At 61.6% G+C, this 69,490-nt stretch overlaps 1 protein-coding gene across 1 annotated transcript; it reads right to left on the bottom strand.

Annotated features, from left to right (window-relative positions):
* Window positions 1–29,196: 29,196 nt before the first annotated feature.
* LOC124522340 (uncharacterized) lies at window positions 29,197–42,610 on the bottom strand. The gene is made up of 7 exons (XM_047093717.1): window positions 42,489–42,610; window positions 39,194–39,336; window positions 37,533–37,613; window positions 37,089–37,148; window positions 36,150–36,292; window positions 35,621–35,775; window positions 29,197–29,884 (listed from the first exon to the last, which is right to left on the bottom strand). The coding sequence occupies exons 1-7, from the start codon at window positions 42,608–42,610 to the stop codon at window positions 29,197–29,199; spliced, it is 1,392 nt and encodes a 463-aa protein (XP_046949673.1).
* Window positions 42,611–69,490: the final 26,880 nt, after the last annotated feature.

Genomic DNA, 69,490 nt, shown 5'->3' with positions numbered 1-69,490 from the left:
GGACAGGGCATGGGGTGGAGGGGAGCCCTTTGCAGCCTGGGAGGGGCTCTTGTGGGAGGAGGAAGCCTGGTAAGGGGGCCACAGGATGTGACCTCACCTCTCTGGTCACAGGGCCCAATTGAACTCACAACCCGGGTCACCAGGCACCCACGTTCTGGAGACAGTGCCCGACTGGGCTCATTCGTTGGGACACCTTTGCCTGACGAACATGTTCTCCTGTTGTGTGCCCGTGTCCCGCGGCTGCCGGCTCAGGGGAGCCCGCGGCCGTGACGCTTCCCGACCCTGGAGACAGTGGGTCAGGTCGTGCACAGGACGCCTCAGGTCTCTAGCTCGCAGGGAACCAAAGGTAACACAGGGAAACCCAGAGACATCCAGTCAAGCCCGACACCGCTCTGATCTGACTTGTGCGGCCCCATGTCCCCCCCCGTGTGTGTGTGTGTCTGTGTGTGTATGTCTGTGTGGAAGGAGGGGTCGTGTGTGGAGGGCCCACCCGAGCAGGTGCAGGCTCATGAAGGGGTCAGATGCCTGGTGGGCGGGTCAGGCTCACACCCCCGTCAAGGCTGGAGGGCAGGGACAGGGTGTGCTGGGGTGGCCCTCTTGTCCTCAAGGTTCATCCCAAGCCCTGCTGGTGGATGTCACTGTGTCCCAGGGGCAGGTCTGTGCACACTCAGGTCTGTGTCCAATCTGGGAGCCACAGGTGGAGAGGGTGGAAGGACTCTGAGGATGACTGGGCGGGGCTGTGATGTCTCCGGGCCGTCCGCGGGTCACTGTCTTTACAGAAATCAACCGATGAAATCGGGAAACGTCTGGCCGAATCCCGATACACCTGCCCTACAGAGTTGTACGTGTGCCCTGTCGGCCAAGAGGGCCACCCTGGACCGAGGGAAAGAGTGGCTGCAGGGAGGTCTTCGGAAGCAGAGCCTGGAGATGACCTGGGAACGCCTCCTTCACCGCCCCGGCCCCCCCACAGGGTCATGGTTCACGGGTCGTGGGATCAGGACCCGGAGCCCCCGGAGCCAGAGCCCGAGGGTGAGAAGGCTGGGGTGGGAGATGTGTGTTCACGGGGCCCGGGCGGTGCTGGGCCACCCAGGGAGGAGCGCCCGGGGGCTGGTGAGGGGCCAGGAGCAGAGACTGAGAGCCCCGGGCTGCGGCCTGCAAAGGGGCAGAGGTCCTGGTGTGGGTTCCTGGCCGCGGCTTCTCGGGAGGCTCTGGGGTGAGTTGTGTGTCTGCAAAGCCCCTGGAGAGGCCAGCGCTGGGTGGGGGTGGGGGACCTTCCCTCCTCTCACCCTGAGGCCTCGGAGCCGCTGCAACCATCACTCTGTTTCCTTCTCAAGAGTCCGGGGCAGGAGCGGAAGCCGGTGCGGCTCCAGAGCCCGACCCAAGGGCATCGGGGGCCTCGGCGTCTCTGCGGGCAGGGGTGGAGTCTGGGGCGACTCCTGCAGGGGCCGGAGAGCCAGCAGGTGACCTGGGACCTGTGCGGGGACAGCGGGCACCTGAGCAGAGTCAGCTGGGCCCTGCTTCTGCTCCCGACACCGTTCCTGCCACCGCCCTTGTTCCCCTATGGATTCCGGCCACAAATCAAGGGCTCAAAGGCCTTCGAGGGGTGTTTATTGTATTTCTAATTGTTGATCCACTCCCAGTCCCCGGCCCCTCCACCAGAATGACTGTTCCTCTTCTCCCTTTTCCTTTCTCTCCTCTACTTTTTAGCTGGTACATTATTGGTTCATGGTATGTTTAAAATCCACATTAATCTTCAATAAAAATTTATTTATTTTACGTTGTGCAATTCCTGAGCACTGGGTACGCTCACGACGCTGTGAACCAGGCCACAGAATATTGTTGCAGAATATCTCGGTCCCCAAGGGTCACCGTGTACCCGGAGCCCTCACTCCCCGTTCGTGCCCCCGCCAGCCCCTGGGAACCCCCAGTCTGCTTTCTCTCCATGTTCCGTTACCTACTCTGGAGGTTTCCTTCAAGTGGAAAATCTCCAGAGATACCTTTGGGTCCGCACCGACTTTTCAGACGAGACAGATTCATTTTTGTACTTTGTGGTCGTTTGAAATAGACTTTTTCTCCTTTGATATTGAAATCACAATGGATTAAAGATTAGGTGGGAAAAACAGGCCCCTTCAGTGACAATGGTCTCGGGGTGGAGACCCCTGTTTGTGCCGTGACACCACACCCTGACACCAGAGAGGACACAGCTGGTCCTCCCATGGCCCAAACAGAAACCGGGAGATGCAGAAGGCCGGACGGTCACACCACAGTGGGGCGAGCATCCCTCACGACCCAGGGGCAGAACGGTTCACAGGCCTCTGGGCCAAATAATGCTCCAAATCAGTGCGTTCCCCGGGATGGAGGCCAGACCCGTCCCAGTCCAAGGGGAGGAGACCCCCACGGGAGCAGGCGTCAGAGATGTGGGGCGTCCCGGGGAGGGACTCGGGCAAGTGAAACCCAAGGGACGCAGCGCTGGTCACCTTCAGACGGGCAGGTTTCTGGTCTGGGGACCAGCAGCCCAGGTGACAACGTGAGGAAGCAGAGGCCCCAGCCGATCCCCAGCGAGAAGTGTGACGGGCACCCCTCTCTGGGACAACAGAGCCCAGACCCCATCCACGGCCGCAGGCGCACACCCTCCCCCAGCAGGGCTCGTCCCAGGACCAGCGGAGAAACTCTGGTGCAGCGTGTGGGGTGAGGCGGGTGCCGGGTGTGTGCTCTTCCCGAACCAGCTTTCCCCGGGGCTGGGTGCTGGCCACTCAAGTCTCTTCCTCTGCATCCTGTGCCCCCACATCAGAATTTCCAAAGCGCCCAGGCCCTGGAACATGGGCCGCCTCTGAGTTTTCACTCCCAGCTTCCTCAAGGGATCAACCGTGTCCATAAATCTCTCCTTTTTCAGGACACAAGCCATCAAGTGGAGTTTCTGGGTCAAATTTTATATCATTTGTCAGGTACAAGCCTCGGCTTTCAGCCTCCACGGTCTCCTGGTCCACTGAGAGCCTTGCTTGGGAAAACAGGGGTGCAGAGCGCCCGGGACCATGATCTCCAGGAGGGATCGGGCAGGCGAGCTCTGAGTGGAGTGACCAGGGTACCTGGGGTGGCCGGCCCAGCAAGGACCGTCCTGACCCCGGCCCCATACTGCCCCACGACGGTGGCGGTTGACGAGGAAGGAACGGACCCTCGTATGGGTAGTTCCACAGCTGGTGCTGGAGCTGCTCTGGCTCGAACGGGGGCTCTAATCCCGGAACTGGCCCCAGGGCTGAAGCTGGAGCTGGCCCCATCTCTGCAGCTGGGGCAAGAGGCGGTGCTGGACGTGGCTCCAGCTCTAGGGAAGGTGCTAGAGCGGCGGGCACCTCCAGAGAGGACCCAGACCTGCTTCTGCAGCCGGATACAGCTCTGGAGCTGAAGCTAGAGCCTCTGCTGTAGACTGTGGCTCTGGCCCTGGCTCCCGAGTGGGTGCTGAAGCGGCTTCAGCTTTGGCCCTGGAACTGCAGCTGGCCGTGCAGCCAGTGCGAGCGACACAGCTGGTGCCAGAGTCCCGGGGGGTCCAATCCCGGAACCGCTGCGGGAGCTGTCCATGGTGCTGGAGCTGCTGTGGTTCGGAGCTGGCTCTCGTCGCGGCTGCCATGCTGGACCCGGTGCCGGGGGCCCTGCTTGCATCGCCGGTCCTGGATCTGGCCCTCCGGCTGGTGGGGAGACCGGCGGGGGAGCTGGTCGGAGCCCCGGCGTGGGCTCCACCTGCGGAACCGGTGTCCGGGCGGACGCCGACTCCAGAGCCGGCGCTGGAGCGGACACGGGCCGTGATGGAGCCAGTGCCAGAGCAGGGCGTGGCTGGGATGTCGGCGCCGGAGCTGGTTCTTTGTCCGGAGGTGGCGTCGGCTCTGCGTCTACCACTGGTGCCCAAGGCAGCTTTCGCTCTGGAGCTGGCGCAGCAGCTGGTACTTGCGGGGGCTTCTGCTCCAGATCCGGTATGAGAACTGCTGCTGTCGCAGGCTCTGGCCCTGAACTCGACCCTGACTCTAGTTCTGGAGCCGATGCTGGAGCCGATGCTGGAGCTGGCTCTTCCTTGCAACCTGGCACCGGCGCTACATGGGGCTCGAGCAGCTTCTCTCTCTAACGTGGGCACTGGAACGACCACCGGGGCTGACACCGCAGTTGGCGAGAGAGCGGTCGCCGTCTCTGGAGGCAGCGCTACAGCCGGCATCGAGCCAGGGCTGGCTGGTGGGAGAACACCGACCCTGACCTTGGAGCTAAAGCTGGAGCGGCCTCGATCTCGGCAGTTGAATCAGTGCCGGACCTGGAGTTGACTCGAGCTGGCAAGTGGCTTGACCTCGGGCTCTGGAGCCAGTTCTGGCTCTGGTTCTGAGCTGGTGACGGAACCTGCTGTGGCAGTGGCTCAGACGCAGAGGCCGGGGCTCAGACTGACTCTGGGTCTGGAGCTTCGGCGGGAGCTGGCTGGCTCTGCAGGTCTCTCAAGCTCTTGAGCCGGTGCCGGAGCTGACTCTAGGGCGGGGTCTGGCGCTGAGGCCACTTCCGGTGCTGACGCTGGCTCTGGAGACGGTTCCAGCCCTAGAGATGCCCGTAGCTCTAGTCGTGCTGCCGGAAGCGATGAGGACCAGGTCTAGTTCACTCCTGCCTTGTCCGTTGCTCTGGAAAGTACGTCGGTCCGACCCACACTCCAGAGCTGGCTGGTGCCGGACCTGGCAAGTCGGTTGACGACAGAGCTGCCTCTGTCTCTGCAGCCGGTGATACCGCGGGTGCCTGTGCTGGTTCCAGCCCTTCCGCTGGTCCTGGAGCCGGTGCTGGAGCTGGCTGTGGTTCCGGGGCTCTCACGTGAGCTGATGTCAGAACAACACCCCAGGGCGTCTTCCTCACCTGTAGACCGTATGCGTGAGTATCAAATACCTCTCTTTTATTCCCTTCCTTGTCTTCTTATCGTGTAACATAAGATGCATTAATAATGGGTAACTTCACATCATAGGATGTAAGTCACGGGATATCAGAGACAAGCGTGGACGTCCCCTGAGAGCTCAGCATCCTCCTCGGGGAGAGGATTTGTATGGTTTGCGGTGTCCGTGGGACAGCTGTGCTACGTTAGGAGGGAGGATGACTTTCTCACTCTCTTTATTTGGAGCTCAACCTGGAGAACCTCAACTACCACAGCGCTAAACTGCCTTCCCGTTCCCACTTTAAGAGTCTCTGTCACTTGCGGGCCTTAGAGACCGAGCGCCACGTAGCGTGCAAAGTGCGTCCCAGGTCCAGGCCTCGTGCTGCGTACTGGGCTCTGCGGGCACCTCCTGGGAATGCCGAGAAGTGCGAGGCTGATGCTTTCCTGGCTGAGGACACAGGTGACCCCCCAAGCCCTCTTACCTGGAAGAGGCCACATTGTGGGCTCAAGCTGTCGCTCCTGAGACCGGCCAGAAACACACCGTCAGCACGCAGACTCCCGGAAGAGAAAAGCAGGCCTCCCGACGCGAGGCCTCAGAAAACAAGCCAGAAACGGTCTTTTCGGAACGTGGACTTCCACAAAGGAAGTCAGTACAGAAGACGCGGTCTTCCCTCTGACATGCGTCTCGGGTGAGCAGGGGTTTTTGCCTCCTGGTCATTACCCGTTAGGACACATGCTTGACATGCTCTGTTTCCCATTCAATGTCTCCTTTAATGCTAAAAGTTCTCACTCTACAGTCGGGACAGAGAAGAGGAAATCATGGCATACGCATGCGAGAGGCAACCACCACCTGGAAGATTATCATTCCTATTTTGATTTCTAGTTGTCCCTTGTGGGGCGTGTCCTCTGAACGGGCCCAGCCCCAGGCACACAGCGGCCCGAACGAGGCTAAACAGGACCAAAGAGCTCCCATCCGGATCTGATGAGCTTCCAGAGAAGTTCTATGTGTTTGTGTGAGGGAGAAAGACAGAAGAAGAGGGAAAGCGACACGACTTCGTGGTTTTCAAGCTGCTGTAAAATCCGATCGCCACTAAGTACAGAAAACCCTTGACAGAATCCAACACCATTTCGTGATACGAACGCTCAAAGCAGGAACAGAAGGGAACTTCCTGAGCGCTCCTACAGCCACCTGCGAACAAGCCACAGCTCCCGTCACCCGGAAAGGAGGAAAGACTGGAAGCCTTGTCCCTGAGTTCAGGAGCAAGACGGACGAGGCCCAGGCCCCCGGCAGCAGCCCACGCTGTCCTAGAGGTCTCGGCCGAGTCGACGAGGAAACAAGGGGGGATAACAGACATCTAGGTCGGAGGGAATGAAGGAAAGCCATCTCTACTTGCAAACAACATGACTGGGTATACAGGAAATCGTACAGAATACACAGAAAAGCTTCCGGAAGTAATAAAATAGTTCAGCAAGGCTGAAGGATACAAGCACGGTACCAAGAAAGAAATTGTACGAGACAGTAAACTGGTGCAGCCAATGCGGAAAGCAGCATGGAAGCTCCTCAAGACATCGAAAATAGAAACACCATGTAACCCGGCAATTCCACTTTCGGGTATTTATAGGAAGAAAACGAAACACTCACGCCAAAAGATATCTTACCCCCGCCCCCCAGCATTACGTACAGAGTCGAGACGTGGAAGGAACCCAAGCGTCGACGATGGATGGACGGAAAAAGAGGATGTGGGAGTGTGTGCACACAGAAACGTACATATCATAGAATACTAGTCAGTCATAAACAAGGAGGAAACCCATTTGTGACAACACAGACGAGGATATTATGCTAAGTGAAATAAGTCCGACAGAGAAAAACAAATATCATATCTCCTTTGTAAGCGGGATCTTAAAAACAGAGCTCAAAGAACTCACAGATCGAGGGATCACACCGCTGGTTGCCAGAGGCAGGGGCTAAGGGATGAGCGAACCGGGGAAGGTGGTCGAAAGGTACAATCTGCCGGTGATAAAAGAAATAAGTCTAGGGACGTGATGTGCAGCGTGGTCACTATAGTTACTACTACATTGCACGTGTGGAAACTGCAAAGGGGTAAATCTGAAAAGTCTTTGTAACAAGAAAAAATGTGCAACTACGTGTGCAGATGGACGTTGACAGGACCTGCTGTGGGATCACTCGGCCATACACACAGCTACCCAATCATCGAGGTATATACGGAATTGACTGGACGCCACGTGTCAGTTAAACAAAATCAGGGGCGCCCGGGGGCCCAGTCGGTTAAGCGGCCGACTTGAGCTCAGCTCATGATCTCACAGTTCGTGGGTTCAAGCCCCGCATCGGGCTCTGCGCTGATGGCTCAGAGCTGGAGCTGCTTCGGATTCCCTGTCTCCCTCTCTCTCTGCCCCTCCCCCACTTGCACTCCGTCTTTCTCTCTCTCTCTCAAAAAGAAACACTGCAAGTAGGTGAACCGAAAGACAGCATCACGAAGGCTAGAAGGCACCCTACTGAATGGGACAATGAATCGGCTAAGGACATATATCCTAAGAGACTTGCATGTGGAATGCATATTAAATCTTACAACTCAATAGGAAGAAACTGCGCATCCAATTTAAAAATGGGAAATGCAGGGGCGCCTGGGTCGCTCGGTCGGTTGAGCGTCCGAGTTCGGCTCAGGTCATGATCTCACAGCTCGTGAGTTCGAGCCCCGCGTCGGGCTCTGTGCTGACCGCTCGGAGCCTGGAGCCTGCTTCTGCTTCTGTGTCTCCCTCTCTCTCTGCCCCTAACCCACTCACATTCTGTCTCTGTCTCTCTCAATAATAAATAAACATTAAAAAATATTTTAAAAAAACGGGAAATGCAGCTGAGGAGACATTTCTCGACAAACGATAAACAAGTGACCAACAATGTTCCACATCGTTCTTTAGGATGGAAATCCAATCAAAGCCACAATGAGATACAAGTTCACATCCACCAGGACGGCTGTCATTAAAAAGATAGATATTCAGAAGTGTTGGCAAGGATCCGTAGAAGGATCCCCCTCAGAGGCCCCTGCCGCCACCGCCCCTCCCATGGCCCCCACCCAGGACGTCCTCATCTCCAGGGTTGGAGCCTCCTCAGGCTCCCGTGCGAGCTCAGGCTTTGGGTCGGATTGTCTGGGGGGCAAACCCACAATAGGGCCATGTCCCAGCCCTGTGACCCACAAGCTCACGTGGTGGGTGTCAGAGCCTCATTTTCTTCGTTGACAATGGGGTCTGTGACTCCCATCTCAGGAAGGTGAGCAGGAGGCACGGGGGTCACCTGGCTGGGGGAACCCCAACCCAGGACAAGACCTGTGACGGTCAGGGCAGGGCTCCATGTGGGTGAAGACTGAGTCCCTCGTTCCCGTTCACGGCTGGACTTGGTCACTCAGAGCTGAGTGCCCTTGATCCCGGGGCCGCAGTTCATGTATAAGAAGGGGTGAAGTCAGTGAGCACCCCGGGTTGTCCCTAGCAACTCTAACCACCCCCAACACTCAGACATCCCCACGATGTGCCCCCTCCTTCCTGGGCTCCCTCCCACCCCTCTGACCCGGCCAGGGCCGCAGCCAGGGACAGGCTGCCCCTTGTGTCCCGGGTTCTGGCAGGAAGACCGTGGGAGGAGGTGGAGAGAGGAGGGGGAGGGGGAGGGGACAGGCCGATCCTCTCCTTGCCCATACTTGGTGTCCACCGTCTCCTCCAGGCCCCCTGCCCCGGCCGTGCACCCAGCTGGACCCTGGGGGGGAGCATGGGGTCTGTGACAGCTGGGACGGTATAGGTACATTCGGCGACCCTCGTGTACCCGCGTGTCCAACCCACCCGGCCCTCAAGTCTGCAGCCCACTGGCTGGGGTGAGGCTGATCCGAGGGCTCACAGGATTTGGGGTTACAGGGCAGCGGTCTGGAGGCAGGGTGCACACGGAATCAGAGGCACGGAACCCCCCCTGGAGGGCACACAGCCGTGCCAGGCCGAGGACACGAGACCCAGCTGCCCTTTGCTAGGGAGGCCTGTGTGCCTTTCACATCTCCTCTCCATCCACCCAGGAGGAGAGCCTGGGCCCTGTCCACGCTGACGTCACTCCACGCCCAACCTCAGGGCCAGGTGGGAGACTGAGGCCAGGGACCGGCCCAGGATACGTGAGGTGGGCAGAGTCCAAGCAGTGGGGGTCTCCGTCCTAGGCCAAACTCAGTCCCTCCCTGGGGTTCGCCCTGGGAATGAGACCCCTGAGATCCCGTCGGATCCCTATCATCCCCATACGAGGTGGGGCTGTTATATCTGGATGTCCCCAGACCGTACAGGCAAGCAGACGCACACACACACAGACACACACACACACACACACACACACACGAAGACACACACACATACACACATACACACAGACACACACACAGACACACACGCACACTGACCACCCGGCAGCGGCTCAAGGGGAGTCCACCCTGGAGGGGGGAGGTGACACCAGGGCAAGAAGAAGGGGCCTGGAGGCAGCTCTGCCACGGGGCAGGGGCGCCCAATGTGCTGGCAGCATGACCAGGGCTCATACGTGGGGTGGGGAGACGTGCCAGCCTGATGGCCAGCGGGGTCTCCCGGGTACCCAGGGGGCTGCCTGGGCTGGGCACTTTCCCGGGGCACCCGGAGAAGTCGGGGTTTGGGGTCTTGTGTCCGCCACCCTCCTGGAGCTAGAAGGAGACACCCCCCTAGTGGGAGGGGGCTACGGGACAGGCTTCAGCTTACTCCTGTGTAAATTGGGCTGCATAGACGTGGTGTCCCAAGGGTCCCACAGGCTTGTCTGCTGGCCCTGGACCTCCACCCCTGCCCCAAGATGCTCCTAGTCCTGGGAAAATGCTTTCTCCTCCCTCAAGGTCCTTCTGAGCGGAGGGCAGTCTGGGGGATTGGAGGACCGAGGACCTGGGTGGGCAGCACGTGGCCGAGCAGCGGACCCTGGTGTGGGGACCGAGGTCAAGACCCTCCTTGTCGGAGCCCCGGGGCCTCATTAGCAAGGGCTTCCAGAGGTAGTGCCCTGGCTAGGGTGAGGAAGCCTTCGGAATGAACGGGGCACCGGGACGGGAGAGGTGGAACGGGGGACAAGGGAGGCTTCTGAAGTCCTCACACCGCCCCTGGAGCCCGCAGGTCCTGCCCCTGTGCCCCCCTAGGACCAGGGAGGGCTGCTGCCTTGACTACATCCAAACAAAGGTGTGTGTTTTGTTTTCTGGTTTCCCTGCCTGGGGCTGTCATGCCGGTGCTGACCACCAGGGGGCAGGCTGTGTCCACTGTGCTCAGTGAAGCCTCTGGAGCGGGAAGGGACGCTCAGGGGTCAAGCTGGGTGTCCACTGCCCCCAACCCACATGTACCTCTTACTATTAGTCTGCATGTGCACAGCGTGAGCTGCTCAGAGGCAGGTAGGGACTCTGAGATCCTCTCTGAACACATACAGCTCCTGTGCCTCTCACCCTGAGCAGGGCCTGTGTTGGGCCCGGGGGCCAGAGTCAAAGGTCCCGTGAGGTCCCAGCCCTCCAGGAGCTCACAGCCCAGAGGGGGAGGTGGGTCAAGGCACAAGAGCAAATCCGTGTGAAAGGAAAGACCAACACTGTCGGGAAATGAAGCAGGGTGAAGGAGGGCGGCCAGGGGCCCCTGGTTGGGGTCTCACACGCCTCCAGGGTGGCCCTGATGCTGGGACCCAGAAGGACAAGAGGAGCCAGTCCCGCACACGTCTGCAAGCAGTGTGCTGTGTGCTGCGGGGACGAGCAAAGCTGCATAGACTCGGAGGCACAGAGGGTTTGTCTGGAGAGGAGCTGAGAGGAGCCAGTGTGGCCGGAGAGAGCTCGGGAGGGAAGAGGGCGGGCCCGGGCCCCAACCTGGAGGATGGACTGTTGTCTGTGCTGGGGGACACATTCACCTTACTTGGACCACCTCACACTTTCTGTGCCAGTCTCCCGGCTCGGCTCGGCTGGGAGCCTCAGCCCCACGGTCACCCAGGAGGCCAGGGCTGCAGCCTCAGCTGAGGCTCGACTGGGGCAGGGTCCGCCTCCAAGACCGCGACCGGGCACGTGCTCTTGGCAGGATTCGGCTGGCACTGGGGGGGTCTCAGGACTTCTGTGTCTCAGCCCGGAGCCTCTGCAGGTTCTTGGCACTGGGCCTCCTGGGGCAGCTCATGTTATCTGCTCTTGCTTCGTCAGAGAGAGACGCACACACAGACACACACACTGACACAGAGCCAGAGAATGGACCCGGGAGAAAAGGAACCCGGAGACACCACAGGCTTTCATGAACCAGCTTGGAAGCGACACCCATCGTTATATTCTCTCCCTCAGAACCGGTCACACGGGCCTTCCACCGGTTAGGGGAGGGGATGTCACGAGGATACAAGAGGCTGTGTTAGTAAAAGAGGGCACATGTCGGGGATAGAGACCCTTGTGCGTGCTGTGACACCACAGCCTGACGCCAGAGAGGACCCGGCTGGTCCTCCCGTGGCCCAAACAGAAACCGGGAGATGCAGAAGGCCGGACGGTCACACCACACAGGGGAGAGCAACCCTCACGACCCAGGGCCAGAACGGTTCACAGGCCTCTGGGCCAAATTTTACACCAAAGCCAGTTCTTTCCCCGGCATGGAGATCAGACCCGACCCAGTCCAAGGGAGGTGGCCCCCACGGGAGCAGGCGTCAGAGATGCGGGGTGTCCTGGGGAGGGACTCGGGCAAGTGAGACCCGAGGGAGGCAGCGGTGGTCTCTTCAGACAGGCAGGTTTCTGGTCTGGGGACCGGCCGCCCAGGTGACAAGGTGAGGAAGCAGAGGTCCCCAGAGACAGCTGTGACGGGCTCCCGTCTCCGGGAGAGAGTCCTCAGGCAGAGAGGAGGGACCGGGGGCTCCTGGGGGACGCTGCCAGCCTGCTGGGAACCGGCCCCTCCGCTTCAGGTGCACCCAGGTGGCAGAGGGACCTGAACGGGACAGCGGTGCGTGGCCGGCCTCGCTTTCCCCATCCAAGGCCAACGTCCTCTGCAGCCCTTGCCACTGCGCCCCTCGTCTCAAAGCAAAGTGGTCTCTTCACTCAGGTTCCCTGGTGCCCGTTCAGGACAAGGATGCCTCCCGGGAAGAAAGAGGAGAACCGGCGGGACTCACCCAGCCCGGGGGCCCTGGCAGACAAGCCGGCACTCGGCCTGTGGGCCACGGCCCTCTCCTGCCCCCACCGGCACCGTCTGCCCTCTGCCCCCTGACCCCCACCTCCCAGGAGACGAATCCAGCCCGAGGACCGCCTCGGGGCCGGCCTGGGAAGAGCTGGGTGGAAGGACAGGTGAGGGAAGACACAAGGGGTGTTCTCGACTCCCAAATCTGACGACCAAACTCTGGAAGGCGAGAGGAAGATGGGAGGAAATGCAGGGTGTGCATTTGCACGTCTTCCTAAGAGGAGAGGTGGGTGGGTGACCCAGGGACTCGGGCAGAGACCTGACGCCTTCAAGGGAGCCGGGAGAAGGATCTGAGAGAACCAGAGCAAACCCACAAAAGCACAGGGGTGGCGGGAGGAGCCGGAGACATACGTGTGTGGGTCCTCCAGGGCCCCCACCCTTCGCTCTATGTGTCTGTGTGTGTGTGTGTGTGTGTGTGTACGTGAGTGTGTGTGTGCGTGTGTGTGTGTGATGGTTAAAAACCTTGGTGAATATGGCTTACGTGTCTTCTTAGGGTGAGGAGGGCCATGGGGACAGCGCTCCCCCTTGCTGGCTGCGGGTGAGAGGCCGCACCACCTCCTGGGTGGGTCCGGGGCTCGCTTTTGGGATCCGGGTGCGTGCACACAGCGGGGAGCAGACAGGGTGCTGAGGGCAGGCATGGACGCATCCACAAAGGAGCAAGGACAGAAGCGGTTTCTGTCAATGACAGCACCTTACGCATATCAATTCACCTGGGTATTCGAGAGAAGGTGAACGTCCACTACATTGCGGGAAGGTTCTGGGGACTTGGACTTAGAGCAATGAGCCAACCTAGTTCCTGCTCGCATGGAGCTGACTGGAGCAGGGAGGGGTTCACTGAGCAATTCTGGTGACAGCCGTGTGGTCTCGCTGGGATCAGCGGGCTCGTCCAGCAGCTTAGGACCAAGCCAAGTGAGGCCCGCGGTGGAGGGCCTATGCCCCAGCGACCCCGGAGAACCAAGCCTCGGTTCCCTTGGCCTGTCCTTACATTTCCCATCTGTCAAATGGGTGTGTAGGGAAACACGCCCCTCGATTTGTCCGTGAACGTGGTCTCGACAATTCCGGGCAGATGAGGAAGAACTTCCTGGTGGTTGGTCTCCCCGCTGGTAACTCCAGGAGAGGGGTTGACATCACAAAGGGGATGGGGCGGCACCCCCGGGGGAATGGCTAGGGATCCTTTTCTGGTTAGCGGCCAAGCTGGACCGGGAGCCCTGGCCTCCAAACTCCGTCCTCAACCCCCCTACCACCCAGATCCTCCCGCTTGATCCCTTGCTGTGACCTCTGGGCATCTCCAGAAAGGCACGTGCACACACACACAAGCACACACACACACACACACACACACACACACACACATTCTGACTGTCCAACTGGAGATCAGAGGGGAGTCCACACTGGGAGGGGGTGGGTAATACGGGGGCCTGGGTCTGCTCCGGGTCCAGGTACAGCCACCCCTCCTGCCTGGGTCCCAGGCCCGGGGGAAGGTGGAGGTGAACTCGTTCACACCCTGTGCCCTCCGGACATGCACTCCAGGGGCCCCATTACATTTGGGCTCAGGTCCCAGAGCCTGGTCTGGGCTTACGTTGTGGGCGGTCCCCACTGTAGCTCCCAGCCTTCCCGACGGGGACGGGGTGGATAGGGACCCCCGAGCAACTCAGGGGCTCTCATTCCCAGGGGGAACCCCATGGGGGGGTAGAGGCTGGCCTAGGACTGGAGACCAGCCCTGCTCCTTGGACCCTGCACACCTCACTTGTCCTGGGCCAGTCCCTGCCATTCCTCAGGGTCCCTCTGTCCCTGAGGGTCGGACGGGGAAGTGCATCAGTGTGGCCACGGCCCAGGCTCGCCCCCAGGGGTAGGTGGAGGGGAGGTGCCCCAGGTACACAGGCCTCCCTCCACAGGGCCGGATGGGTCGTGCGGAGGCCAGGTGTGGCCAGGGACCCGCACTCAGCACCTGTAGATGATCCAGACGGACCGGTGATGTGCATGAATCCAACCGTTCCCCACCTGGCTGGTCACCCACGTTCCCACCTCCGCCAACTGCTCTGGGAACCAAACCTCTCCTGAGCCTCAGAACCACACCCGCCCCTGCCAGGCAGACCTCAGGGTGCGAGGCCAGGTGGGTTGGACATCTGTGGACACGACGGCCAGTGACTACACCCACCCCACCCAGCTGGCCTGGACCGCAGACTCCACCCCGGGGTCCAAGTGCGTGGACCCTGGGGCATGGCTGGGCCAGGGCTCCTGGAGGCAGCAGTGGAGGCCGACTCAGGGCAGGTAGAAGTCGGTCCTCCCCTTGCCCTTCTCCTTTCCTCCTTCCGCCTTGTCTTCCTGGCAGGTCGTTGGACGCGGGTCCAGCCTGTGCCTGGCTGCAGCCCTGTGAGCAGTCAGAGGGTGGCAAGCTGCCCGGGGAGGCCGGGGGCCACCTCCAGGATGACCAAGTGTCAGGGGGCTACCGAAACTGGGCATCCCCCGGGCACTCAGTGATTTCAGCCCTTTGTATACATGAGCCGTGACCCCGGGACCGGGTATCAACCCATTCCTCACCCCAAGAGGCACGTATCCTCCCCAGCCGAGGCCCCGTCGGTGGCCGGCCCTCCCTCCAGCCCCAACAGGTCCAGCTGCTCCACAGGCTCTACATCTTTCCCGGCTGGAGCCCGAGCAGCCATCACGGGCCTGGATCCGGGCCCTGGAGCCCCTCAGGGAGGGCAGGTGAGACCGGGCAGGAGCCAGGAGAGGGCCGAGTGGAGGCTCCTTGAGGTCATGGCCTCCTGCTCAGCCCAGACCCTGGTGTGTGCTGCCCCCTAGGGCACCTGGACCCTAGCTGCCGGGCGGGCTCGGGGACAGAGACCACAATGTGGCTCCTGGTAGCTCACAGGTGTCCCTGTGTCCTGTAGCTAGACCTGTCCTACCAGCTGGACTCCCTCCTGGTCGGCCAGCAATATCTGTGGCCAAGAGGAACAGGCCACCGTCAAGGTCTGGGAAGAATGAGTGACCAGGCAGAAGGGGAAGGCTCGCCCTCGGCCCGGGCGGTCCCTGCCGGGCTGGCGGGGGCTCCGGAGGTGGTTTTCCAGCTCTCTGCTGACCAGCCCTGTGCCCAGAAACACCTGCCTCCCTTCTCTGGGCCTCACTCTCCTGCTCTGTGAAATGGGTGATGCAGAGCGATCACTCCCACGGCAGGAACAAGGCGGGTACCGGTGATGGATGGAACACCCGTACAGGACCCGGATCGCAGACCGCAGTGCGAACGGGGGGGGGACGCCAGTGAGGCCCCGCCCCAAAACCATCCAGCCTTTCCATGCAGCCACCAGGGCCTGGCATGGCCCCAGGAGCGGTGGCCGACCAGACTCCTGACACAGGTCCCTGTGGCCTCTTTCTCAGCAGTGGGGACCCGGGGGCGGGGACACCCAGGGTGCAGGGGTGCTCGGGGCAGCTCCTCCCTTGGAGGGAAAGAGAACAATGGAGACGTTCTCTGGGGTTCCCCCAGGTCAGGAGAAATGGGAGGAGCGCTCCCCCAGCCCAGAGAGCTCTTCCCCGTGACTATTTCCCTGGCGGGGGTAGGGGGTCAGCGGGTTATATTGGCTGTAGACAGTGACTCTGCACTTGAATGTGTGAGCCCCCAAATTCACCATGTACACTGAAAGGCGGTTTCATTGAAAACTCGGCAGGAACTTGCCTCGGCAGGAACTTGTGAGTCTCAGTTTGGAGCCCAGTCCCTGACAGAGTCCCCAGGGCCCGTGCTGTCCTCCCAGTCTCTCTCAGAGACCCCAGGGCCCGCGCTGTCCTCCCATTCACCCCCAGAGGCCCCAGGGCCCAGGCTGTCTCCGGTCCCCCCCCCCAAGGACCCCAGGGCCTGGACTGTCCTCCCGGTCCCCCCCGGAGACTCCTGGGCCTGGGATGTCCTCCCGGTCCCCCCCAGAGACCCCAGGGCCCGCGCTGTCCTCCCATTCACCCCCAGAGACCCCAGGGCCCAGGCTGTCCTCCCGGTCCCTCCCGGAGACCCCAGGGCCCTGGCTGTCCTCCCGGTCCCTCCCGGAGACCCCAGGGCCCGGGCTGTCCTCCCAGTCCCCCCCGGAGACCCCAGGGCCCGGGCTGTCCTCCCCATACATCCCGGAGACCCCAGGGCCCTGGCTGTCCTCCCGGTCCCTCCCAGAGACCCCAGTGCCCGGGCTGTCCTCCCCGTCCCTCCCGGAGACCCCAGGGCCCGGGCTGTCCTCCCGGTCCCTCCCGGAGACCCCAGGGCCCGGGCTGTCCTCCCCGTCCCTCCCGGAGACCCCAGGGCCCTGGCTGTCCTCCCGGTCCCTCCTGGAGACCCCAGGGCCCGGGCTGTCCTCCCCGTCCCTCCCGGAGACCCCAGGGCCCGGGCTGTCCTCCCGGTCCCTCCCGGAGACCCCAGGGCCCTGGCTGTCCTCCCGGTCCCTCCCGGAGACCCCAGGGCCCTGGCTGTCCTCCTGGTCCCTCCCAGAGACCCCAGGGCCCTGGCTGTCCTCCTGGTCCCTCCCGGAGGCCCCAGGGCATGGGCTCTCCTCCTGGTCCTTCCCAGAGACGTCAGGCGTCAGCTCAGCCTCAGCCTCCACACGCCCCGGGGCAGCCTTGGGCGCTCACGAGCTCTGTGTCTCAGGGTCCGCAGGCACAGCTCCTCACTGCCCCTGTCCCCCCAGCCGGCGGGCGACACCGCATCACCGGTGCCGGCCTGGACGTGAGGATCAGCAGCTTGGACGAGAACATCCGCCGAGCTGGCAGGGGGCACGTCCCTTGGTCCCCTCTCCGAGACCCCTCCGGGTACAGAACTCACTTGAACAACTCCTCTGACAGGAGACCATCTCTGGACGTGCCGGGGAATCCAGCCCCGGGAGGAGGCGACAACCTGCTCTGCTCTACAGAGGAGGAGACTGAGGCAACATCATCCTCCCAGGCCAGTGCCTGGGAATCCATGCTTGCCTGGGGGCAAATACCAAGCCCGCGAGCTCCCTCCACATCTAGGATGCCGTGGCTCTGACGACACTGCCTGGTCATGTCCCCTGCGCCTGGCAAGCTGCGGTGACCCCCGACTCCTTACCTGACGTCCGAGCCCCGTGTGAACTGGGCCAGATGCCCTCCCCAGGGTGTTCCCCTCCCCCCTCCCTAGTGTTTTCCTCCCCCAGGGAGCCCACCATCCCTGCCCCTCGAGCCCCCTGCTACCACCGCCCCGCTCCATGGCTCCCATCCAGAACACCCTCATCTCTAAGGCTGGCTTCGGAGGTCACCTCCTCGGGGTCCTGCCAAAGCCCAGGCTTCGGGTCAGAGCGACCCGGGCTCACACTCACAGCGGGGCCACGTCAGAGTCCTGTGACACGCAAGCTCTATGCCAGCTTCTGGGACCTCGGTGCTCTTTTTGAAGATGGGGTCGGTGGCTCCGACCTCCGGTGGGTGTGTGGGGGATGAAAGCAGGGAGGTGAAGGTGTCCGAAGTGGGGAGCTTGTGGGGGGAGGGGCTCTCGGGAAGGCACGGGGAGGGGATGGGGAGGAGGGAAAGGCGGCCTGACCTCTCCCTGCCCAGACTGGTGTCCACCTCCCCCTCCCCCTGCTCAGCCAGGCGCCCGGATGAACAGTGGAGTGGAGTGTGGGGGCCAGGTCAGCAGGGTGGGGGTCTGTCTCGTTTCCCTCTTGCCCCCGTGTCTCCATACCCGCTGCGTCCAGCCGCTCTGCCTGGGTGGAGTGGCCGCGGCCCCAGGCCTAAGAGGATATGAGGGTCACTGAGCGGGCGGTGGAGATGGGAGACGTGCGACCCCAGGTGTCGTGGGCTCCTGCCGCGAGGTGGTCCCGTGAGCGCAGTGCCATGGTCCCGGCGCACCTGCGCAGGCTCCACCTGCCTCGACCTTTGGTGGGAGCACCTCCCCGCCCCCAAGGCTCCCCCGCCACATCCTGCCCGAAGGTGGGAGCCAGGGGCCACTCTAGCCGGACTGGCGAAGCTCCTCCTCCAAGCGCTCATGGAACAGTCGGGAAACTGAGGCCAGGAGAGGCAGGGACTGGCCGGGGACCCACCGGGTGAGCAGAGCCTAGAGGGGCTGGGGGAGGTTTCGGGCTCCTAGGCCAGGGCTTCACTTTCCCAGGGGGTTTTCGAGGGAATGAGAGCCTCTAAGATCCTGGAGGACCACTGAACCCATCCCGTGTGGGGTCCTTTCCTCTGGGCATCCCCGAGTGGGCACAGGTCCACGCAATTGCATGGAAACACAGTCTCCCGCCCCCCAGTAACTAACCACCCGCGTGGGTGTCAAAGGATGAGTGGACCCTGGAGGTGACAGGCGTTGGGGGAGAGACGAGGTGTGGGGCGGGGACATTGTCTCCAGGGAACATGCCCAGGAGGGGAGCCATGCCAGGACGATGGCCAGGGGATCCCCAAGATGCCCTCGTGTGTATCACAGTAACCCCCATTCTAGAGAAGCACCCCACTCAGCTCCCGTGGTTGGAGACCTTCGAATGCGCAACGTGTTCTCATGCTGTGTCCTGATATCTCGAGGCCGTGGTCTCAGGAAAGCCCACAGGGAGGGCCTTTTCCCACGTGCAGACGGTGGGTCCGGTCTCACCCCCGAAGCCTCTGGTCACGTGCCCGGAGGGACGCAAAGGTGACACCGGGAGGCCCAGGCCTGGCCGGTCTAGCCTGACACGGCCCTGATCCGACTGGTGAGTCGCACGAGCCTCCCTGTGTCTGTGAGTGTGTGTGAGGCTGTGTGTGTGTGTAAGGATGGGACGTGGGGGGGGAAGCCACCCAGAGCAGGAGCAGGCTGATGGGAGGGTCACGTCCACACCCCAGGTCAAGGGTGACTGGGAGGGACAGGGTGAGTTGTGTAGAGCTACAGGACACAGGGACACATTCTGGTGTCCGTCCCCGAGCCCGGCCGGCAGCTGGGGTCCAGGTGCCCTAGGGGTCGGCACACACCAGGGTCTGGGCTGAGCAGGAGGCCATGACTTCAAGGAGACTCCACTCTGCCCTCTCCTGTGTTCCGTGCCAGGCCCACCCCTTCCTCATCCTCCACGGCCACGTGTGCGCACGAGCCTCATGGGATAGCAGGCACGGGACGTGTCTACAGGTGGCTCCCTGATGGCGCCCCTACCAGTAGATGCCACAAGGACCCCAATGTGCAGACGGGGAGACCGGGGGGCCCCGGAGGCACGGGATCTGTGAGGGGTCCCAGCACTGGTCAGGAGGAAAACCCAGGTCTGAACCCAGCTCTGTGGCCCCAAAGCCGTGGCACCAGGCCTCGCGGGGACGTGTCTGGGCTGTGTTGGTGTCACTGTAGGGTCAGGGCATGGGGTGGAGGGGAGCCCTTTGCAGCCTGGGAGGGGCTCTTGTAGGAGCAGGAAGCCGGGTGAGGGGACCCCAGGAAGTGACCTCACCTCCCTGGTCACAGAGCCCAACAGAACTCGGAACCCGGGTCACCAGGCACCCACGTTCTGGAGACAGCGCCCGACTAGGCTCATTCGTTGGGACACCTTTGCCTGACAAACATGTTCTCCTGTTGTGTGCCCCTGTCCCGCGGCTGCCGGCTCAGGGGAGCCCGTGGCCGCGAACCTTCCCGACCCTGGAGACAGTGGGTCAGGTGGTGCACAGGACGCCTCAGGTCTCTAGCTCGGACGGACCCAAAGGTAACACAGGAGACCCAGAGACAGCCAGTCCAGTCCGACACCGCTCTGATCTGACCTGTGTGGCCCCAGGCCCCCGTGTGTGTGTGTGTGTGTGTGTGTGTGTGTGTGTGTGTGGAAGGAGGGGTCGTGTGTGGAGGGCACACCTGAGCAGGTGCAGGCGGATGAAGGGGTCAGATGCCTGGTGGGTGGGTCATGCTCACACCCCAGGTCAAGGCTGGCTAGGAGGGACAGGGTGTGCCGGGGGGGCCCTCTTGTCCCCAACGTTCATCCCGAGCCCTGTAGGTGGATGTCACTGTGCTCCGGGTGCAGGTCTGTGCACACTCAGGTCTGTGTCCGATCTGAGAGCTGCAGGGGGAGAGTGCGGAAGGACACTGAGGTGGCCGGGCGGGGCTGTGATGTCTCCGGGCCGTCCGCGGGTCACTGTCTTTACAGAAATCAACCGATGAAATCGGGAAACGATTGGCGGAATCCGGATTCACCCGCGCTACAGAGTTGTGCCTGTGCCCCGTCGCCCAGGAGGGCCACCCTGGACCCGTGGAGAGAGTGGCTGCACACAGGTCTCCGGAAGCAGGGCCTGGAGTTGGCCTGGGAAGGCCTCCTCCAGCGCCCCGGCCCCGCCGTAAGGTCTTCGTTCACCGGTCCTGGGACCAGTACTTGGAGTCCCCGGAGTCAGAGCCCGAGGGTGAGAAGGCTGGGGGAGGGTGATGGGGGTGCACGGGGCCCGGGTGGTGCTGGGCCACCCTGGGAGGAGCCCCCGCGGGCTGGTGTGGGGCCAGGAGCGGACTGAGAGCCCCGGGCTGCGGACTGCAGGGTGCAGAGGTCCTCGTGTGGGTTCCTGGCCGCGGCTTCTCAGGGAGGCTCCGGGGTGAGTTGTGTCTCTGCCAAGGCCCCTGGAGAGGCCGGCGCTGGGTGGGGTGGGGGACCTTCCCTCCTCTCACCCTGAGGCCTTGGAGCCGCTGCAACCATCACTCTGTTTTCTTCTCAAGAGTCCGGGGCAGGAGCAAAAGCCGGGTCGGCCCCAGAGCCCGGCCCAAAGGCATCAGGGGCCTCGGCGTATCTGCAGGCAGGCGAGGTATCTGGAGCGACCCCTGCAGGGGCCCGGGAGCCAGCAGGGGACCTGGGACCTGTGCGGGGACAGCGGGCACCTGAGCAGAGTCAGCTGGGTCCTGTTTCTGCTGGTTCCACTGTTCCCGCTTTTGCTCCCAACACTGCTCCTGCCATCGCCCTTCTCCCCGCCCCTGCCACTGTCCTTGATCCCGCATGGATGTCGGCCAAAAACCAAGGGGTTGAAGACCTATACAGGGTGCTTTTTTTATCTTATTTTATTTTTTGTTTATTATATTTTATTTCAAATTCATTCTCCAATCCCTGACCCCGACCCCCACCAAAATGTCTCTTCCTCTTCTCCCTTATCCTTTTTCTCTTCTATTTTTTAGCTGTTATGTTAGTTGTTCATTAGTTATAATCTATATTAATCTTCAATAAAATGTTTTATTTATTTTACGCTGCGCAATTCCTGAGCACTGGGTACGCTCACAACGCTGTGAACCGCGCCACAGAATTTTGCTGCAGAATATCTCGATCCCCAAGGGTCACCGTGTACCCAGAGCCCTCACTCCCCTTTCGTGCCCCCTCCAGCCCCTGGGAACCCCCAGTCTGCTTTCTCTCCGTGTTCCGTTACCTAGTCTGGAGGTTTCCTTCAAGTGGAATGTCGCCAGAGATACCTTTGGGTCCGCACCGACTTTTCAGATGGGACACATTCATTTTTGTACTTTGTGGTCGTTTGAAGGAGACTTTTTCTCCTTTGATATTGAAATCACAATGGATTAAAGATTAGGGGGGGAAAAGGAGGCCCCTTCGGTGACAATGGTCTCGGGGTGGAGACCCCTGTTTGTGCCGTGACTCCATAGCCTGACGCCAGAGAGGACACTGCTGGTCCTCCCGTGGCCCAAATAGAAACCGGGAGATGCAGAAGGCTGGACGGTCACACCACACAGGGGAGAGCATCCCTCACGACCCAGGGCCAGAAGGTTCACATGCCTCTGGGCCAAATAATGCGCCAAAGCCAGTGCGTTCCCCAGGACGGAGGCCAGACCCGTCCCAGTCCAAGGGGAGGCGACCCCCACGGGAGCAGGCGTCAGAGATGCGGGGGGTCCCGGGGAGGGACTCGGGCAAGTGACACCCAAGGGAGGCAGCGGTGGTCACCTTCAGACGGGCAGGTTTCTGGTCTAGGGACCGGCAGCCCAGGTGACAATGTGAGGAAGCAGAGGCCCCAGCCGCTCCCCAGCGAGAAGTCCGCGTCCTGCAGGGGACCGGCTGGCCCAGTACTGGGAGAGCCCCCAGAACCCCAGTCGGCCCTTCCCCAGACCCATGCCCGGCCCCAGGCAGGTTGGTCAGCTCTGCTCCCCTGAGTTCAGTGGGTGGGGGGGCCCTCGGCCGTTGGTGGGATCCCCCAGGAGGAGGGACTCGAGCCCCAGGACGCCAAGATTCACGCCTGCTGGTAGGACAATCCAAAGTCAGGGAGATAGGCTTCCTGACCCAGCTCGTCTTACTAGTGACTCAGGCTGTGCTATTAGCCTCGGTGCCCCCATCTGTGACATGGGGACGTAACGGGCCTTCTAGATGGGTTGGCGCATTCCCTGAGACATGAGGTGGAATCATGGCCTGGTGCCTGCAGGACATAAAGGGCCACCTGGAAGGCTGTCCCAGAGTCCCCCAGGGCACAGGATTCCGGAAGCCCCTCCTTGGCCCCTGCCTGCTGTCCCCCTTCTGGGAACACTCAGCGTTGTTTGCGGAGGAGGTGAAGATGATCCAGGAGGTCAGCAGGTCCCACGTGGAGGAAGGGTAGCGCTGGAGGGACAGAAGGACGTGTCCCGTGCCCCCTTCCAGGGCCCGAGCTGTGACGCCCTCTGACCTGACCTGGTGTGGACCCCGCTTCTGTGGTTTCACTCCCTCCCTCCATCTCTCCCTCCTTCCCTCCCTCCTTCCGTAATTCAGCCGGGGATCTCAGGTGCCTGCTGTGTGCCGACCACCGTGACCTCATCGGTTTGCACAACCCAACGGGGTCCCCCACGTGGCATCTTCCTTGGCACGGTCTCAATGTTCCTGGCCGTGTTCCCTCTGGCGAGTCTGGGAGGGAAGCCTCTGCCCATGTTCCCGGCAAGGAAACACGAGTCCAGAAGGTCCAGACGACCTGCCCCAAGTGCCAGCGTGTGGAGCCTGGACAGAGGGTGGTCCCTGAGCAGAGGAGGACTTGGGCCCACGCAGCCCGGAGGAGGAGGGGGAGCACCGTGGCGGCCTGGAGCTCAGGGCTTCTGGGAGACGGTGTCCTAACCAGACTGGCTCTGTCCCCAGCGCCGTCGGGGTACCCGCGCTCCCTGGGGCACGTGGCCCTGGCTGGCAGGAGAGGAGGTGCCTCTGGGGCAGGACAGAGCCCTCAGGCAGAGCGGAGGGTCGCAAGTGCTCCCAAGGGGCAGGTGGACTCGGGCGCCCTGAGGTGGCATCACCGGGACAGCGGTGCCTGCGGCTGGGGTCCCATACCTGTCCCCTCCTCGGGCCCAGCAAAGGCCCGTCTGCGTGGCATTTACCCCCAAACACAAAGTCTGGGCCGGGAACCACCCTCTTCAAGGCCTTGCCCCCATTCTCTCTGCCCACCTCAAGTTACAAAAATGGACAATAGTTCAGGTGGTGGTGGATGCCCAGAGATGTTTGTGTTTTCTGACCCACGTTGTGACGTCGCTGTGTCCGGCCGGCCGTGGAGTCGCGGAGAAGCAGGTGGAACATCTGGCAGCCACCGGGACCCGGCCCTGCAGGGGCGGGGCTTGGCTCCAGTCGAAGGTTGGCGACCCGCCCACCGTTCAGTTCTGCAGCCCCCGCTCCCCGAGCCTCATCATTGCTGCTCCGTGAAGCTGCTACTGTTTGCTTTTCGGGGCCGTGACTTGTCTGAACCGCGTGAGGTCTGTTTCCTTTGTTGTGTGTGGCCCTTGGAGTCTCTGTGCGGCCAACTCAGGGGTCACTCAGCGGCCGGGCAGAGAGGTCACCCGCGTCTCTAAGTTATAGAGAGGAGGTTCCCACAACCTTGCCCTCGGGTTCGAATAATGTTGGAGCGGCTCAGAGAACTCAGACAAGCCTGTCACCTCCTAGATCGCCCGTTTGTCACACGGGACAGCACTCGGGACCAGCCGGGCGGAAGGGATGGGGAGCACAGGGCAAGGTGGAGCGGAGGCTCGGAGCCCCCCTGCTCTCTGCCCATCATCTGTGCTTCCTGACCGATCGGGTCCTTCCTCCCAGCTCATCTCGTAACGCCAGCCAAAGACCCTGAGGGCAGCCAAACTAACCCTCAAGCAACAGGGACGGACGTCCCTGACGTCAGCAAGACCCCGCGGGTTTGACCCCAAGACAGCGATCGGCCCGACCTTCACTGTCCACCTCAAGTACCCACTGACCGTTGTCCTAGATTGTCCTCATGTAAAATCCCAGGAAACAAATAAAACTTCACAAGGGGGGGGCACCTGTCATGATCTCGCAGCTTGTGAGTTCGAGCCCCGCATCAGGCTCTGTACTAACAGCTCCGAGCCTGGATCCTGCTTCCGATTCTGTGTCTCCCTCTCTCTCTGCCCCTCCCCTGCTCGTACTCTGTCTCTCCTGTCTCAAAAATAAATAAACATTAAAAATTTTTTAAAAATTAAAAAAAGAAAGAAAAAGAGAGAGAGAGAACCACCACCAGGACTGTCTGCAGCACCTTGAGATGTCAGCCCCCCGTCTTCCCAGCGCCGGCCTCACCGAAATGGATCCTTTCTTGAGTCACCACCCTTTCCTGTGTCTCTCTGCCCTTGGCTTTTGTCAGCGGTGAGTGGCCGAACCTGGTCTGTTGGGACCCGCGAAGCCAGTGCCCAGCACACTCGGGCCCCGTGACAGTAACCGAGCATGTCACACTCTCTGCTATCTCCACGTGTTCACCAGTCGGATGGGCGTTCGTGGAGGCTTCATTACACGGGCACGATTGATTGGATCACTGGTCACTGGGGACCGAACGCCGTCTCCGGACCCTCTCCCTCCCCGGAGGTGGGGGGAGGGGATGGAAAGTTCCAGCCATCTAATCACAGGGTTGGCTCCCCCAGCAGCCAGCCTCCCCCCTCAGGTAGAGTCCAAAAGCCACCCATGAACACAGCGAAGTCAGTGTCACGGTTTACATCACTCAGGAAATTGGGGAAATCTGTGCCAGAAACAGGGGCGAAGACCAAATATATATTTACCGTGAAGCACAGTATCACGGTGCGTATTCAGTGGTGCACAACCGATGCCCGGATCTTTTGCATCTTGCAGAACTGGAACTCTATACCCGGTGGACAACAACTCCCGGTCTCCCTCTCCTGCCCAGCTTCCCAAAACCACCCTGCTCCTTCTGCTTCTGTGAGGCCGACCACCCTACATGCCTCATCTCATAGAAGTGGAACTATGCAACGTTTGTGTTTTCGTGACTTGCTTAGTTCACTTAGCATCCTGTCCTCAAGGTTCACCCACATGGCACGTGTCAGCAATTCCTTCCCGCTGAAGGCTGGGTGATGTACCAATGCACGTTCCTACCACATTTTGTTCATCCATCACCCACTGGTGGAGGTGGACACTGGCGGGTGCTCCTGCCTCTTGGCTGCTGGGAATTGTGCTGCTGCAAACTTGGGTGTGCAAATAACTCTTCACAATCCTGCTTTCAATTCTTTGAATGTGTATCCCGAAGTGGAATGGCTGCATCCTATGGCGGTTCCATTTTTAATGCTTGAGGAAACACCACACTGCTTTCCAGAGCGGTGGCAGATTTTACCTTCCCACCAACAGGGCACGAGGGTTCTGATTTCTCCACATCCTCACCAATACTGGTTATTTTCTGGTTTTTCTCTTTGCTGTTTATAATAGTAGCCCCATCCTAGCCTGATCGGGGCTGGGGGGGAAGTAGAGTCAAATTGTTAAAATCAGGAATGAACATGGAGACATCACTACCAACCTTACAGAAATAAAGAGGATTATAAGACGATACCACAAAGAGTTTTCCACCAGCACATCAGACAGCCTAGATAAAACGGGTAAATTTCTGGGAGCCTGGGTGGCTCATTCATTAAGACTGACTTCGGCTGAGGTCATGATCTCACAATTTGTGTGTTCAAGTCCCACATCAGGTGAGCTCGAGCCCCACTTCAGGTAAAACACAAGTTCCAGTGAGCCCCACTTCTCCATCTCTCTCTCTCTCTCTCTCTCTCAAAAAAAAAAAAAAAACAACAACAGGGGCGCCTGGGTGGCGCAGTCGGTTTAGCGTCCGACTTCTGCTCAGGTCACGATCTCGCGGTCCGTGGGTTCGAGCCCCGTGTCGGGCTCTGGGCTGATGGCTCAGAGCCTGGAGCCTGCTTCCGATTCTGTGTCTCCCTCTCTCTCTGCCCCTCCCCCGTTCATGCTCTGTCTCTCTCTGTCCCAAAAATAAATAAACGTTGAAAAAAAAAAAAACAACAACAACGATAAATTCCTAGAACTAAAAACACTACCAAAAGCAACTCAAGAATAAATAATAAATCTGAATAGACCTCTAGTAAGAGATTGAATCAGGAATCAAAACCCTCCCAACAAAGAAAATCTCAGTGACAGGATTCACTGCTGGTTAATTCTACCAACCATCTGACAAAGAATTAACACGACTTGTCCCCAAATTCCTCAAAAAGAGAGGAGGGGACACTTCCTAATGCATTCACCATTGTTATCTTCTCCCTGGGGGATATTGTTCTCATGGTTTCCTTTAGGTATTTGTGCATATTTGAAATAGTTGGTTTTAAGTAAGTCTAGAGAGTCTAATGCATGAGCTTCCTCAGGAACGGTTTCTGTCAATTGCTTTGTTTTCAACAGTCTACAGGGTCCATGTTCCTGTTTCTTTGCACACCTCAAAAGTGTTTTTTAGTTGGGGTGCCCGGGTGGCTCAGTTGGTTAAGCATCCGACTTCAGCTCAGGTCACGATCTCATGATTTGTGAGTTTTGGCCCCGCATCAGGCTCTCTGCCGTCAGCACAGAGCCCACGTAGGATCCTCTGTCCCCCTCTCTCTCTGCCCCCCATTCATTCTTTCTCTCTCTCAAAATAAATAAACCTTTTGTAAAAAGTGTTTTGGGGGAGGCACCTGGGTGGCTCAGTCGGTTAAGCGTCTGACTTCAGCTCAGGTCATGATCTCATGGTTTGTGGCTTCGGGCCCCACGTCGGGCTCTGTGCTGACAGCTGGAGCCTGGAGACTGCTTTGGATTCTGTGTCTCCCTCTCTCTCTGCCCCTCCCTACTTGCGCTCTGTCTCTGTCTCTGTCTCTCTGTCTCTCAAATAAACATTAAAAATTTTTAAATGTTTTTGTTGAAAATTGACATTTTGAATAGTATAATGTACAACTCAAATATCAGTCTTCCCCTCCAGGGTTTACTGGCACAGCTCGCAGTAGTTGCTACTGTAGTGACTTTTCTGAACTAATTGTGTAAAATCTGTATGCCTTGTCGTGTGTGGTCACCGAAGTGTCTGTTCTGTGAATGTAGTGCTCATTGGGCAGACATTTCCTTAAATACGCGGAACCACCGCCCTCCCCCCAAAGAAGAAAACAACCTCCAGTCTTTACAGATGGGGAGGAGATGGTCTGCAAAGATCAGGATACACCTTCCACACCACCCAGGCTGTTTACAACTCTGCCTTGACCTTTACTTCCTAATTGCAGAGTCTGACAGTCACCAGAGGGGAGAGCCGGGGCCCTTCTCAGGTCTTTCCTGAACATGCACCCAGCCCATGCACGCAAGCGTCCTAGAGGCTCAGGAATAATGGGCCAGAGGTTCTAGGTCCTTATTCCCTAAAGCTCCTCACCACTCGGCCTTTCTTCCAGTCGTTCTGCTCGGTTCAGCCATTGCCTTAGGCAGCCGAGACTAACATATGCCTTGAAATGTCTTGAACATTTAGTGCCCTCCGGTAGCCACCTCACCACTGGGAGAGTTGGTGGCCAGCAAGAAGTCACAGATGACACCAAGGGTCTGGACCTGGTGTCTCTCTCCTGACATGGGGACACCTGCGGGAGGAGCAGATACCTGACACGGACGGGTGGGCAGGGGAGGCCCGAGGCCCCCAGGGGTGTGTGTCTGGCATCTGGACTGAACAGTTCGGTTCGGATGGGGTGGGATCGGTGAGGCCCAAGGGACGGGGCCCCGGGGTCCTTCAGGCTGAGGAGGAAGATGAGGGGAGCACAGGGGAGTGAGGAGGCTCAGGTTAGACAAGACAGAGCTGAGCAACTCCTCTGGGGGAAAAGTGGGTCAGGTCCAGGCTCACGGGGACAGACCTTGAGGCCACTGTGCTACGGGAAATAAGCCAGTCCCTAAAGGACCGATATTGGAGGACCCCGCTCATGACGGACCGAGAACAGTCAGATTCAGAGGGGTGGGAGGAGCAGTGGGTGCCGGGCCTGGGGAGGGGGATGGGTGTGGGAGGGTTAGGGTCTAGTGGGCAGACACAGAGTTTGGGGTGACGAGAAAGTCGTGAAGATGGACGGAGGGGACAGTTGCAGAACAGTGAATGTACCTATTGCCACTGAATTGGACACCTGAACATGGTTAACATTATCAAGGTTTAGGGGCGCCTGGGGGGCTCAGTCGGTTGAGCGTCCAACTTCGGCCCACGGTTCGTGGGTTCGAGCCCCGCGTCGGGCTCTGTGCTGACGGCTCGGAGCCTGGAGCCTGCTTCGGATGCTGTGTCTCCCTCTGTCTCTGCCCCTCCCCGCTAGCTCATGGTCTCTCTCTCTCTCAAAAATAAATAAACCTTAAAAAAAATAAAAAAATAAAAATAAAAAGCATCCGACATAAAATTGGAGCCGTTTACGGCGGCAAGTGACCCAGAAATTGTAACAGTTGGCCAACGTCACGGAGAAATAGCAGTGGCAACGCGGACCGCCCTGTCCTTGATGTGAGAAGGGAGACGCGAGGCGGAGAGACTGCAGCACTCAGGCCTGGCCGGGGCCTCGAGGAAGCGCACAAGGCAGGTTTCCGGGACAACCCGCAATTCCCGTCATCCGCCAGAAACATTTTAGTGGCAGTGACAGGGCAAGCGTGACACCCACAACACCGCAGTGACTGAGGGAGGCCAGGGGGTGGGGGGGCTGTCCTGCCCCAGCGGGCGGCGGGCTGTGCCCCAGGCTGCCGGGAAGCCAGGCGCCAGCCAAGGGGGTCCTGATCCGGCCTCACCTTCACGTCCTGCCCGCGGCTGCAAGCGACCTTTCAACTCTGACCAGGAACCCGAAGAGCAAGGGGTCTTGCCGGAGCCGTGCCCCCCGGCAGGCCCCCGGTCAAGCCTAACTGTGCCCGTGCCCGATGCGGGCGGCGCCGGGCCTCGGCGATGTCCCACGACCGGACAGAGAAAGGGAGCGGCGACAGGCCATCCGCTCTGACGGCTGGGGTCAGGGTGGCACCCCTGACGGACACTAGGCCAGCCCGTCATCAGTCCCGGATGCCCCGGTGACTCTTGGGCACGGTCACATACCTCAGCTTCTTCACGACGGCGGGCCAGCCCAGCAGTTGTTCGTCCCACAGGTACTCGGGGGACAGCACCTTGGTGGGCTTGTGGTCCAGCAGGTACCTGTTCAGGTGGCTCTCGTCGTGCCACACGGCCTCGATGCCGTGGGCCCGGTCGACCACCGTGGCCTGGTGACAGGCCGACGTGAGCCTCAGAACCTCGGCCACCGACCCCCCGAAAAAGCCTCCCGCGTAGTAAAAGTCGCCCTCGTCCCTGGGGACGTGCGCCTGGGACTGCGGCCAGCGCTCGTAGGTGAAGGCCTCGCGGGCCACCCCGTAGAAGCCGGGGTGCAGGGTGCCGAAGAGCGGGGACGGGATCTCCACGCCCACGTGGTCGCGGAAACTCACGTCCACGTCCGCGCACACCGGAGAGTCCACCTCGTGGAGGAAGCGCCGCCGGGAGAAGTTGCGGATCATCTCCACGCGGTGCACGGACACGTCCTGCCGGCGCGAGTAGCTCCGGACCTCCAGGACCCCCACCTGCCTCCCTTCCCCGAGGGGCACGCGGGGCACATCCCCCGGCCGGTCGGTGAACACGTAGCAGGTGACCCTGTGTCCCGCCATGAAGTGCTTCTCCGCCGTCTGCAGGAGCAGCTCCAGGAAGGCCACGTATCTACAGGGACAGGGGACAGGGCGGGAGGAGGGTCGCTGCCAGAGGCTGGCGGCAGGAGCCCAAAGCCGGGGGCCGCGGACCTGTGCGCCTTATCGAGGAGGCAGACCCTGGGCTGCTTAAGGAACAGCCGCTGTCCTGGCCTGTCCTGGGCGAGTGTGCCCGCGGCGCCTCCCTAACCTCTGCCCCGGGGGACGGGGGACCACCAGCGCCCCATCTTACAAAGGGGAGCGAGCCTGAGGCGGAGGAGGCTGGAAACCCGTGCAGCCTCGAGTCAGCATGCTGGAGCCAGCAGCGCACCCCCGTGCCGAGCTCCCCTGGCAGACCCCCTCCACCCGCAGGACCCGCCCCTGGCAAATCCCCTGCAGGTTCCCCCCTGCTGTGAGGGAGTCGAGACCCTCCGGGCACAGCTCTGGTCAACGTGCCCTCGCAGACTTCGCAGAACCTGCAGGGCCGGCCACCTGCCCCTCTTGGCTCAGTGGTCGGTCCCTGGCCCCCCAGGACTGTGTCTGCCCCTGCAGGGCCTCCCTTGAAGGCTACTGGGCCCTCAGTCAACGGCAGGTATTCCGAGGAGGGGTCACCCCCCATCTCCCCCAGATCAGGACTCAGGCCCAGCCTGTGGCCAGGGGAGGCCAAAGAGGGCCCCTGGAGGAAGAGGGGGCTTGCTCGCGCCCCAGCACTGAACCCGAGCGTGAAAGGTTCCGGGTCCAGGTCTGTATCTCCCCAACCCCAAGAGGTTGGAAGTCTTCTCCAACCGCCTCCCATGGCTGGTCCCTCTTCGAGGGGGCTCGCTGCTCCCCACCCTGCACACAGCAGCTCCCCCGTCATCGGGCAAGTGCGGTGAGCCCCTCGGTGACAGTGTTTTGAGCAGGCCCTAAGGCTGCTTCCCGGTGCCTGGCCCAGAAACCCCTCCCACAGGGAAGGTGGGCACTCCGTGTCAATAGGGGACATGCACACACACACACACACACACACACACTCACACACACACACCCCTGCCCAGCCACCAGTCAGGTCACCAGGGGCAAGCCCAGACCCAGCCGATGTGATCGTGGGTTCACAGCTCGACTCGGGGAGTCTGGTTTCCTCTGAGGACATGCCCACCACCTGCCCACCTGTGCGCTCACTCCTCTGTCCCGGCTGTTACTGGCCATGTGAAATTCTGGAACGAAAGGTTGGGCCAGTTTCAGGTGGAATACAAAATGTAGACACTGCGGGGAGGGCTGAGACCCAAGTAACACAGCAGCTTTCCGGGGGAGATGTGCGTCCCCCAACATCCCCGCCCCTGCCAGGCGGCCCTGCCGCCCCACACCCTGCACGCCAGCCACGGTGTCTCCCGCCGGGGTGCTGGCCGGGGTCCAGCGTCTGCCATGACCCTAATTGTAGAGGACCTTGTTTCAGATAATCTAGAACAGGGTGTTATGCAGACATCGTGTGTGATACCTTGTTCCAGTTACTGGCATGTTTCCTACAGGATGTAGAAATGAGAAAGAGAACAGTGATGGGCCCGGAGACACCCCATAATCCCACCGCTGACCTCCACCTCCCCTGGCTCCCAGGTGGGTCCTGGGCGTTTGAGTCGGCATCAAAGTGGGAAAAGGGTGCTTGGCTTTCCGCGGCATCGCCCTCGGACGCCCCGGTGTCGGGGCTCCAGGACTGACCGGCTAGAGGTCACCTGCTTAGCCCACACGCGTGTCCAGACGGGCAGGCTGCAGGCCCCGGGCGCTTCTCCCTGCCCCTCCGCGTCAGCTCTGTGCTGCCCCTGCCCCTCGCCTGGGGGCCGTGTGGACTCCGCTCCCTCCCGCTGCTCCCTCTGCCGCAGGCCGGCGGCCACCACGTCCCCAGCCGGAGAGGGAGGGCCGACGAGAACACCCGCAAGCGACGTATTTCTGGCGTCTGTGCCCGGCTCGAGGGGCACCCGCTCCGGTCAGCTCCATGCGCACACACCCCGTCCCGTGCCCTGCTGAATTCTCAGCCCTCAAACTGTGCCGGGTGAGGAATAACACTTCACGTCGCGCTGACTCACTGGGACCGTCCCAGAGCCGCATGACGCGGGCCCCGCTGTTTACAGCGACAGATGGGAGCCGCGGCCCGGTGTCCGTTCACTCATCCCCGCACGCGTCAGCACCCGTGTCTGTCTGCTGCCGTGTGCAGGCACCCGCACACGACGGTGAAGCCCAGTCACCACCCCGCCCTCGAGCTCACAGCCTAGGCGGTGGGACGGCGTCTCCCCCACAGTGAGCAGCTGGGGGCCACAGAGGCAGAGCATCCCCACCCTCCCCAACCTGCAGTGACCCCCGACTCCTGGCCCGACATCCGGCGCCCTGCGTGAGCTGGTCCAGACGCCCTCCCCTGTGGGCACCCCTCACCCCACTCCGGCCTCCCTAGGGCCTTCCTCCAGGGAGCCCATGGAGCCCCGGCCCCTCAGAGGCCCCTGCCGCCACCGCCCCTCCCATGGCCCCCACCCAGGACGTCCTCATCTCCAGGGTTGGAGCCTCCTCAGGCTCCCGTGCGACCTCAGGCTTTGGGTCGGATTGTCCGGGGGACAAACCCACAATAGGGCCATGCGGCACGGATCAGCGGCACGGACTCCCCCGGGGAGGGCACACAGCCGTGCCAGGCCGAGGACACGAGGCCCAGCTGCCCTTTGCTAGGGAGGCCTGTGTGCCTGGCACATCTCCTCTCCATCCACCCAGGAGGAGAGCCTGGGCCCTGTCCACGCTGACGTCACTCCACGCCCAACCTCAGGGCCAGGTGGGAGACTGAGGCCAGGGACCGGCCCAGGATACGTGAGGTGGGCAGAGTCCAAGCAGTGGGGGTCTCCGTCCTAGGCCAAACTCAGTCCTCCCCTGGGGTTCGCCCTGGGAATAAGACCCCTGAGATCCCGTCGCATCCCTATCAACCCCAAACGAGGTGGGGCTGTTATATCTGGATGTCCCCAGACCGTACAGGCAAGCAGACACACACACACACACACACACAGACACACACACACACACAGACACACAAACACAGACACACACGCACACTGACCACCCGGCAGCGGCTCAAGGGGAGTCCACCCTGGAGGGGGGAGGTGACACCGGGGCAAGAAGGGGATTGGAGGCAGCTCTGCCACAGGGCAGGGGGCCCAATGTGCTGGCAGCATGACCAGGGCTCATACGTGGGGTGGGGAGACGTGCCAGCCTGATGGCCAGCGGGGTCTCCCGGGTACCCAGGGGGCTGCCTGGGCTGGGCACTTTCCCGGGGCACCCGGAGAAGTCGGGGTTTGGGGTCTTGTGTCCGCCACCCGCCTGGAGCTAGAAGGAGACACCCCCCCTAGTGGGAGGGGGCTACGGGACAGGCTTCAGCTTACTCCTGTGTAAATTGGGCTGCATAGACGTGGTGTCCCAAGGGTCCCACAGGCTTGTCTGCTGGCCCTGGACCTCCACCCCTGCCCCAAGATGCTCCTGGTCCTGGGAAAATGCTTTCTTCTCCCTCAAGGTCCTTCTGAGCGGAGGGCAGCCTGGGGGCTTGGAGGACCGAGGACCTGGGTGGGCAGCACGTGGCCGAGCAGCGGACCCTGGTGTGGGGACCGAGGTCAAGACCCTCCTTGTCGGAGCCCCGGGGCCTCATTAGGAAGGGCTTCCAGAGGTAGTGCCCTGACTGGGGTGACGAAGCCTTAGGAATGAACGGGGCACCGGGCCGGGAGAGGTGGAACGGGGGACAGGGGAGGCTCCTGAATTCCTCACACCGCCCCTGGAGCCCGCAGGTCCTGCCCCTGTGCCCCCCTAGGGCCAGGGAGGGCTGCTGCCTTGACTACACCCAAAGATGTGTGTTTTGTTTTCTGGTTTCCAAGCCTGGGGCTGTCATGCCGGTGCTGACCACCAGGGGGCAGGCTGTGTCCACTGTGCTCAGTGTAAGCCTCTGGAGCGGGAAGGGACGCTCAGCGGTCAAGCTAGGCGTCCCCTGCCCCTAACCCAACATGTACCTCTTACTATTAGTCTGCATGTCCACAGCATGAGCTGCTCAGAGGCAGGTAGGGACTCTGAGATCCTCTCTGGACACATCAGCTCCTGTGCCTCTCACCCTGCGCAGGGCATGTGTTGGGCCCGGGGGCCGGAATCAAAGGTCCCGTGAGGTCCCAGCCCTGCAGGAGCTCTCAGCCCAGAGGGGGAGGTGGGTCAAGGCACAAGAGGGAATCCGTGTGAAAGGAAAGACCAACACTGTCGGGAAATGAAGCAGGGTGAAGGAGAGCTGCCAGGGGCCCCTGGGTGGAGGGGGGTCTCACAGGCCTCCAGGGTGGCCCTGATGCTGGGACCCAGAAGGACAAGAGGAGCCAGTCCCGCACACGTCTGCAAGCAGTGTGCTGTGTGCTGCGGGGACGAGCAAAGCTGCAGAGACTCGGAGGCACAGAGGGTTTGTCTGGAGAGGAGCTGAGAGGAGCCAGTGTGGCCGGAGAGAGCTCGGGAGGGAGGAGGGCGGGCCCGGGCCCCAGCCTGGAGGATGGGCTGTTGTCTGTGCTGGGGGACACATTCACCTTACTTGGACCACCTCACACTTTCTGTGCCAGTCTCCCGGCTCGGCTCGGCTGGGAGCCTCAGCCCCACGGTCACCCAGGAGGCCAGGGCTGCAGCCTCAGCTGAGGCTCGACTGGGGCAGGGTCCGCCTCCAAGACCGCGACCGGGCACGTGCCTTTGGCAGGATTTGGCTGGGACTGGTGGTCTCAGGACTTCTGTGTCTCAGCCAGGAGCCTCTGCAGGTTCTTGGCACTGGGCCTCCTGGGGCAGCTCATGTTATCTGCTCTTGCTTCGTTAGAGAGAGACACACACACAGACACACACACTGACACAGAGCCAGAGAATGGACCCGGGAGAAAAGGAACCCAGAGACACCACAGGCATTCATGAACCAGCTTGGAAGCGACACCCATCGTTATATTCTCTCCCTCAGAACCGGTCACACGGGCCTTCCACCGGTTAGGGGAGGGGATGTCACGAGGATACAAGAGGCTGTGTTAGTAAAAGAGGGCACATGTCGGAGATAGAGACCCCTGTGCATGCTGTGACACCACAGCCTGACTCCAGCCAGGACGCGGCCGGTCCTCCCGTGGCCCAATGAGAAACCGGGAGATGCAGAAGGCCGGACGGTCACACCACAGAGGGGAGAGCATCCCTCACGACCCAGGGCCAGAACGGTTCACAGGCCTCTGGGCCAAATTTTGCACCAAAGCCAGTGCTTTCCCCGGGATGGAGACCAGACCCGTCCCAGTCCAAGGGAGGTGGCCCCCACGGAAGCAGGCGTCAGAGATGTGGGGTGTCCTGGGGAGGGACTCGGGCAAGTGAGACCCGAGGGAGGCAGCGGTGGTCGACTTCAGAAGGGCAGGTTTCTGGTCTGGGGACCAGCCGCCCGGGTGACAACGTGAGGAAGCAGAGGTCCCCAGAGACAGCTGTGACGGGCTCCCGTCTCCGGGAGAGAGTCCTCAGGCAGAGAGGAGGGACCGGGGGCTCCTGGGGACGCTGCCAGCCTGCTGGGAACCGGCCCCTCCGGCTGTAGGTGCACCCAGGTGGCAGAGGGACCTGAACGGGACAGCGGTGCGTGGCCGGCCTCGCTTTCCCCATCCAAGGCCAACGTCCTCTGCAGCCCTTGCCACTCCACCCCTCGTCTCAAAGCAAAGTGGTCTCTTCACTCAGGTTCCCTGGTGCCCGTTCAGGACAAGGATGCCTCCCGGGAAGAAAGAGGAGAACCGGCGGGGCTCACCCAGCCCGGGGGCCCTGGCAGACAAGCCGGCACTCGGCCTGTGGGCCACGGCCCTCTCCTGCCCCCACCGGCACCGTCTGCCCTCTGTCCCCTGACCCCACCTCCCAGGAGACGAATCCAGCCCGAGGACCGCCTCGGGGCCGGCCTGGGAAGAGCTGGGTGGAAGGACAGGTGAGGGAAGACACAAGGGGTGTTCTCGACTCCCAAATCTGACGACCGAAGTCTGGGAGGCGAGAGGAAGATGGGAGGAAATGCAGGGTGCGCATTTGCACGTCTTCCTAAGAGGAGAGGTGGGTGGGTGACCCAGGGACTCGGGCAGAGACCTGACGCCTTCAAGGGAGCCGGGAGAAGGATCTGAGAGAACCAGAGCAAACCCACAAAAGCACAGGGGCGGCGGAAGGAGCCGGAGACATCTGTGTGCAGGTCCTCCAGGGCCCCCACCCTTCTCTCTATGTGTGTGTGTCTGTGTGTGTGTGTGTGTGTGCGTGTGTGTGTGTGATGGTTAAAAACCTTGGTGAATATGGCTTACGTATCTTCTTAGGGTGAGGAGGGCCATGGGGACGGCGCTCCCCCTTGCTGGCTGCGGGTCAGAGGCCGCACCACCTCCTGGGTGGGTCCGGGGCTCGCTTTTGGGATCCAGGTGCGTGCACACAGCGGGGAGCAGACAGGGTGCTGAGGGCAGGCATGGACGCATCCACAAAGGAGCAAGGACAGCAGCGGTTTGTGTCTGGGGGGTGGGGCAGAGGCTGTTAGGGTCTTGTGCTTGGATTTGGGCACTGGGGCTGGCAAGGCACAGCTGTCCCGGTGACGCCCCCTCAGGGCGCCCGAGTCCACCTGCCCCTGGGGGAGCACCTGCGACCCTCCTCTCTGCCTGAGGGCTCTGTCCTGCCCCAGGGGCGCCTCCTCTCCTGCCAGCCGGGGCCAGCCTGCCACCTGGGAGCGCAGGTACCCCGAATGCCCTGGGGACAGGGCCGGTCCGGGTAGGACACCGACTCGCAGCGGACTTGAGCGCCAGGCCGCCACGGTGCTCCCCCTCCTCCTCCGGGCTGCGTGGGCCCAGGTCCTCCTCTGCTCAGGGACCACCCTCTGTCCAGACTCCACACGCTGGCACTTGGGGCAGGTCGTCTGGACCTTCTGGACTCGTGCTTCCTTGTCGGGAACGTGGGCAGAGCTCTCCTCCCAGACTCACCAGAGGGGACACGGCCAGGAACATTCAGACCCTGCAAAGGAAGATGCCACGTGGGGGACCTATCGGGTCGTGCTCACTGGAGAGGTCACGGTGCTCAGCACACAGCAGGGACCTGAGTTCCCCAGCTGAATTAGGGAAGGAGGAAGGGAAGGAGGGAGGGAGGGAAACCATAGAATTGGGGTCCACACCAGGTCAGGTCAGAGGTCCGGTCAGAGGGCGTCACAGCTCGGGCCCTGGAAGGGGGCACGGGACACGTCCTTCTGTCCCTCCAGCGCTGACCTTCCTCCACGTGGGACCTGCTGACCTCCTGGATCGTCTCTACCTCCTCCACAAACAACGCTGAGTGTTCCCAGAAGGGGGACAGCGGGCAGGGGCCAAGGAGGGGCTTCCGGAATCCTGTGCCCTGGGGGACTCTGGGACAGCCTTCCAGGTGGCCCTTTTATGTCCTCCAGGCACCAGGCCACGATTCTACCTCATCTCTCAGGGAATGCGCCAACCCATCTAGAAGGCCCGTTACGTCCCCATGTCACAGATGGGGACACCGAGGCTAATAGCACAGCCTGGGTCACTAGTAAGACGAACTGGGTCAGGAATCCTTGACTTTGGATTGTTCTACCCGCGGGCCTGCATCTTGGCGTCCTGGGGCTCGGGGTCCCTCTTCCTGGGAAACCCCACCACCTGCCGAGGGTCCCCACCGAACTCATGGGAGCAGAGCTGACCAACCTGCCTGGGGCCCCACATGGGGCTGGGGAAGGGCCGACTCCGGGCTCTGGGGGCTCTCCCAGTACTGGGCCAGCCGGTCCCCTGCAGGACGAGGACTTCTCGCTGGGGATCGGCTGGGGCCTCTGCTTCCTCACGTGGATACCTAGGCTGCCAGTCCCCAGACCAGAAACCTGCCCGGCTGAAGGTGACCAGCGCTGCCTCCCTCGGGTCTCACTTGCCCGAGTCCCAACCCGGGATGTCCCGCATCTCTGACGCCTGCTACCACGGGGGTCAGCTCCCCTTGGACTGGGACGGGTCTGGCCTCCATCCCGGGGAACGCACTGGCTTTGGCGCATTATTTGGCCCAGAGGCCTGTGAACCTTTCTGGCCCTGGGTCGTGAGGGATGCTCTCCCCTGTGTGGTGTGACCATCCGGCCTTCTGCATCTCCCGGATTCTGTTTGGGCCACGGGAGGACCCGCCGTGTCCTGTCTGGCTTCAGGCTGTGGTGTCACAGCACGCACAGGGGTCTCCACCCCGAGACCATTGTCACCGAAGGGGCCTCCATTTTCCCACCTAATCCTTAATCCATTGTGATTTCAATGTCAATGGAGAAAAAGTCTATTTCAAACGGCCACAAAGTACAAAAATGAATCTGTCTCGTCTGAAAATTCGGTACAGACCCAAAGGTATCTCTTGTGAGATTGCACTTGAAAGAAACCTCCAGAGGAGGTAACAGAACATGGAGAGAAAGCAGACTGGGGGTTCCCAGGGGCTGGCGGGGGCACGAATGGGGAGCGAGGGGTCCGGATACACGGTGACCCTTGGGGACCGAGATATTCTGCAGCAAAATTCTGTGGCGTGGTTCACGGCGTTGAGAGCGTACCCAGTGCTCAGGAATTGCACAATGTAAAATAAATAAAACTTTTTATTGAAGATTAATATAGATTATAACTAATGAACAAATAAAGTAACAGCTATGAAGTAGAAGAGAACAAGTATAAGGGAGAAGAGGAAGAGATATTCTGGTGGGGGGTCGGGGTCAGGGATTGGAGAATAAATTTGAAATAAAATATAACAAAAATAAAGTAAACACCCCGTGTAGGCCTTCAGGCCCTTGATTTGTGACTGCCATCCATGTGGGAGCAAGGGCGGGGGCAGGGGCGGGAAGAAGGGCGTTGACAGGGGCGGGGACAGGGGCGGGGAGAAGGGCAGTGGCAGGAACAGTGTTGGGATCAGAAGCAGGAAAGGCGGAACCAGGAGAAGCGGGAGCAGAAGCAGGACCCAGCTCACTCTGCTCAGGTGCCCGCTGTCCCCGCACAGGTCCCAGGTCACCTGCTGGCTCTCCGGCCCCTGCAGGAGTCGCTCCAGGCACCACCCCTGCCTGCAGAGCAACCGAGGCACACGATGCTGTTGGGTTGATCTCTGGAGCTGCACCAGCTTCTGCTCCTGTCCCAGACACTTGAGAAGGAAACAGAGTGATGGTTGCAGGGGCTCCAAGGCCTCAGGGTGAGAGGAGGGAAGGTCCCCCACCCCACCCAGCGCCGGCCTCTCCAGGGGCCTTTGCAGAGACACAACTCACCCCGGAGCCTCCCCGAGAAGCCGTGGCCAGGAACGCACACCAGGACCTCTGCCCCCCTGCAGGCCGCAGCCCGGGGCTCTCAGTTTCTGCTCCTGGCCTCACACCAGCCCCCGGGCGCTCCTCCATTGATGGCCCGGCACCGCCCTGGCCCTGTGAACCCACATATTCCACCCCCAGCCTTCTCACCCTCGGGCTCTGGCTCCGGGGGCTCCGGGTCCTCATCCCAGGACCGGTGAACCAGGACCCTGTGGAGGGGCCAGGGCGGTGAAGGAGGCCTTCCCAGGCCAACTCCAGGCCCTGCTGCCCGAGATCTCTGTGCGGCCACTCTCTCCCTGGGTCCAGGGTGGCCCTCCTGGGCGACGGGACACTCGCACAACTCTGTAGGACAGGTGAATCGGGATTCCGACAGTCGCCTCCCGATTTCATCGGTTGATTTCTGTAAAGACAGTGACCCGCGGACGGCCCGGAGACATCACAGCCCCGCCCAGCCATCCTCAGTGTCCTTCCACCCTCCCTCCCCGCTGCTCCCAGATTGGACACAGACCTGAGTGTGCACAGACCTGCGCCTGGGACACAGTGACATCCACCAGCAGGGCTTGGGATGAACCTTGGGGACGAGAGGACCACCCCAGCACACCCTGTCCCTGCCCTCCAGCCTTGACGGGGGTGTGAGCCTGACCCGCCCACCAGGCATCTGACCCCTTCATCAGCCTGCACCTGCTCGGGTGGGCCCTCCACACACGACACCTCCTTCCACGCGTGCACACACACACACACACACACACACACAACGGGAGGGGACGTGGGGCCGCACAGGTCAGATCAGAGCGGTGTCGGGCTGGACTGGATGTCTCTGGGTCTCCTGTGTTACCTTTGGGTCCCTGCGAGCTAGAGACCTGAGGCGTCCTGTGCACGACCTGACCCACTGTCTCCAGGGTCGGGAAGCGTCGCAGCCACGGGCTCCCCCGAGCCGGCAGCCGCGGGACACGGGCACACAACAGGAGAACATGTTCGTCAGGCAAAGGTGTCCCAACGAATGAGCCCAGTCGGGCGCTGTCTCCAGAATGTGGGTGCCTGGTGACCTGGGTTCCGAGTTCTGTTGGGGTCTGTGACCAGGGAGGTGAGGTCACTTCCTGGGGTCCCCTTACCCGGCTTCCTGCTCCTACAAGAGCCCCTCCCAGGTGGCAAAGGAGTCCCCTCCACCCCATGCCCTGTCCCTACAGTGACACCAACACAGCCCAGACACGTCCCCGCGAGGCCTGGTGCGGCCGGTGCCGCGGCTTTGGGGCCACAGAGCTGGGTTCAGACCTGGGTTTTCCCCCTGACCAGTGCTGGGACCCTGCACTGTGCCTCCCGGGGCCCCCGGTCACCCGTCTGCAGAGTGGGGTCCTTGTGGCATCTACTTGTAGGGGCGCCATCAGGGAGCCACCTGTAGACACGTCCCGTGCCTGCTATCCCATGAGGCTCGTGGGCACACGTGGCCGTGGAAGGACGAGGAAGGGGTTGGCCTGGCACGGAACACACTCACGCGGGCCTGGGTCCTCTCTGGGTCCAGGCACAGCCACCCCTCCTGCCTGGGTCCCAGGCCCAGGGAAGGTGGACGTGAACTCGTTCAGACCCTGTGCCCACCAGACACACATGCCAGGGGCTCCATTACGTTGGGGCTCGGGTCTCAGAGCCTGGTCTGGGCCTACGTGCTGGGCGGTCCCCACTGTGGCTCCCAGCCTTCCCGATTCCTGGTCCCACGTGCCTCTGTCACCCCCTCCCCTCCCGGGTGGATGGCCCATGTGACCGGGTTCTAAGGGCTAGAATATGATGACCGGGTGTCATTTCTGGGCCGATTCATGGAATTTCTGGTTTCCTCTCTCGTGGGTCCATTCTCAGCCTCGGACTCTGTCTCTCTCTTTGCGTCTCATAGGCGCAGGTCCTGTGGGCTCCAGGGTCCAGGTGACAACCCTCAGAAGCCTCCCTTGTGGCCCGTGTCCCTCCCCTGGCCCGGTGCTCAGGTCCCTCACGAGGCCTCCTCGCCCCAGCCAGGGCTCTGCCTGGGGAACCACTTGGGACACTGTCTATGCAGCCCAGTTCAGGGGAGGAAGCTGAGTCCTTCTGTGCCGTAGCCCCGTCCACACTTCCTAGTTCCATGGGCTCAGCGTGGTGGACGCAGGACCCCAGGCCCCGTCCTCCCCTAGTTCCTGGCAATCCCCCCGGACACCTTGGGGACCCCCTGACCCTCAGCCGGCATGTGTCCCTCCCCGTGCTGTGGGTCCCGGGCTTTTGCCAGGAATCCTGATGTCCCTGCCCCATGGCCCCACTGCCTCCAGCCTTTCTCTTCTTTCCCCCGTATTACCCACCCCCTCCCAGTGTGGACTCCCCTCTGATCTCCAGTGGGACAGTCAGAATATGTGTGTGTGTGTGTGTGTGTGTGTGTGTGCACGCGCCTTTGTGGAGATGCCCAAAGGTCACAGCCTCACACGGATGGGGTGCATAGGGACCCCCGAGCATCTCAGGGGCTCTCATTCCCAGGGAGAACCCCATGTGGGGGTAGAGGCTGGCCTAGGATTGGAGACCAGCTCTGCTCCTTGGACCCTGCACACCTCACTTGTCCTAGGCCAATCCTTGCCTCTCCTGACCTCAGTGTCCCCCTGTCCCTGAGGGTCAGACGGGGAAGTGCATCAGCGTGGCCGTGGCCCAGGCTCACCCCCGGGGGTAGGTGGATGGGAGGTGCCCCGGGTACACAGGTCTCCCTCTCCACGGTCAGCTGGGTCTGTGTCATGGCCAGGTATGCCCAGGGACCGGCACTCAACACCTGTGGATGATCCAGAGGTGACGCTGACGTGCATGACTGCAACCGCTCCCCACCTGGCTGGTCCACCATGTTCCCACCTCCGCCAACTACTCTGGAACCCCAACCTTCCTGAGCCCCAGAACCATGCCCTCCTCCTCCAGGCAAGCCTCAGGGTGTGAGGCCAGGTGGGTTGGACATCTGGGGACATGACACCAGTGACTACACCCATCCCACCCAGCTGGCCTGGACCGCAGACTCCACCCCAGGGTCCAGGTGCTTGGACCCTGTGGCATGACTTGGCCAGGGCTCCTGGAGGCAGCAGTGGAGGCCGACTCAGGGCAGGGAGAAGTCGGTCCGCCCCTTGCCCTTCTCCTTTCCTCCTTCCGCCTTGTCTTCCTGACAGGACCTTGGACAGAGGGCCGGCCTGTGCCTGGCTGCAGCCCTGGGCGGAGTCAGAGGGTGGGAAGAGGCCCCTGGAGGCCAGGGGGCACCTCCAGGAAAACCAAGTGTCAGGGGGCTACTTTAACTGGCCATCCCCGGGGCACTCAGTGATTTCAGCCCTTTGTATACATGAGCCGTGACCCCGGGACCAGGTCCTGGCCTCTTCCTCACCCCAAGAGGGCCTCATCCTCCCCAGCTGAGGCCCCGTCGGTGGCCGGCCCTCCCTCCAGCCCCGACAAGACCAGCTGCTCCAGAGGCTCTACATCTTTCCCGGCTGGAGCCCGAGCAGCCATCAGGGGCCTGGATCCGGGCCCTGGAGCCCCTCAGGGAGGGCAGGTGAGACCGGGCAGGAGCCAGGAGAGGGCCGAGTGGAGGCTCCTTGAGGTCATGGCCTCCTGCTCAGCCCAGACCCAGGTGTGTGCTGACCCCTATGGCACCTGGACCCCAGCTGCCGGGCAGGCTCGGGGACAGAGACCACAATGTGGCTCCTGGTAGCTCACAGGTGTCCCTGTGTCCTGTAGCTAGACCTGTCCTACCAGCTGGACTCCCTCCTGGTCGGCCAGCAATATCTGTGGCCAAGAGGAACAGGCCACCGTCAAGGTCTGGGAAGAATGAGTGACCAGGCAGAAGGGGAAGGCTCGCCCTCGGCTCGGGTGGTCCCTGCCGGGATGGCGGGGGCTCTGGAGGTGGTTTTCCAGCTCTCTGCTGACCAGCCCTGTGCCCAGAAACAGCTGCCTCCCTTCTCTGGGCCTCACTCTCCTGCTCTGTGAAATGGGTGATGCAGAGCGATCACTCCCACGGCAGGAACAAGGCGGGACCCCAGGGCCCGGGATGTCCTCCCGATCCTTCCCAGAGACTCCAGGGCCCAGGCTGTCCTCCCCGTCCATCCCGGAGACCCCAGGGCCCGGGCTGTCCTCCTGGTCCCTCCCAGAGACCCCAGGGCCCGGGCTCTCCTCCTGGTCCTTCCCAGAGACATCAGGTGTCAACCTAGCCTCAGCCTCCACACGCCCCGGGGCAGCCTTGGGCGCTCACGAGCTCTGTGTCTCAGGGTCCGCAAGCACAGCTCCTCACTGCCCCTGTCCCCCCAGCCGGCGGGCGACACCGCATCACCGGTGCCGGCCTGGACGTGAGGATCAGCAGCTTGGACGAGAGCATCCGCCGAACTGGCCGGGGGAACGCCCCTTGGTCCCCTCTCCGAGACCCCTCCGGGTACAGACCTCACTTGAACAACGCCTCTGACAGGAGACCATCGGTGGACCTGCCGGGGAATCCAGCCCCGGGAGGAGGCGACGACCTGCTCTGCTCTACAGAGGAGGAGACTGAGGCAACATCATCCTCCCAGGCCGGTGCCTGGGAATCCATGCTTGCCTGGGGGCAAATACCAAGCCCGCGAGCTCCCTCCACATCTAGGATGCCGTGGCTCTGACGACACTGCCTGGTCACGTCCCCTGCACCTGGCAAGCTGCGGTGACCCCCGACTCCTTACCTGACGTCCGAGCCCCGTGTGAACTGGGCCAGATGTCCTCCCCAGGGTGTTCCCCTCCCCCCTCCCTAGTGTTTTCCTCCCCCAGGGAGCCCACCATCCCTGCCCCTCGAGCCCCCTGCTACCACCGCCCCGCTCCATGGCTCCCATCCAGAACACCCTAATCTCTAAGGCTGGCTTCAGAGGTCACCTCCTCGGGGTCCTGTCAAAGCCCAGGCTTCGGGTCAGAGCGACCCGGGCTCACACCCACAGGGGGGCCACGTCAGAGTCCTATGACACGCAAGCTCTATGCCAGCTTCTGGGACCTCGGTGTTCTTTTTGAGATGGGGTCGGCGGCTCCCACCTCCGGTGGGTGTGTGGGGGATGAAAGCAGGGAGGTGAAGGTGTCCGAAGTGGGGAGCTTGTGGGGGGAGGGGCTCTCGGGAAGGCAGGGGGAGGAGATGGGGAAGAAGGAAAGGCGGCCTGACCTCTCCCTGCCCAGACTGGTGTCCACCTCCCCCTCCCCCTGCTCAGCCAGGCGCCCGGATGAACAGTGGAGTGGAGTGTGGGGGCCAGGTCAGCAGGGTGGGGGTCTGTCTCGTTTCCCTCTTGACCCGGGTCTCCATACCCGCTGCGTCCAGCCGCCCTGCCTGGGTGGAGTGGCCGTGGCCCCAGGCCTAAGAGGATATGAGGGTCACTGAGCGGGCGGTGGAGATGGGAGTCGTGCGACCCCAGGTGTCGTGGGCTCCTGCCGCGAGGTGGTCCCGTGCGCGCAGTCCCATGGTCCCGGCGCACCTGCGCAGGCTCCACCTGCCTCGACCTTTGGTGGGAGCACCTCCCCGCCCCCAAGGCTCCCGCGCCACATCCTGCCCGAAGGTGGGAGCCAGGGGCCACTCTAGCCGGACTGGCGAAGCTCCTCCTCCAAGCGCTCATGGAACAGTCGGGAACCTGAGGCCAAGAGAGGCAGGGACTGGCCGGGGACCCACCAGGTGAGCAGAGCCTAGAGGGGCTGGGGGAGGTTTCGGGCTCCTAGGCCAGGGCTTCACTTTCCCAGGGGGTTTTCGAGGGAATGAGAGCCTCTAAGATCCTGGAGGACCACTGAACCCATCCCGTGTGGGGTCCTTTCCTCTGGGCATCCCCAGTGGGCACAGGTCCACGCAATTGCATGGAAACACAGTCCCCCGCCCCCCAGTAACTAACCACCCGCGTGGGGGTCAAAGGATGAGTGGACCCTGGAGGTGACAGGCGTTGGGGGAGAGACGAGGTGTGGGGCGGGGACATTGTCTCCAGGGAACATGCCCAGGAGGGGAGCCACGCCAGGCCGAAGGCCAGGGGATCCCCAAGATGCCCCCGTGTGTATCACAGGCACCCCCTTTCTAGAGAAGCACCCCACTCAGCTCCCGTGGTTGGAGACCTTCGAATGCGCAACGTGTTCTCATGCTGTGTCCTGATATCTCGAGGCCGTGGTCTCAGGAAAGCCCACAGGGAGAGCCTTTTCCCACGTGCAGACGGTGGGTCCGGTCTCACCCCCGAAGCCTCTGGTCACGTGCCCGGAGGGACGCAAAGGTGACACCGGGAGGCCCAGGCCTGGCCGGTCTAGCCTGACACGGCCCTGATCCGACTGGTGAGTCGCACGAGCCTCCCTGTGTCTGTGAGTGTGTGTGAGGCTGTGTGTGTGTGTAAGGATGGGACGTGGGGGGGAAGCCACCCAGAGCAGGAGCAGGCTGATGGGAGGGTCACGTCCACACCCCAGGTCAAGGGTGACTGGGAGGGACAGGGTGAGTTGTGTAGAGCTACAGGACACAGGGACACATTCTGGTGTCCGTCCCCGAGCCCGGCCGGCAGCTGGGGTCCAGGTGCCCTAGGGGTCGGCACACACCAGGGTCTAGGCTGAGGAGGAGGCCATGACCTCAAGGAGACTCCACTCTGCCCTCTCCTGTGTTCCGTATCAGGTGCGCCCCTTCCTCATCCTTCCACGGCCACGTGTGCCCACGAGCCTCACGGGATAGCAGGCAAGGGATGTGTCTACAGGTGGCTCCCTGATGGCGCCCCTACAAGTAGATGCCACAAGGACCCCACTGTGCAGAAGGGGAGACCGGGGGGCCCCGGGAGGCACAATGCAGGGTCTCAGCACTGGTCAGGAGGAAAACCCAGGTCTGAACCCAGCTCTGTGGCCCCAAAGCCGCGGCCCCGGCTGCACCAGGCCTCGCGGGGATGTGTCTGGGCTGTGTTGGTGTCACTGTAGGGACAGGGCATGGGGTGGAGGGGAGCCCTTTGCAGCCTGGGAGGGGCTCTTGTGGGAGGAGGAAGCCTGGTAAGGGGGCCACAGGATGTGACCTCACCTCTCTGGTCACAGGGCCCAATTGAACTCACAACCCGGGTCACCAGGCACCCACGTTCTGGAGACAGTGCCCGACTGGGCTCATTCGTTGGGACACCTTTGCCTGACGAACATGTTCTCCTGTTGTGTGCCCGTGTCCCGCGGCTGCCGGCTCAGGGGAGCCCGCGGCCGTGACGCTTCCCGACCCTGGAGACAGTGGGTCAGGTCGTGCACAGGACGCCTCAGGTCTCTAGCTCGCAGGGAACCAAAGGTAACACAGGGAAACCCAGAGACATCCAGTCAAGCCCGACACCGCTCTGATCTGACTTGTGCGGCCCCATGTCCCCCCCCGTGTGTGTGTGTGTCTGTGTGTGTATGTCTGTGTGGAAGGAGGGGTCGTGTGTGGAGGGCCCACCCGAGCAGGTGCAGGCTGATGAAGGGGTCAGATGCCTGGTGGGCGGGTCAGGCTCACACCCCCGTCAAGGCTGGAGGGCAGGGACAGGGTGTGCTGGGGTGGCCCTCTTGTCCTCAAGGTTCATCCCAAGCCCTGCTGGTGGATGTCACTGTGTCCCAGGGGCAGGTCTGTGCACACTCAGGTCTGTGTCCGATCTGGGAGCCACAGGTGGAAAGGGTGGAAGGACTCTGAGGATGACTGGGCACGGCTGTGATGTCTCCGGGCCGTCCGCGGGTCACTGTCTTTACAGAAATCAACCGATGAAATCAGGAAACGTCTGGCCGAATCCCGATACACCTGCACTACAGAGTTGTACGTGTGCCCTGTCGGCCAAGAGGGCCACCCTGGACCGAGGGAAAGAGTGGCTGCAGGGAGGTCTTCAGAAGCAGAGCCTGGAGATGACCTGGGAACGCCTCCTTCACCGCCCCGGCCCCCCCACAGGGTCATGGTTCACGGGTCGTGGGATCAGGACCCGGAGCCCCCGGAGCCAGAGCCCGAGGGTGAGAAGGCTGGGGTGGGAGATGTGTGTTCACGGGGCCCGGGCGGTGCTGGGCCACCCATGGAGGAGCGCCCGGGGGCTGGTGTGGGGCCAGGAGCAGAGACTGAGAGCCCCGGGCTGCGGCCTGCAAGGGGGCAGAGGTCCTGGTGTGGGTTCCTGGCCGCGGCTTCTCGGGAGGCTCTGGGGTGAGTTGTGTGTCTGCAAAGCCCCTGGAGAGGCCAGCGCTGGGTGGGGGTGGGGGACCTTCCCTCCTCTCACCCTGAGGCCTCGGAGCCGCTGCAACCATCACTCTGTTTCCTTCTCAAGAGTCCGGGGCAGGAGCGGAAGCCGGTGCGGCTCCAGAGCCCGACCCAAGGGCATCGGGGGCCTCGGCGTCTCTGCGGGCAGGGGTGGAGTCTGGGGCGACTCCTGCAGGGGCCGGAGAGCCAGCAGGTGACCTGGGACCTGTGCGGGGACAGCGGGCACCTGAGCAGAGTCAGCTGGGCCCTGCTTCTGCTCCCGACACCGTTCCTGCCACCGCCCTTGTTCCCCTATGGATTCCGGCCACAATCAAGGGCCCAAAGGCCTTCGAGGGGTGTTTATTGTATTTCTAATTGTTGCTCCAGTCCCAGTCCCCGGCCCCTCCACCAGAATGACGGTTCCTCTTCTCCCTTATCCTTTCTCTCCTTTACTTTTTAGCTGGTACATTATTGGTTCATGGTATGTTTAAAATCCACATTAATCTTCAATAAAAATTTATTTATTTTACGTTGTGCAATTCCTGAGCACTGGGTACGCTCACGACGCTGTGAACCAGGCCACAGAATATTGTTGCAGAATATCTCGGTCCCCAAGGGTCACCGTGTACCCGGAGCCCTCACTCCCCGTTCGTGCCCCCGCCAGCCCCTGGGAACCCCCAGTCTGCTTTCTCTCCGTGTTCCGTTACCTACTCTGGAGGTTTCCTTCAAGTGCAATCTCTCCAGAGATACCTTTGGGTCCGCACCGACTTTTCAGACGAGACAGATTCATTTTTGTACTTTGTGGTCGTTTGAAATAGACTTTTTCTCCTTTGATATTGAAATCACAATGGATTAAAGATTAGGTGGGAAAAACAGGCCCCTTCGGTGACAATGGTCTCGGGGTGGAGACCCCTGTTTGTGCCGTGACACCACAGCCTGACACCAGAGAGGACACGGCTGGTCCTCCCATGGCCCAAACAGAAACCGGGAGATGCAGAAGGCCGGACGGTCACACCACAGTGGGGCGAGCATCCCTCACGACCCAGGGCCAGAACGGTTCACAGGCCTCTGGGCCAAATAATGCTCCAAATCACTGCGTTCCCCGGGATGGAGGCCTGACCCGTCCCAGTCCAAGAGGAGGAGACCCCCACGGGAGCAGGCGTCAGAGATGTGGGGCGTCCCGGGGAGGGACTAGGGCAAGTGAAACCCAAGGGACGCAGCGCTGGTCACCTTCAGACGGGCAGGTTTCTGGTCTGGGGACCAGCAGCCCAGGTGACAACGTGAGGAAGCAGAGGCCCCAGCCGATCCCCAGCGAGAAGTGTGACGGGCACCCCTCTCTGGGACAACAGAGCCCAGAACCCACCCACGGCCGCAGGCGCGGACCCTCCCCCAGCAGGGCTCGTCCCAGGACCAGCGGAGAAACTCTGGTGCAGCGTGTGGGGTGAGGCGGGTGCCGGGTGTGTGCTCTTCCCGAACCAGCTTTCCCCGGGGCTGGGTGCTGGCCACTCAAGTCTCTTCCTCTGCATCCTGTGTCCCCACATCAGAATTTCCAATGCGCCCAGGCCCTGGAACATGGGCCGCCTCTGAGTTTTCACTCCCAGCTTCCTCAAGGGATCAACCGTGTCCATAAATCTCTCCTTTTTCAGGACACAAGCCATCAAGTGGAGTTTCTGGGTCAAATTTTATATCATTTGTCAGGTACAAGCCTCAGCTTTCAGCCTCCACGGTCTCCTGGTCCACTGAGAGCCTTGCTTGGGAAAACGGGGGTGCAGAGTCCCCGGGACCATGATCTCCAGGAGGGATCGGGCAGGCGAGCTCTGAGTGGAGTGACCAGGGTACCTGGGGTGGCCGGCCCAGCAAGGACCGTCCTGACCCCGGCCCCATACCGCCCCACGACGGTGGCGGTTGACGAGGAAGGAACGGACACTCGTATGGGTAGTTCCACAGCTGGTGCTGGAGCTGCTCTGGCTCGAACGGGGGCTCTAATCCCGGAACTGGCCCCAGGGCTGAAGCTGGAGCTGGCCCCATCTCTGCAGCTGGGGCAAGAGGCGGTGCTGGACGTGGCTCCAGCTCTAGGGAAGGTGCTAGAGCCGCAGGCACCTCCAGAGAGGACCCAGACCTGCTTCTGCAGCCGGATACAGCTCTGGAGCTGAAGCTAGAGCTTCTGCTGTAGACTCTGGCTCTGGCTCCCGAGTGGGTGCTGAAGCGGCTTCAGCTTTGGCCCTGGAAGTGCAGCTGGCCGTGCAGCCAGTGCGAGCGACACAGCTGGTGCCAGAGTCCCGGGGGGTCCAATCCCGGAACCGCTGCGGGAGCTGTCCATGGTGCTGGAGCTGCTGTGGTTCGGAGCTGGCTCTCGTCGCGGCTGCCATGCTGGACCCGGCGCCGGGGGCCCTGCTTGCATCGCCGGTCCTGGATCTGGCCCTCCGGCTGGTGGGGAGACCGGCGGGGGAGCTGGTCGGAGCCCCGGCGTGGGCTCCACCTGCGGAACCGGTGTCCGGGCGGACGCCGACACCAGAGCCGGCGCTGGAGCGGACACAGGCCGTGATGGAGCCCGTGCCAGAGCGGGACGTGGCTGGGATGTCGGCGCCGGAGCTGGTTCTTTGTCCGGAGGTGGCGTCGGCTCTGCGTCTACCACTGGTGCCCAAGGCAGCTTTCGCTCTGGAGCTGGCGCAGCAGCTGGCACTTGCGGGGGCTTCTGCTCCGGATCCGGTATGAGAACTGCTGCTGTCGCAGGCTCTGGCCCTGAACTCGGCCCTGACTCTAGTTCTGGAGCCGATGCTGGAGCCGATGCTGGAGCTGGCTCTTCCTTGCAACCTGGCACCGGCGCTACATGGGGCTCGAGCAGCTTCTCACTCTAACGTGGGCACTGGAACGACCACCGGGGCTGACACTGCAGTTGGCGAGAGAGCGGCCGCCGTCTCTGGAGGCAGCGCTACAGCCGGCATCGAGCCAGGGCTGGCTGGTGGGAGAACACCGACCCTGACCTTGGACCTGGCACCAGAGCTAAAGCTGGAGCGGCCTCGATCTCGGCAGTTGAATCAGTGCCGGACCTGGAGTTGACTCGAGCTGGCAAGTGGCTTGACCTCGGGCTCTGGAGCCGGTTCTGGCTCTGGTTCTGAGCTGGTGACGGAACCTGCTGTGGCAGTGGCTCAGACGCAGAGGCCGGGGCTCAGACTGACTCTGGGTCTGGAGCTTCGGCGGGAGCTGGCTGGCTCTGCAGGTCTCTCAAGCTCTTGAGCCGGTGCCGGAGCTGACTCTAGGGCGGGGTCTGGCGCTGAGGCCACTTCCCGTGCTGACGCTGGCTCTGGAGACGGTTCCAGCCCTAGAGATGCCCGTAGCTCTAGTCGTGCTGCCGGAAGCGATGAGGACCAGGTCTAGTTCACTCCTGCCTTGTCCGTTGCTCTGGAAAGTACGTCGGTCTGACCCACACTCCAGAGCTGGCTGGTGCCGGACCTGGCAAGTCGGTTGACGACAGAGCTGCCTCTGTCTCTGCAGCCGGTGATACCGCGGGTGCCTGTGCTGGTTCCAGCCCTTCCGCTGGTCCTGGAGCCGGTGCTGGAGCTGGCTGTGGTTCCGGGGCTCTCACGTGAGCTGATGTCAGAACAACACCCCAGGGCGTCTTCCTCACCTGTAGACCGTCTGCGTGAGTATCAAATACCTCTCTTTTCTTCCCTTCCTTGTCTTCTTATCGTGTAACATAAGATGCATTAATAATGGGTAACTTCACATCATAGGATGTAAGTCACGGGATATCAAAGACAAGCGTGGACGTCCCCTGAGAGCTCAGCATCCTCCTCGGGGAGAGGATTTGTATGGTTTGCGGTGTCCGTGGGACAGCTGTGCTACGTTAGGAGGGAGGATGACTTTCTCACTCTCTTTATTTGGAGCTCAACCTGGAGAACCTCAACTACCACAGCGCTAAACTGCCTTCCCGTTCCCACTTTAAGAGTCTCTGTCACTTGCGGGCCTTAGAGACCGAGCGCCACGTAGCGTGCAAAGTGCGTCCCAGGTCCAGGCCTCGTGCTGCGTACTGGGCTCTGCGGGCACCTCCTGGGAATGCCGAGAAGTGCGAGGCTGATGCTTTCCTGGCTGAGGACACAGGTGACCCCCCAAGCCCTCTTACCTGGAAGAGGCCACATTGTGGGCTCAAGCTGTCGCTCCTGAGACCGGCCAGAAACACACCGTCAGCACGCAGACTCCCGGAAGAGAAAAGCAGGCCTCCCGACGCGAGGCCTCAGAAAACAAGCCAGAAACGGTCTTTTCGGAACGTGGACTTCCACAAAGGAAGTCAGTACAGAAGATGCTGTCTTCCCTCTGACATGCGTCTCGGGTGAGCAGGGGTTTTTGCCTCCTGGTCATTACCCGTTAGGACACATGCTTGACATGCTCTGTTTCCCATTCAATGTCTCCTTTAATGCTAAAAGTTCTCACTCTACAGTCGGGACAGAGAAGAGGAAATCATGGCATACGCATGCGAGAGGCAACCACCACCTGGAAGATTATCATTCCTATTTTGATTTCTAGTTGTCCCTTGTGGGGCGTGTCCTCTGAACGGGCCCAGCCCCAGGCACACAGCGGCCCGAACGAGGCTAAACAGGACCAAAGAGCTCCCATCCGGATCTGATGAGCTTCCAGAGAAGTTCTATGGGTTTGTGTGAGGGAGAAAGACAGAAGAAGAGGGAAAGCGACACGACTTCGTGGTTTTCAAGCTGCTGTAAAATCCGATCGCCACTAAGTACAGAAAACCCTTGACAGAATCCAACACCATTTCGTGATACGAACGCTCAAAGCAGGAACAGAAGGGAACTTCCTGAGCGCTCCTACAGCCACCTGCGAACAAGCCACAGCTCCCGTCACCCGGAAAGGAGGAAAGACTGGAAGCCTTGTCCCTGAGTTCAGGAGCAAGACGGACGAGGCCCAGGCCCCCGGCAGCAGCCCACGCTGTCCTAGAGGTCTCGGCCGAGTCGACGAGGAAACAAGGGGGGATAACAGACATCTAGGTCGGAGGGAATGAAGGAAAGCCATCTCTACTTGCAAACAACATGACTGGGTATACAGGAAATCGTACAGAATACACAGAAAAGCTTCCAGAAGTAATAAAATAGTTCAGCAAGGCTGCAGGATACAAGCACGGTACCAAGAAAGAAATTGTACGAGACAGTAAACTGGTGCAGCCAATGCGGAAAGCAGCATGGAAGCTCCTCAAGACATCGAAAATAGAAACACCATGTAACCCGGCAATTCCACTTTCGGGTATTTATAGGAAGAAAACGAAACACTCACGCCAAAAGATATCTTACCCCCGCTCCCCAGCATTACGTACAGACTCGAGAGTGGAAGGAACCCAAGCGTCGACGATGGATGGACGGAAAAAGAGGATGTGGGAGTGTGTGCACACAGACACGTACATATCATAGAATACTAGTCAGTCATAAACAAGGAGGAAACCCATTTGTGACAACACAGACGAGGATATTATGCTAACTGAAATAAGTCCGACAGAGAAAAACAAATATCATATCTCCTTTGTAAGCGGGATCTTAAAAACAGAGCTCAAAGAACTCACAGATCGAGCGATCACACCGCTGGTTGCCAGAGGCAGGGGCTAAGGGATGAGCGAACCGGGGAAGGTGGTCGAAAGGTACAATCTGCCGGTGATAAAAGAAATAAGTCTAGGGACGTGATGTGCAGCGCGGTCACTATAGATAATACTGCATTGCACGTGTGGAAACTGCCAAGGGGTAAATCTGAAAAGTCTCTGTAACAAGAAAACATGTGCAACCACGTGTGCAGATGGACGTTAACAGGACCTGCTGTGGGATCACTCGGCCATGCACACAGCTACCCAATCATCGAGGTATATACGGAACTGACTGAATGCCACGCGTCAGTTAAACAAAATCAGGGGCGCCCGGGGGCCCAGTCGGTTAAGCGGCCGACTTGAGCTCAGCTCATGATCTCACACTTCGTGGCTTCAAGCCCCGCATCGGGCTCTGTGCTGATGGCTCAGAGCTGGAGCTGCTTCGGATTCCCTGTCTCCCTCTCTCTCTGCCCCTCCCCCACTTGCACTCTGTCTTTCTCTCTCTCTCTCTCAAAAAGAAACACTGCAAGTAGGTGAACCGAAAGACAGCATCACGAAGGCTAGAAGGCACCCTACTGAATGGGACAATGAATCGGCTAAGGACATATATCCTAAGAGACTTGCATGTGGAATGCATATTAAATCTTACAACTCAATAGGAAGAAACTACGCATCCAATTTAAAAATGGGAAATGCAGGGGCGCCTGGGTGGCTCGGTCGGTTGAGCGTCCGACTTCGGCTCAGGTCATGATCTCACAGCTCGTGAGTTCGAGCCCCGCGTCGGGCTCTGTGCTGACCGCTCGGAGCCTGGAGCCTGCTTCTGCTTCTGTGTCTCCCTCTCTCTCTGCCTGTGACCCACTCACATTCTGTCTCTGTCTCTCTCAATAATAAATAAACATTAAAAAAAATTAAAAAAAACGGGAAATGCAGCTGAGGAAACATTTCTCGACAAACGATAAACAAGTGACCAACAATGTTCCACATCGTTCTTTAGGATGGAAATCCAATCAAGGCCACAATGAGATACAAGTTCACATCCACCAGGACGGCTGTCATTAAAAAGATAGATATTGAGAAGTGTTGGCAAGGATCCGTAGAAGGATCCCCCTCAGAGGCCCCTGCCGCCACCGCCCCTCCCATGGCCCCCACCCAGGACGTCCTCATCTCCGGGGTTGGAGCCTCCTCAGGCTCCCGTGCGAGCTCAGGCTTTGGGTCGGATTGTCTGGGGGGCAAACCCACAATAGGGCCATGTCCCAGCCCTGTGACCCACAAGCTCACGTGGTGGGTGACAGAGCCTCATTTTCTTCGTTGACAATGGGGTCTGTGACTCCCATCTCAGGAAGGTGAGCAGGAGGCACGGGGGTCACCTGGCTGGGGGAACCCCAACCCAGGACAAGACCTGTGACGGTCAGGGCAGGGCTCCATGTGGGTGAAGACTGAGTCCCTCGTTCCCGTTCACGGCTGGACTTGGTCACGCAGAGCTGAGTGCCCTTGATCCCGGGGCCGCAGTTCATGTATAAGAAGGGGTGAAGTCAGTGAGCACCCCGGGTTGTCCCTAGCAACTCTAACCACCCCCAACACTCAGACATCCCCACGATGTGCCCCCTCCTTCCTGGGCTCCCTCCCACCCCTCTGACCCGGCCAGGGCCGCAGCCAGGGACAGGCTGCCCCTTGTGTCCCGGGTTCTGGCAGGAAGACCGTGGGAGGAGGTGGAGAGAAGGAGAGGGAGGAGGGAGGGGACAGGCCGATCCTCTCCTTGCCCATACTTGGTGTCCACCGTCTCCTCCAGGCCCCCTGCCCCGGCCGTGCACCCAGCTGAACCCTGGGGGGAGCGTGGGGTCTGTGACAGCTGGGACGGTATAGGTACATTCGGCGACCCTCGTGTACCCGCGTGTCCAACCCACCCGGCCCTCAAGTCTGCAGCCCACTGGCTGGGGTGAGGCTGATCTGAGGCCTCACAGGATTTGGGGTTACAGGGCAGCGGTCTAGAGGCAGGGCGCACACGGGATCAGCGGCACGGAGCCGAGTACACGAGTACACGAGACCCAGCTGCCCTTTGCTAGGGAGGCCTGTGTACCTGGCACATCTCCTCTCCATCCACCCAGGAGGAGAGCCTGGGCCCTGTCCACGCTGACGTCACTCCACGCCCAACCTCAGGGCCAGGTGGGAGACTGAGGCCAGGGACCGGCCCAGGATACGTGAGGTGGGCAGAGTCCAAGCAGTGGGGGTCTCCGTCCTAGGCCAAACTCAGTCTTCCCCTGGGGTTCGCCCTGGGAATGAGACCCCTGAGATCCCGTCGGATCCCTATCAACCCCATACGAGGTGGGGCTGTTATATCTGGATGTCCCCAGACCGTACAGGCAAGCAGACGCACACACACACAGACACACACGCACACTGACCACCCGGCAGCGGCTCAAGGGGAGTCCACCCTGGAGGGGGGAGGTGACACCGGGGCAAGAAGAAGGGGACTGGAGGCAGCTCTGCCACGGGGCAGGGGCGCCCAATGTGCTGGCAGCATGACCAGGGCTCATACGTGGGGTGGGGAGACGTGCCAGCCTGATGGCCAGCGGGGTCTCCAGGGTACCCAGGGGGCTGCCTGGGCTGGGCACTTTCCCGGGGCACCCGGAGAAGTCGGGGTCTGGGGTCCTGTGTCCACCACCAGCCTGGAGCTAGAAGGAGACACCCCCCTAGTGGGAGGGGGCTACGGAACAGGCCTCAGCTTACTCCTGTGTAAATTGGGCTGCATAGACGTGGTGTTCCAAGGGTCCCACAGGCTTGTCTGCTGGCCCTGGACCTCCACCCCTGCCCCAAGATGCTCCTGGTCCTGGGAAAATGCTTTCTCCTCCCTCAAGGTCCTTCTGAGCGGAGAGCAGCCTGGGGGCTTGGAGGACCGAGGACCTGGGTGGGCAGCACATGGCTGAGCATGGACCCTGGTGTGGGGACCGAGGTCAAGACCCTCCTTGTCAGAGCCCCGGGGCCTCATTAGGAAGGACTTCCAGAGGTAGTGCCCTGGCTGGGTTGAGGAAGCCTTAGGAGTGAACGGGGCACCAGGACGGGAGAGGTGGAACGGGGGACAAGGGAGGATCCTGAAGTCCTCACACCGCCCCTGGAGCCCGCAGGTCCCGCCCCTGTGCCCCCCTAGGGCCAGGGAGGGCTGCTGCCTTGACTACACCCAAAGATGTGTGTTTTGTTTTCTGGTTTCCCTGCCTGGGGCTGTCTTGCCGGTGCTGACCACCAGGGGGCAGGCTGTGTCCACTGTGCTCAGTGAAGCCTCTGGAGCGGGAAGGGACGCTCAGGGGTCAAGCTGGGCGTCCCCTGCCCCCAACCCAACATGTACCTCTTACTATTAGTCTGCATGTGTACAGCGTGAGCTGCTCAGAGGCAGGTAGGGACTCTGAGATCCTCTCTGGACGCATTCAGCTCCTGTGCCTCTCACCCTGAGCAGGCGCTGTTGGGCCCGGGGGCCGGAGTCAAAGGTCCCGCGAGGTCCCAGCCCTCCAGGAGCTCACAGCCCAGAGGGGGAGGTGGGTCAAGGCACAAGAGGGAATCCGTGTGAAAGGAAAGACCAACACTGTCTGGAAATGAAGCAGGGTGAAGGAGAGCGGCCAGGGGCCCCTGGGTAGGCAGGGGGGTCTCACAGGCCTCCAGGGTGGCCCTGATGCTGGGACCCAGAAGGACAAGAGGAGCTAGTCCCGCACACGTCTGCAAGCAGTGTGCTGCGGGGACGAGCAAAGCTGCAGAGACTCGGAGGCACAGAGGGTTTGTCCGGAGAGGAGCTGAGAGGAGCCAGTGTGGCCGGAGAGAGCTCGGGAGGGAGGAGGGCGGGCCCGGGCCCCAGCCTGGAGGATGGGCTGTTGTCTGTGCTGGGGGACACATTCACCTTACTTGGACCACCTCACACTTTCTGTGCCAGTCTCCCGGCTCGGCTCGGCTGGGAGCCTCAGCCCCACGGTCACCCAGGAGGCCAGGGCTGCAGCCTCAGCTGAGGCTCGACTGGGGCAGGGTCCGCCTCCAAGACCGCGACCGGGCACGTGCTCTTGGCAGGATTCGGCTGGGACTGGTGGTCTCAGGACTTCTGTGTCTCAGCCAGGAGCCTCTGCAGGTTCTTGGCACTGGGCCTCCTGGGGCAGCTCATGTTATCTGCTCTTGCTTCGTCAGAGACACACACACTGACACACACACTGACACAGAGACAGAGAATGGACCCGGGAGAAAAGGAACCCGGAGACACCACAGGCTTTCATGAACCAGCTTGGAAGCGACACCCATCGTTATATTCTCTCCCTCAGAACCGGTCACACGGGCCTTCCACCGGGTAGGGGTGGGGAGGGTTTGTTGCAAGGATACAAGAGGCTATGTTAGTAAAAGAAGACACATGTCAGAGAGAGAGACCCCTGTGCATGCTGTGACACCACAGCCTGACGCCAGCCAGGACACGGCCGGTCCTCCCGTGGCCCAATGAGAAACCGGGAGATGCAGAAGGCCGGACGGTCACACCACACAGGGGAGAGCATCCCTCACGACCCAGGGCCAGAACGGTTCACAGGCCTCTGGGCCAAATTTTACACCAAAGCCAGTGCTTTCCCCGGGATGGAGATCAGACCCGTCCCAGTCCAAGGGAGGTGGCCCCCACGGGAGCAGGCGTCAGAGATGCGGGGTGTCCTGGGGAGGGACTCGGGCAAGTGAGACCCGAGGGAGGCAGCGGTGGTCGCCTTCAGAAGGGCAGGTTTCTGGTCTGGGGACCAGCCGCCCGGGTGACAACATGAGGAAGCAGAGGTCCCCAGAGACAGCTGTGACGGGCTCCCGTGTCCGGGAGAGAGTCCTCAGGCAAAGAGGAGGGACCGGGGGCTCCTGGGGGACGCTGTCAGCCTGCTGGGAACCAGCCCCTCCGGCTGTAGGTGCACTCAGGTGGCAGAGGGACCTGAACGGGACAGCGGTGCGTGGCCGGCCTCGCTTTCCCCATCCAAGGCCAACGTCCTCTGCAGCCCTTGCCACTCCGCCCCGCGTCTCAAAGCAAAGTGGTCTCTTCACTCAGGTTCCCTGGTGCCCATTCAGGACAAGGATGCCTCCCGGGAAGAAAGAGGACAACCGGCGGGGCTCACCCAGCCCAGGGGCCCTGGCAGACAAGCCGGCACTCGGCCTGTGGGCCACGGCCCTCTCCTGCCCCCACCGGCACCGTCTGCCCTCTGCCCCCTGACCCCACCTCCCAGGAGACGAATCCAGCCCGAGGACCGCCTCGGGGCCGGCCTGGGAAGAGCTGGGTGGAAGGACAGGTGAGGGAAGACACAAGGGGTGTTCTCGACTCCCAAATCTGACGAGCGAAGTCTGGGAGGCGAGAGGAAGATGGGAGGAAATGCAGGGTGCGCATTTGCACGTCTTCCTAAGAGGAGAGGTGGGTGGGTGACCCAGGGACTGGGGCGGAGACCTGACGCCTTCAAGGGAGCCGGGAGGAGGATCCGAGAGAACCAGAGCAAACCCACAAAAGCAGAGGGGCGACAGGAGGTGCAGGAGACATACGTGTGAGGGTCCTCCAGGGCCCACACCCTTCGCTCTGTGTGTGTGTGTGTGTGTGTGTGTGTGTGTGTGTGTACGATGGTTAAAAACCTTTGTGAATATGGCTTACATGTCTTCTTAGGGTGAGGAGGGCCATGGGGACAGCGCTCCCCCTTGCTGGCTGCGGGTGAGAGGCCATACCACCACCTGGGTGGGTCTGGGGCTCCCTTTTGGGGTCCAGGTGCGTGCACACAGCGGGGAGCAGACAGGGTGCTGAGGGCAGGCATGGACGCATCCACAAAGGAGCAAGGACAGAAGCGGTTTCTGTCAATGACAGCACCTTACGCATATCAATTCACCTGGTTATTCGAGACAAGGTAAACGTCCACTACGTTGCGGGAAGGTTCTGGGGACTTGGACTTAGAGCAATGAGCCAACCTAGTTCCTGCTCGCATGGAGCTGACTAGAGCAGGGAGGGGTTCACTGAGCAATTCTGGTGACAGCCATGTGGTCTCGCTGGGATCAGCGGGCTCGTCCAGCAGCTTACGACCAAGCCAAGTGAGGCCCGCGGTGGAGGGCCTATGCCCCAGCGACCCCGGAGAACCAAGCCTCGGTTCCCTTGGCCTGTCCTTACATTTCCCATCTGTCAAATGGGTGTGTAGGGAAACACGCCCCTCGATTTGTCCGTGAACGTGGTCTCGACTCTTCCAGGGAGATGAGGAAGAACTTCCTGGTGGTCGGTCTCCCCACTGGTAACTCCAGGAGAGGGGTTGACGTCACCAAGGGGATGGGGCGGCACCCCCGGGGGAATGGCTAGGGATCCTTTTCTGGTTAGCGGCCAAGCTGGACCGGGAGCCCTGGCCTCCAAACTCCGTCCTCAACCTCCCTACCGCCCAGATCCTCCCGCTTGATCCCTTGCTGTGACCTTCGCCTGAGATCCCGGAGGAGGCCCGGGAATGTCTCCCAGGAAGGAGGGGCTCTGTGGTCGAGCATGTCTTCACCCTGGAAGGAGCAGGAAGACAGGGCTCCCCAGACCTTAATCTCCAAGGGCGGGTGGGGGCAGGGCCTCTAGCCCAGTGAGTGCATGCACCTCCCTTTTCTTACCGGAGGGCAAAACCTTCTGTCTGGAGCAAGGGCCAGCGTTTTCCCGGGAGCCCAGCAGACGGCCCTGGAAAGCTCAGGGTAGACCCAGACATCCATGTCAGGCCCCGCGGGGCCTCGGTACCGGGACCGGGCGACAACAGGAGACGTGTCTCTGTGGACAGATGCCAGGTCTCAGGCCACCTGCCACGGGCTCTGCCCTCGAAGTTCTGGGTGACCTTGGACAAAACCTCAGTGTTCCCTGCATTAAAAAGAAGCGATGGGTTCCTCATGGGCTCGTCAAGCTGTGCTTCTGGGATTGGGGGTCAGGCCTCTAGGGGGCCGTGGACGTTCGGGGAGTCCACGCCTCATCCCGGTGTCACCCTGAGCAGCTCTGTCCTGTGTTTGCCACACAGGGCTTCTGCCTTAGGTACCGTGGGGACGGCATACGCCCGCCCCCGTATAGGTGAGGTTTGAAACCGTAAGGGCAGGTGAGCGCTGGGCCAAGCCTGTCCCTCCGGGTCTCTGCCCCTCTGTTCCGTGTTGGCCTGTGCGCTCAGGGGGGACCAGTGGGTATGCAGGCTGGTTGCTCGGTCTACAGGAGTCCAGCTGAACCTGCAGGTCATTCTTTTACCAAATCCCATGGTCCCGCACTCGCTAAGGCCTGGCCTCGACCCACAGCCCCCATCCTGTCCCTCATCCCATGCTGGTCACGGGGAGCAAATCTGCAACCTCTTCTGAGACCAGCAGGCCGGGACCCCAGGAGCAGACCCAGGGAGAGGAGAGGCCCCCCCTGCATCCGGCAGAGGAGCTGAGGGTGGGGCAAGGGGCCCAGACCCACATGTGAACGAGGGCATGTTCGGAGGGGCCTGTGTCCCAGCAGGCTCGCCCCGGGCTGGGGAGAAGGCCTTGCACTTTGGAGAAGGCTGGGAGGGACGAAGGTCCGGCCTCCCTCATCCACTGTGGGGGTTGGGGCCGCCTTGCCGTTCAGGCTCCACAAGGTGGGACCTGGGGCAGGTGGTCTGGACCTTCTGGACTCGTGCTTCCTGGCAGGCACATGTGCAGCGGCCTCCCTCCCAGACTCGCCAGAGGGGACACGGCACAGGAAGATTCGACCCTGCAAAGGAAGATGCCACGTGGGGGACCCATCGGGTCGTGCTCACTGGAGAGGTCACGGTGCTCAGCACACAGCAGGGACCTGAGTTCCCCAGCTGAATTAGGGAAGGAGGAAGGGAAGGAGGGAGGGAGGGAAACCATAGAAGTGGGGTCCACACCACGTCAGGTCAGAGGTCCGGTCAGAGGGCGTCACAGCTCGGGCCCTGGAAGGGGGCACGGGACACGTCCTTCTGTCCCTCCAGCGCTGACCTTCCTCCACGTGGGACCTGCTGACCTCCTGGATCATCTTCACCTCCTCCGCAAACAACGCTGAGTGTTCCCAGAAGGGGGACAGCGGGCAGGGGCCAAGGAGGGGCTTCCGGAATCCTATGCCCTGGGGGACTCTGGGACAGCCTTCCAGGTGGCCCTTTGTGTCCTGCAGGCACCAGGCCACGATTCCACCTCATCTCTCAGGGAATGCACCAACCCATCTAGAAGGCCCGTTACGTCCCCATGTCACAGATGGGGACACCGAGGCTAATAGCACAGCCTGGGTCACTAGTAAGATGACCTGGGTCAGGAAGCCCATCTCCTTGACTTTGGATTGTCCTACCCGCAGGCGTGCATCTTGGCGTCCTGGGGCTCGGGGTCCCTCTTCCTGGGGGACCCCACCACCCGCCGAGGGCCCCCAAGGAACTCAGGGGAGCAGAGCTGACCAACCTGCCTGGGGCCCCACATGGGGCTGGGGAAGGGCCGACCGGGGCTCTGGGGGCTCTCCCAGTACTGGGCCAGCCGGTCCCCTGCAGGACGAGGACTTCTTGCTGGGGATCGGCTGGGGCCTCTGCTTCCTCACGTGGATACCTAGGCTGCCAGTCCCCAGACCAGAAACCTGCCCGGCTGAAGGTGACCAGGGCTGCCTCCCTCGGGTCTCACTTACCCAAGTCCCACCCCGGGACGGCCCACATCTCTGACGCCTGCTCCCACGGGGGTCGCCTCCCCTTGGACTGGGACGGGTCTGGCCTCCATCCCGGGGAACGCACTGATTTGGAGCATTATTTGGCCCAGAGGCCTGTGAACCGTTCTGGCCCTGGGTCGTGAGGGATGCTCTCCCCTCTGTGGTGTGACCGTCCGGCCTTCTGCATCTCCCGGTTTCTCATTGGGCCACGGGAGGACCCGCCGTGTCCTGTCTGGCTTCAGGCTGTGGTGTCACAGCACGCACAGGGGTCTCCACCCCGAGACCGTACCCATGGTCACCGAAGGGGCCTCTTTTTTCCCACCTAATCCTTAATCCATTGTGATTTCAATGTCAATGGAGAAAAAGTCTATTTCAAACGGCCACAAAGTACAAAAATGAATCTGTCTCGTCTGAAAATTCGGTGCAGACCCAAAGGTATCTCTTGTGAGATTCCACTTGAAGGAAACCTCCAGAGGAGGTAGCAGAACATGGAGAGAAAGCAGACTGGGGGTTCCCAGGGGCTGGCGGGGGCACGAATGGGGAATGAGGGCTCCGGATACACAGTGACCCTTGGGGACCGAGATATTCTGCAGCAAAATTCTGTGGCGTGGTTCACGGCGTTGTGAGCATACCCAGTGCTCAGGAATTGCACAATGTAAAATAAATAAAACTTTTTATTGAAGATTAATATAGATTATAACTAATGAACAAATAAAGTAACAGCTATGAAGTAGAAGAGAAAAAGTATAAGGGAGAAGAGGAAGAGATATTCTGGTGGGGGGTCGGGGTCAGGGATTGGAGAATAAATTTGAAATAAAATATAACAAAAATAAAGTAAAGTAAACACCCCGTGTAGGCCTTCAGGCCCTTGATTTGTGACTGCCATCCATGTGGGAGCAAGGGCGGGGGCAGGGGCGGGAAGAAGGGCGTTGACAGGGGCGGGGACAGGGGCGGGGAGAAGGGCAGTGGCAGGAACAGTGTTGGGATCAGAAGCAGGAAAGGCGGAACCAGGAGAAGCGGGAGCAGAAGCAGGACCCAGCTCACTCTGCTCAGGTGCCCGCTGTCCCCGCACAGGTCCCAGGTCACCTGCTGGCTCTCCGGCCCCTGCAGGAGTCGCTCCAGGCACCACCCCTGCCTGCAGAGCCCCCGAGGCACACGATGCTGTTGGGTTGATCTCTGGAGCTGCACCAGCTTCTGCTCCTGTCCCAGACACTTGAGAAGGAAACAGAGTGATGGTTGCAGAGGCTCCAAGGCCTCAGGGTGAGAGGAGGGAAGGTCGCTCCCTCCACCCAGCGCCAGCCTCTCCAGGGGCCTTTGCAGAGACACAACTCACCCCAGAGCCTCCCCGAGAAGCCGCGGCCAGGAAGCCACACCAGGACCTCTGCCCCCTGCAGTCCGCAGGCCAGGGCTCTCTGTCTCTGCTCCTGGCCCCTCACCAGCCCCCGGGCGCTCCTCCCTGGGTGGCCCAGCACCGCCCGGGCCCCGTGAACACACATCTCCCACCCCAGCCTTCTCACCCTCGGGCTCTGGCTCCGGGGGCTCCGGGTCCTCATCCCAGGACCGGTGAACCAGGACCCTGTGGAGGGGCCAGGGCGGTGAAGGAGGCCTTCCCAGGCCAACTCCAGGCCCTGCTTCCCGAGACCTCCGTGCGGCCACTCTCTCCCTGGGTCCAGGGTGGCCCTTCTGGGCGACGGGGCACTCGCACAACTCTGTAGGACAGGTGAATCGGGATTTCGACAGTCGCCTCCCGTATTGATCGGTTGATTTCTGTAAAGACAGTGACCCGCGGACGGCCCAGAGACATCACAGCCCCGCCCAGCCATCCTCAGTGTCCTTCCACCCTCCCTCCCCGCTGCTCCCAGTTCGGACACAGACCTGAGTGTGCACAGCCCTGCGCCTGGGACACAGTGACATCCACCAGCAGGGCTTGGGATGAACCTTGGGGACGAGAGGGCCACCCCAGCACAACCTGTCCCTCCAAGCCAGCCTTGACAGGGGTGTGAGCCTGACCCGCCCACCAGGCATCTAACCCTTTCATCAGCCTGCATGTGCTCAGGTGGGCCTTCCACACACGACCCCTCCTTCCACGCACACACACACACACACACACACAGACACACACACGGGAGGGGACGTGGGGCCGCTCAGGTCAGATCAGAGCGGTATCAGGCTGGACTGGATGTCTCTGGGTCTCCTGTGTTACCTTTGGGTCCCTGCGAGCTAGAGACCTGAGGCGTCCTGTGCACGACCTGACCCACTGTCTCCAGGGTCGGGAAGCGTCGCAGCCACGGGCTCCCCTGAGCCGGCAGCCGCGGGACACGGGCACACAACAGGAGAACATGTTCGTCAGGCAAAGGTGTCCCAACGAATGAGCCCAGTCGGGCGCTGTCTCCAGAATGTGGGTGCCTGGTGACCCGGGTTCCGAGTTCTGTTGGGGTCTGTTACCAGGGAGGTGAGGTCACTTCCTGGGGTCCCCTTACCCGGCTTCCTGCTCCTACAAGAGCCCCTCCCAGGCGGCAAAGGAGTCCCCTCCACCCCATGCCCTGTCCCTACAGTGACACCAACACAGCCCAGACACGTCCCGGCGAGGCCTGGTGCGGCCGGTGGGCGGCTTTGGGGCCACAGAGGTGGGTTCAGACCTGGGTTTTCCCCCTGACCAGTGCTGGGACCCTGCACTGTGCCTCCCGGGGCCCCCGGTCACCCGTCTGCACAGTGGGGTCCTTGTGGCATCTACTTGTAGGGGCGCCATCAGGGAGCCACCTGTAGACACGTCCCGTGCCTGCTATCCCATGAGGCTCGTGGGCACACGTGGCCGTGGAAGGACGAGGAAGGGGTCGGCCTGGCACGGAACACACTCACGCGGGCCTGGGTCCTCTCTGGGTCCAGGCACAGCCACCCCTCCTGCCTGGGTCCCAGGCCCAGGGAAGGTGGAGGTGAACTCGTTCACACCCTGTGCCCACCAGACACGCATGCCAGGGGCTCCATTACGTTTGGGCTCGGGTCTCAGAGCCTGGTCTGGGCCTACGTGCTGGGCGGTCCCCACTGTTGCTCCCAGCCTCCCGATTCCTGGTCCCACGTGCCTCTGTCACCCCCTCCCCTCCCGGGTGGATGGCCCATGTGACCGGGTTCTAAGGGCTAGAATATGATGACCGGGTGTCATTTCTGAGCCGATTCATGGAATTTCTGGTTTCCTCTCTCGTGGGTCCATTCTCTGCCTCGGACTCTGTCTCTCTCTTTGTGTCTCATAGGCGCAGGTCCTGTGGGCTCCAGGGTCCAGGTGACAACCCTCCCTTGTGAAGCCTCCCTTGTGGCCCGTGTCCCTCCCCTGGCCCAGTGCTGAGGTCCCTCACGAGGCCTCCTCGCCCCAGCCAGGGTTCTGCCTGGGGAACCACTTCCTAATGAGGACCCGAGGCTCCAACAAGGAGGCTCTTGACCTCGGTGTCCACACCAGGGTCCACTGCTTGGCCACGTGCTGCAAACCCAGGTCCTCGGTCCTCCAGGCCCCCAGGCTGCCCTCTGCTCTGAAGGACCTTGAGGCAGTAGGAAGCATTTTCCCAGGAGGGGAAAACAGAGGGCCAGGGATGAAGATCCCAGGACACAGAGTCGTCTATGAGCCTGTGGGACCCTTGGGACACTGTCTATGCAGCCCAGTTTAGGAGGAGGAGGCTGAGTCCTTCTGTGCCGTAGCCCCGTTCACACTTCCTAGCTCCAGGGGCCCAGCGTGGTGGACGCAGGACTCCAGGCCCGTCCTCCCCTAGTCCCTGGCAATCCCCCCGGACACCTTGGGGACCCCCTGACCCTCAGCCGGCATGTCTCCCTCCCCGTGCTGTGGGTCCCGGGCTATTGCCAGGAATCCTGATGTCCCTGCCCCATGGCCCCACTGCCTCCAGCCTTTCTCTTCTTTCCCCCGTATTACCCAACCCCTCCCAGTGTGGACTCCCCTCTGATCTCCAGTTGGACAGTCAGAATATGTGTGTGTGTGTGTGCGTGTGTGTGTCTGTGTGTGTGTGTGCACGCGCCTTTCTGGAGATGCCCAGAGGTCACAGCCTCACACGGATGGGGTGCATAGGGGCCCCCGAGCATCTCAGGGGCTCTCATTCCCAGGGAGAACCCCCATGTGGGGGTAGAGGCTGGCCTAGGATTGGAGACCAGCTCTGCTCCTTGGACCCTGCACACCTCACTTGTCCTAGGCCAATCCTTGCCTCTCCTGACCTCAGTGTCCCCCTGTCCCTGAGGGTCAGACGGGGAAGTGCATCAGCGTGGACGTGGCCCAGGCTCACCCCCGGGGGTAGGTGGATGGGAGGTGCCCCGGGTACACAGGCCTCCCTCTCCAGGGTCAGCCGGGTCTGTGTCATGGCCAGGTATGCCCAGGGACCGGCACTCAACACCTGTGGATGATCCAGAGGTGACGCTGACGTGCATGACTGCAACCGCTCCCCACCTGGCTGGTCCCCCATGTTCCCACCTCCGCCAACTACTCTGGAACCCCAACCTTCCTGAGCCCCAGAACCATGCCCTCCCCATCCAGGCAAGCCTCAGGGTGTGAGGCCAGGTGGGTTGGACATCTGGGGACACGACAGCCAGTGACTACACCCATCCCACCCAGCTGGCCTGGACCGCAGACTCCACCCCGGGGTCCAGGTGCATGGACCCTGGGGCATGACTTGGCCAGGGCTCCTGGAGGCAGCAGTGGAGGCCGACTCAGGGCAGGGAGAAGTCGGTCCTCCCCTTGCCCTTCTCCTTTCCTCATTCCGCCTTGTCTTCCTGGCAGCACCTTGGACAGAGGGCCGGCCTGTGCCTGGCTGCAGCCCTGGGCTGAGTCAGAGGGTGGGAAAAGGCCCCTGGAGGCCAGGGGGCACCTCCAGGAAAACCAAGTGTCAGGGGGCTACTTTAACTGGCCATCCCCGGGGCACTCAGTGATTTCAGCCCTTTGTATACATGAGCCGTGACCCCGGGACCAGGTCCTGGCCTCTTCCTCACCCCAAGAGGGCCTCATCCTCCCCAGCTGAGGCCCCGTCGGTGGCCGGCCCTCCCTCCAGCCCCGACAAGACCAGCTGCTCCACAGGCTCTACATCTTTCCCGGCTGGAGCCCGAGCAGCCATCAGGGGCCTGGATCCGGGCCCTGGAGCCCCTCAGGGAGGACAGGTGAGACCGGGCAGGAGCCAGGAGAGGGCCGAGTGGAGGCTCCTTGAGGTCATGGCCTCCTGCTCAGCCCAGACCCAGGTGTGTGCTGACCCCTATGGCACCTGGACCCCAGCTGCCGGGCAGGCTCGGGGACAGAGACCACAACGTGGCTCCTGGTAGCTCACAGGTGTCCCTGTGTCCTGTAGCTAGACCTGTCCTACCAGCTGGACTCCCTCCTGGTCGGCCAGCAATATCTGTGGCCAAGAGGAACAGGCCACCGTCAAGGTCTGGGAAGAATGAGTGACCAGGCAGAAGGGGAAGGCTCGCCCTCGGCTCGGGCGGTCCCTGCCGGGCTGGCGGGGGCTCTGGAGGTGGTTTTCCAGCTCTCTGCTGACCAGCCCTGTGCCCAGAAACAGCTGCCTCCCTTCTCTGGGCCTCACTCTCCTGCTCTGTGAAATGGGTGATGCAGAGCGATCACTCCCACGGCAGGAACAAGGCGGGACCCCAGGGCCCGGGATGTCCTCCCGATCCTACCCAGAGACTCCAGGGCCCAGGCTGTCCTCCCATTCACCCCCAGAGACCTCAGGGCCCAGGCTGTCCTCCCGGTCCCTCCCGGAGACCCCAGGGCCCTGGCTGTCCTCCCGGTCCCTCCCGGAGACCCCAGGGCCCGGGCTGTCCTCCCCGTCCCTCCCGGAAACCCCAGGGCCCGGGCTGTCCTCCCCGTCCCTCCCGGAGACCCCAGGGCCCGGGCTGTCCTCCCCGTCCCTCCCGGAGACCCCAGGGCCCTGGCTGTCCTCCTGGTCCCTCCCGGAGACCCCAGGGCCCTGGCTGTCCTCCCGGTCCCCCCCAGAGACCCCAGGGCCCTGGCTGTCCTCCCGGTCCCTCCCAGAGACCCCAGGGCCCGGGCTCTCCTCCTGGTCCTTCCCAGAGACATCAGGCGTCAGCTCAGCCTCAGCCTCCACACGCCCCGGGGCAGCCTTGTGCGCTCACGAGCTCTGTGTCTCAGGGTCCGCAAGCAGAGCTCCTCACTGCCCCTGTCCCCCCAGCCGGCGGGCGACACCGCATCACCGGTGCCGGCCTGGACGTGAGGATCAGCAGCTTGGACGAGAGCATCCGCCGAGATGGCAGGGGGAACGCCCCTTGGTCCCCTCTCCGAGACCCCTCCGGGTACAGAACTCACTTGAACAACTCCTCTGACAGGAGACCATCTCTGGACCTGCCGGGGAATCCAGCCCCGGGAGGAGGCGACGACCTGCTCTGCTCTACAGAGGAGGAGACTGAGGCAACATCATCCTCCCAGGCCGGTGCCTGGGAATCCATGCTTGCCTGGGGGCAAATACCAAGCCCGCGAGCTCCCTCCACATCTAGGATGCCGTGGCTCTGACGATACTGCCTGGTCACGTCCCCTGCACCTGGCAAGCTGCGGTGACCCCCGACACCTTACCTGACGTCCGAGCCCCGTGTGAACTGGGCCAGATGTCCTCCCCAGGGTGTTCCCCTCCCCCCTCCCTAGTGTTTTCCTCCCCCAGGGAGCCCACCATCCCTGCCCCTCGAGCCCCCTGCTACCACCGCCCCGCTCCATGGCTCCCATGCAGAACACCCTCATCTCTAAGGCTGGCTTCAGAGGTCACCTCCTCGGGGTCCTGTCAAAGCCCAGGCTTCGGGTCAGAGCGACCCGGGCTCACACCCACAGGGGGGCCACGTCAGAGTCCTGTGACACGCAAGCTCTATGCCAGCTTCTGGGACCTCGGTGCTCTTTTTGAAGATGGGGTCGGTGGCTCCGACCTCCGGTGGGTGTGTGGGGGATGAAAGCAGGGAGGTGAAGGTGTCCGAAGTGGGGAGCTTGTGGGGGGAGGGGCTCTCGGGAAGGCACGGGGAGGGGATGGGGAGGAGGGAAAGGCGGCCTGACCTCTCCCTGCCCAGACTGGTGTCCACCTCCCCCTCCCCCTGCTCAGCCAGGCGCCCGGATGAACAGTGGAGTGGAGTGGGGGGGCCAGGTCAGCAGGGTGGGGGTCTGTCTCGTTTCCCTCTTGCCCCTGTGTCTTCATACCCGCTGCGTCCAGCCGCCCTGCCTGGGTGGAGTTGCCGCGGCCCCAGGCCTAAGAGGGGCTGGGGGAGGTTTCGGGCTCCTAGGCCAGGGCTTCACTTTCCCAGGGGGTTTTCGAGGGAATGAGAGCCTCTAAGATCCTGGAGGACCACTGAACCCATCCCGTGTGGGGTCCTTTCCTCTGGGCATCCCCGAGTGGGCACAGGTCCACGCAATTGCATGGAAACACAGTCCCCCGCCCCCCAGTAACTAACCACCCACGTGGGGGTCAAAGGATGAGTGGACCCTGGAGGTGACAGGGGTTGGGGGAGAGAAGAGGTGTGGGGCGGGGACATTGTCTCCAGGGAACATGCCCAGGAGGGGAGCCACATCAGGCCGATGGCCGGGGGATCCCCAAGATGCCCCCGTGTGTATCACAGGCACCCCCATTCTAGAGAAGCACCCCACTCAGCTCCCGTGGTTGGAGACCTTCCAATGCACAACGTGTTCTGCTGTGTCCTGATATCTCGAGGCCGTGGTCTCAGGAAAGCCCACAGGGAGAGCTTTTTCCCACGTGCAGACGGTGGGTCCGGTCTCACCCCCGAAGCCTCTGGTCACGTGCCCGGAGGGACGCAAAGGTGACACCGGGAGGCCCAGGACTGGCCGGTCTAGCCTGACACGGCCCTGATCCGACTGGTGAGTCGCACGAGCCTCCCTGTGTCTGTGAGTGTGTGTGAGGCTGTGTGTGTGTGTAAGGATGGGACGTGGGGGGGAAGCCACCCAGAGCAGGAGCAGGCTGATGGGAGGGTCACGTCCACACCCCAGGTCAAGGGTGACTGGGAGGGACAGGGTGAGTTGTGTAG

This window comes from Lynx rufus, unplaced genomic scaffold (genome assembly GCF_022079265.1).
Source record: "Lynx rufus isolate CCGP_SWC_20201006 ecotype Redwood Valley unplaced genomic scaffold, mLynRuf1.p SCAF_36, whole genome shotgun sequence".
Lineage (NCBI taxonomy): Eukaryota > Metazoa > Chordata > Mammalia > Carnivora > Felidae > Lynx > Lynx rufus.
This window is presented reverse-complemented; position numbering and strand designations above follow the sequence as displayed.

Bases quoted from the DNA above. Each gene is read 5' to 3' on its own strand.
- LOC124522340 (XM_047093717.1), bottom strand. From the start codon at position 42,610: ATGGCTGCTCGGGCTCCAGCCGGGAAAGATGTAGAGCCTCTGGAGCAG. The intron at 39,337-42,488 runs GTGAGGAAGAGG...GCCCCTCCACAG, and splicing joins GAGGATGAGGCCCTCTTGGG to GGTCCTGGTTCACCGGTCCT. The intron at 35,776-36,149 runs GTAAGCCATATT...CCTTCCACCCAG, and splicing joins TCCTCACCCTAAGAAGATAC to CTCTTCCCAGGCCGGCCCCG.